Genomic DNA, 61,188 nt, shown 5'->3' on the forward strand with positions numbered 1-61,188 from the left:
TCTCTCATTTGTTGTTTATTTCTCTCATTTGTTGTTTATTTCTTTCATTTGTTGTTTATTTCTCTCATTTGTTGTTCGTGTACTGCTGTTTTTTACTTTACTGTTCTGTCTGTATGTGGAGATGTATACCACTATTTCTGAATAAATAATTTGAAATCAGTCTGCTTGTTTGTGCAAATAGAAATGTTGCGTTACTATTGTTGTACGTAACATTAAAAATATACATGATGAAAATTGAAATTTTACGAACACTTTATTTTTTCTATGTATTACCGATTTCATTGAACAAAATTCAACTACCATGAGTACTTTCAGTACCTTGATCAAATAAAAATGCCTGATAGGATTGGATCACGTTTTTGAAAAAAAAAATCATTTTTGATGTTAAACTTGAAAAATAGAACTCATTCAATGATGACAGCCAAACTTTTGACCTTCAGAATGCAATGATAAGAGCAATATTTCAGTCTTAACTTTGTGTTATGTATTTTGTAAATCTTTTTATGTTTACAAACAAATCATTGAAATGTTAATTTTGTAATTTAAAACATCTTAATTTTATACAGCCACAAATTTAACTTTTAAATGAAGCATTCTACCTAAAGAATACTTGAAATGTGATAGATATGCGATATGTATTTCTTTTGAAAATTTCGTAAACCATAACATACCGCAATATTTGTTTACAAAACAAATTTTAAAAAAAAAACCTCTCTAAAATGAGCTTCTGTGATAGTGTATTACCATAATATTTTGTGAAACCTTTTACACACATTAGACAGTGGATTTTGAACATAAAAAGTGAAAAACAAATTGGGGGGAGGGGGATGTCGGTGAGTCAGTCCCTTTAAATCATCATCAAGAAATCAATGAATTTTACATGATGTCATTGAAACCTTTCCCAATAAACTTTACACTGGGTTTTCAAGGAATGATTATTAAATGGTATGTAATTTTTATTATCAATTTTCATACGCAATGAATACTGGAATTGAGGCTTTATAAATACAATTGTTTTCAATATCATACCTTAAAAGATTTGTTGCAGATGTGAAATATTTTATACAACTTTTTTTCAGTGCTCTGTGACTGTAGGGATGGGTGGACAAAATTTCAGGGAAGTTGTTACCTGTTTGCAAGTGAGCAAGCAAGTTGGACGGAAGCAGTGGTACGGTACATTTAAAAAAAACCCAGAGATTAATTGGTCTACATGATTTGATCCAGAAATATCTAGTAACACCTAAATCATCTTTTCGTCAGGCTTACTGCCGCAGTATGAACTCAAATTTGGTTGAAATTGGAAGCGCAACAGAGAATGCATTTGTTGAAGGAGAGCTGAAGATTATACACAGTCATGGTACATAGGTTTCACTAAAACATTATCTGCTCAACGTCTTTAACGTATCTGTGTGTATTGCATGTTTATCAGAGAAACCAAAAACTAAAATGAGCATCATTCTGTGGCTGCAGACGATGGATAAAACACGTGACATAAACAAGGAAGATGACTAGCATACATGTGTAACACGAATGAAGAATTACATGCAGCGTTTGTCTCTCTGATAAACAGATCAGATCTCAAAAACTAATAATAGTTATTTCCTTGCTCAAAATATTCCCCCAAAACGACATGGCTACACTTTGTCAAAATAAGCCAGCAAGTACCATTTCGTGTTGAATATAAGTCAAGTTTTTCAAACGACCTCTCCCACAGGAACAGAAGGGAATCACAAAAAGCATGAAAATATTTTGAAAATCTTCCCTGAAATAAAAAAAACCAAAACAATTTGTCAAAATGGTGTAGATTTATTCAATTTAGTTTTATGTACCTTTTCATCCCCCCCCCACACACACACCCCTTGGTCATCAAATGATAAACATTCAAAGGTAATACAAGAATATATAAGCTTTTTAAGGTAACGAACACAGTTTTAAGAGTTCAAAAGGAATTGGTCCGTACCATATCAATTTTATTCTCTCAATGAATTCTCATTCTGTTTCATTCCTTTAGCGTCATCCGGAAATCAAAACGAGGTCTCCTATTGGTTAGGTGGAAATGATATCGAAATAGAAGGAGAATTTAAGTGGGCGAACTCTGACCTTTCACTGACGTTCACGGACTGGTCTCCAGGGCAACCAGATAACGCTAATGGTGAGGACTGTATTGAGCTTAGAGGAGCCTTTCACTATCACTGGAACGACCTCCCTTGTAATACTCCCCATCACTTCATCTGCGAGACACTGTAAGTATCCTATCTTAGGAATTTGTTAAAATACCACTGTCATTCCACGCACAAGTACTCTAGAGTTGAAATTAAAGATATGTTGGAGTTCCTAATTGACAATAGCTTCGTAGTCTTTGGTGATCAGGTCTTCCAACAATCTTTTGGAATTCCCATGGACATTAATTGTGCTCCTTTGTTAGCTGTATACTGTTCTTATATTCTTATGAAGCAGAGTTTATTCAAAAGCTTCTACATGAGAAGAAAAAAATCTTTTGCTCTGGCTTTCAATGCGACATTTGGATATATTGACGACGTTTTATCTATTAATAATCATCATTTTCATTCATACTTCTGCTTCATACTTAGATATTTTATTGCTTATAGATATTAACGGCAAACTAACAACTCAACTTTATGATAAACGGGATTATTTCAGCTTCCCCATCGTCAACTTCCCATATTTATGTAGCAATATTCCATTATCATCTGCATATGGTATTTATATTTCTCAACTGAATCGATACACAAGAGCTTGTTCTGCGTATGGTCAGTTTTTAAATCGAGGCGGGCTACTGACAAACAAGTTGATGGTGCTGGGGTTTCAACATTCTCCTTTAAAGTCAGCATTTCGCAAATTCTTTGGTCGTTATAACAATTTAGTTTGCCAATACAACCTATCATGGGTCAAATGCTATCTGACGTGTTTCATACCGATTGTTAGACCGTTCATGGCACACTGATTTTGACTGCGGGAGGCTCCGTTTGCTTGGTCGGGATGTGGGTCTCATGACGGGTGTGACCGGTCGACAGGGGATGCTTACTCCTCCTAGGCACCTAATCCCACCTTTAGTATATCCAGGGGTCCGTGTTTGCCCAACTCTCTATTTTGTATTGCTTATTGATCACTGTTCGTTATCTTCACCTTTGATCTATTAGATTGCGATATTTTTCATAAGAGTATATTCTTGATTTCGTATTTTTAGAACATTTGAAAGCAATGTCATTGGAAAGTGAGAGATTATTCCACAGAATGAGACCCAAACACAGAAAATGAGCCTTAATTTATAATAGGTGTTCCACCTTCAACATGAATAAAGTTTGCAGATGAATTTTAATTTTTGGCGTTGCTGTTTTTCATTGTTATTTTAAACAAAAAAGAATGAGTAATACCTTATCCATAATATTCAATTTAGGATTTACATGAAATTTAGTAGTGTGTAACTTTACTCTGATATTTTGATTGATTATTCGTGCCATTAATTACACTGACTACCTTGCTCATTTGAAAGAGAAATGCAAAGAAAACAAGAAATGTTTCAGAAACATGTATGCCCCCTTGGTGCAAATACACATGTATCATTTAATTGATAGTAGTGCCAAAAATTCAAGATTTTGAGCGGACAATATATTCCTACATGTGTTGGTCCAGAATGGATTGACCCCTGACCTTCGACTATGTGACTACAAAATCATTAGGGGTTGTCTACTCCTTAGTATGTACATGTACCAGTGTACCACGTTTAATGTCTGTCAACCAAAGGGTTCTCAAGATATTGAACGGATAGTATCTTCCTATACCCAGTTTGATCCTTGACCTTTGAACATGTGACCTCAAAGTCAATAAAGGTCATTTACTCCTTAGGATATACCATTGCATAAATATATACATGTATATATTCTATGTCACAGCGAAAGTGATGATGGGAATAAACAGATAGATAATATCTTCAATGTGAACATTTTATATACTATGAAACTATTAAATGAGGTAAAGATTCTAGCAGGTGAAACTTTGTATGAGTTTTTTTTTTTATTTTAACTGTAACAGCATCCAAGTGTTTGTAGTTCGTCGGAAAGTTTTGATTTTAATTTACATATACATGTATATGATCATTTTAAGACTTTGATAGAATGTCGGGCGGTCGTGGGGTGGATCCAATTGATTTCACAGTCCGGTTCACACCACGATTCCAGCGATGACAACTTCCTCCAACACCAGGCAATTTCTCCCGCCACTAGCGTTGGGGTCGCCTGTTATGTGGTTTGGTTTGACAATTTTCACGGTGACGAACATTCCATACAAGAGCTTCCTGCACTCCATGATGTGAACTCCTCCCGTCATACTGGGTCCCACGAACGTTCCACAGGTGGACATCTGAGCCCAGTCAGAGGAGTTTCCAACCCGGGTTTCAACGTCATGCAGCCATCTGCCTAAAAATGATGGGTCATGTAGAAGATTGATTGATTGTATCTTGCTTAACGTCTCGCTCGAGAATTTTTCACTCATATGGAGAAGTCACCAAGACCGGTGAAGGGTTTCAAATTTGAGCCTATGCTCGGCGCTTACGGCTATTGAGTAGTGAGGGTTCTTTAGCGTGCTACACCTACTGTGCCACGGGGCATCCGTTTTTATGGTCATCTCCGAGGACCCGTGACATTCACACCTGATGCCGAGCGTTTGGCAATGGAACTGTCACTACCTGTTTTAACGACTTAGTCTGACGCGGCCGGAATTCGAACCCCGACCGCGACAGACTAAGTCGTTAAAACAGGTAGTGACAGTTCCATCGCCAAACGCTCGGCATCAGGTGTGAATGTCATGGGTCGTCGGAGATTACCCTGCGGTCGGAATTCGAACCCCGAATCCCGTGGGGATCCGGGTTAGAATAGATCCTCAGTACCCCTTGCTTGTCGTAGGAGGCGACTAAATGGGGCGGTCCTTCGGAAGAGACCGCAAAAACCGAGGTCCCGTGTCACAGCAGGTGTAGCACGATTATGATCCCTCCCTGCTCAATGGCCATAAGCGCCGAACATAGGCCTAAATTTTGCAGCCCTTCATCGGAAGTGGTGACGTCTCCATATGAGTGAAATATTCTCGAGAGAGACGTTAAACAATATTTAATCAATCAATCGAACCCCGACCTTCCGCATACTTCATCGATGAAACAATAGTTTTATCATAAGTTTACATGAAACAAATTTGACTTAATATACTATATTAAAGATATTTCATCTTTCAACACTGTAATTAAGATAATTTTGAATAAAAATGAATGACCTATAAACAAAGTTATAAAAAGCACTATGTACTATTACGGGTTTACCGTTGCCATGGATCCTATTATAGATTGTGATGCTTTTTACGATGCTTAGTCTTCCCAGTGTGACAGTCAACCACGGGTAAAGTTCAAAACTGGTATGAAATAATAAATTGAAATCGGCGACACGTGTTCGTCCATCGACCACATTTTGCCATCCTTTGTTTGTGTACGCTCCAAAAAAATTAGAACTTGCGAAAACTGTCTTTCCGAGTGCCAAGTTTGTCACTGTAATACATGAAAACTATATTTATTTTGAAAATTGAGAATCCCTGTCATGATGATGTTGAGTTTTAATACCAAAAAATCGTATTATCTCCATATTTGATTTACTTCGACAGTTTTACGTCACTAATATACGTGCAGAATGGTGCACAATATGTAATGAATGAAGACAATATACGTGCAGAATGGTGCACAATATGTAATGAATGAAGACAATATACGTGCAGAATGGTGCACAATATGTAATGACTGAAGACAATATACGTGCAGAATGGTGCACAATATGTAATGAATGAAGACAATATACGTGCAGAATGGTGCACAATATGTAATGAATGAAGACAATATACGTGCAGAATGGTGCACAATACGTAATGACTGAAGACAATATACGTGCAGAATGGTGCACAATATGTAATGAATGAAGACAATCCATCCACCTTAATTTATGAGGGAAACATCTATTAAAAACCGAAAGAGCAATCTGAATGTAAGAAGGCGTCACGTGGCGCATGAATACATTGTGAAATATATGATAAAATTATGAAATGGCCATACATGCTGGATACACTGCTCAGTGGCGGATCTAGAAAAAATTCAAAGCGGGGTGCGCGACCCAAGTTTGTATCTTTTCCACTCAAGAATGGGGGTGGGGTTTGAAGACATAAATATAACAAAAATGGTCTTTTTAAAAGAAATCAACCAAGGGATGGGGTTGGGTGGGGTGCAAACCCCGTAACTCCCACTCTAGATCCGTCACTGTATGTATAGATATAGGAATACTTCAAACCATTATGGCAAACTTTTCCGCTGACTAGATACGTTCCATTACAAGCACACGTTCCTCCGTCACAAACAGCGTTATCTGGACAATTGACGTTAGAGGAACAGCGGTCTCCCACTGATGGCTCTGGGAAATAGAAAGGATGAAAACATTTCTTGCGGTTTTCTCTTCTTTCTTTAGATAAATAATTACATACGATTATGGCTTAAATTAGTCTCCCTCATTTGTACCAAGTTTACCACATTTTGATAAGGAACAAATTTGTAAAAGTTTCATACATTGACAAATTATCAATAGGCAAATGAGCTTCACGTTCAACGTTTCTCCAGGCTTCTAAGATTTTGATCAATTCTGCACATTTTAATTACCTTTACGCAAAATTGCACCCAAGTTGTTGCTACATTCTGCATTAATCATTTGTAGGAAAACGGAATTGTTTAACGTTAGTAGGTCAGAAAACGACAGAACGCGATCAAAATGTTTCAGTTACAAATGTACGGTGTAGATAATGAATATAGTCATGTTCCAAAAAGCTTTCTACATTTTAATAGGACCTGTACCATAATTGTAGTAGTGACTCCCTATCCAGCGTTGTGCGCTTGTCTGTCTTTCATTGAATGCATTTAAAGATCTCAAAGAAAAGTCTAGGTTTCATATCATAACACGTTATTACATTTACACAAGGCTAATATGAAATGTTCAGTGATGTTTTATTTGAACTATTATATGGGTTACATACACAGATAGGTTCCTGTGATATCTATATGGGTTACATACACAGATAGGTTCCTGTGATATCTATATGGGTTACATACACAGATAGGTTCCTGTGATATCTATATGGGTTACATACACAGATAGGTTCCTGTGATATCTATATGGGTTACATACACAGATAGGTTCCTGTGATATCAATAATTCATTAGACGTTCATTTGTAGATAATCATCATTGGCGGATCTAGAAATGTTTCAAAGAGAGTAGGACCCAAGTGTGTTTCTTTTCTATATGAAAGTGAGGAGGGGGGTGAGAGATTACAAAATGGCAAAAAAAATTTACCATTTCATTAAAATATTAAATCAATGGGGAATGCAACCCCCACTACCTCCCTCTAGATCCGCCGCTGATTATCAAATCAAACAATACAAATTACCTCCAGGTTGTGACTTGGAGATGGACGTCTACGCTACTGTATGTTAGAATTTGTATGTTCTGTTATAACCCTTACATTTCAAATGAAGTTTATTATCTGTCACGAATACATTGTACTACAGTATTTCGTTATTGTAAATGGGGGTGCACCTCAAGTTACAATATATTGTATGTGATATATTGTCAATTTGTGCATTATGAATATACTTCTTAAGGTAGTACTCTACATCTTCATAATGGCTGACTTCCTTTAAAAACATGGAGGATAAAATCGATATCATCAATTTTCCATTTATATACCTAGGCGAGTAGCTCAGTAGGTTAGAATACCGACTGCTGAACTGCAGGTCGCAGGTTCGAGTCCAGCAGGGGTTTTAATTTTTTTTTCAAATTACCTTCTACTATAACTGTATTTTTTGACAAAATAAAGTAAATTTGAAAATTTTCAACTTCAAAATATTGTTGTACATATCCTCCACTTTTCATCTACATCAAATTTCTTTGGTGTAGCATACCTCCTTAAAGTTTGAAGCCAGTAAAATCGTTTTATTCTTGATTTATGATGCATTGTAAAGTACATGCTTACGTACATTGTAATTATACTTTTCCAAAGTGCGTAAAATAAAAGAGGGTGTTGCACTGAAGGGGGAATTTTCCCTAATCGGAGCTCCGTGCCAGCATTCGTGACGTAAAACTGATTCCCCAGTACATATGTACTAGGGACAAGCCTGATACATTTTATGACTCAATACATTATACATGTAGTCTAAAGATAATTTTTGAAATCGTGAAAATTAAATTGTCTTCTTTTTTTCTGAGTGTCGGATACAATGTATACGGTTACATGTTACGAGTGTATCAAATATTTAATATTCTATACTACTACAGTCCAAAAGCTCTTATACTCGTATGTATTATTTTCTACAACCAACACCATTGGCAACAGTACATGACTCTGACCACAAAACAAAATATGGGAAGTTTAATACGCATTTATAACGTTCAACATTATTCGATATACATGCACCTGTAAAAATTGATTCAACATAGCAATTTGCTACTGGAATACATATAATCTTCTCCACTCAAACTGCTTGACGGTTATTTACCTTGTTTGGCCTTAAATATTTTCTTCCAAAGCTTTGCAAAGCTCACAACGGATTTTCGTAAAAGGCACCATGCTTTTGTCAACAGCTTTCATTCAGAAAAAAACATACAAGTTTTCGTTAGCAGCCTTTACTATTAAAACACAGGTATTGCATGCTGTTTTCGGCGTGTTTGTTGAGAGTTCTATTCACAAACTAAACAGTGTCCAGGTTGGAAGCTTATTTCAAATTCGGCACATGGTAATAAACAGAGATTTGACATGAAACATTTATAAAAACTAGAAGCGCGTTTCAATTAAGATAAAAAATCTAGATGGAATGTGTTCGTGAGGGAGTCGAACCCGGTCGTTTCAAAAATAGAAAACATCTTTACATTTAAGAGTCGACGAGCTTACCCACTGAACCACGCAGTAGACCATACATTACAAAGGAAAATTAACGTACGGGTGAAGTTGAAAATAATACCAGTGAAGTCGTTTCGATTTTTTGAAATTTACAAAAAAATGCTCTCGTGAAACAAAATTTCAAAGCGACAGTTTTTTAGAGGAAAACTCGAAGAACATGTTCATGCTAAATTTATTTTGTTTCACGGAGGCAGTTTTTCTGAAATTCGGGAATACCCCTTCATTTTAACGCCAAAAATCATATAAATCGCTTATTACTTGATTTAAACTCGAAATATTTTGACTAATTTTGTCAATACACGTCTTTCAAACTTATTTTTAAAAATCATTGAATCAAGACATACGTTCCAATTGGTTTCATCATATATTTGAATAATTCAATTTTTTCGATCTTTCATGCAACACCTTTAGGGAAATTAACATGAGACGTGCAACACCTTCTTTAAAAAAATACATACATCTACATTGAAGTACAATTGTGATATTAAATTCAAATTAAAATATTGGCAAAATCTATGCTGATTCACTTCATGCTCTTGTGACCATTAAATAGGTACATTGGACGCTTGACCCAAGAAAGGCATCTTCCGATCACAAGTTAAATGTATTAGAATGTTGATAAACTTACTTCGAAACGCCGACGTCCTTTCCAGGGATTTTGGTGCCGCGTGTTTTAATGACGCATGTTGTGAAGAAACAGTAGATTCCTGAACGTTTTCGTCTTTATTGTAGTTGTGAAGATACGCGATGGAGGATATCAAAATCGCTAGTCCCAATATAAAAACGAAACCAAGTACGGAAATAAAAATCCATCGTTTACCATTTGCTTGACAGAAAGTTATTCTATTTAGAACTCCAAATGAATCCATGTTTGTTTTCTATAGGTAGTATTTTGTGTAATGAAAATAGGTGAAGTATGTACTCACTCGTTATAAGAGAAATTGAGAGACTTGGAGGCTAAAGAAAAAAACACCGGAAACTTCAATGCACCTACTTCTGAGTGGTGTTTAAGGTCTGGTAATATGACATCTATAAGTTTATCTTTGCGTTTATCGCAGAAATGCAATGATAGTAATTAGATTGACGTCGAGATGAGAAGTGTCGATGAAAACAAGAGGACGAACTCAAGTATTTTCTAATGACTTTGTCAATGGCTTTCAGCGGTAAAACAATAAATGACGAAGAAATATTCCTATATAAAAGAATATAATTGTTTTTATATAATAGTACATATGAATAATAAATAATAGAAATGATGAGATTAAAATCAGTTCAATATATTCAATATATACTATGTCAATCGTAGAGTGACCTGATAATAATACAATGTATATACATTAGGGAAGCAACAAGCGTAGGAATCTGAATTTTTTCTCTAAGGAAAAAATCGACTTTTTCGATTCATTTTACCTTAAATCCGATTACTTTCACGCAATATCGATAATCCAAATATGTGTTATATACATGTACACTGTATAACGTTGCACTTGTTAATCATAAATGGGACATCGCAATTTAATATTTTGTGCGACTCGGACTTGAATAGATAGTACGCACCGATGTCATATCTTAAAAAGGAATTCAATATTGATTATTATTTCTTTGTATCCAAAAAATGAACCAGGAATCATAGTTGAATTGAAATTATGAGCATGAAGAATTTTCCTATTCATTTTTAGGAAGCAAATATGGCCAAAAAGCTAGTGATGGATTTGACTTTGAAAGCCTTGATTTTGTTGTTTTTTCAAAATTTCTCATCTTTGATTGTGTAATTTCTTTGGAATTTCTTACTCTTGATTTTGTTATTTCTTTGGAATTTCTGATCCTTGATTTTGTTATTTCTTTGGAATTTCTTATTTCCTTGGAATTTCTAATCCGTTTCTTTAGAATTTCAAGGCCTTGATTTAGTTTTTCTTTTGTTATTTGCTGGAAAATGAAAATAAAACAATGTTACTGAGAGCATGGACTTCTCTTTTGAGAGTGGTAGAGAACGGATGATATGAATTAATTTCCTTTTTTTTTGATAGTGGGTTGACTTTTCTTATCACAGTGGTAGAAGGTGAGGAAGTATGCTCATCTTATCAGTACATGCAATACTTACATAACGGAAAATGGCAGCTCCACCTTCGTCATCATTAATTGCAGTATTGCTTGCTTCAACGTGTCTTCTAGTGCCAGGTAAGTTGAATGTTAACAAATGTGCCAAATGATTTAAATCTTCTTAGAATCTTTAATTTCACTGCGAGTCATGGCAAACTTCTTAATATACTACTTTTGAGTTGGATATAAAAGCCACGAATTATCAGGGAAGGAATAACCAATGTTTGTTCTGGGTTCTTTCTTTCGAAACATAATGCAAATGACTAGAAACCTGATGAACCAGTAAACATTGATTAGAACCTTCAAACATTCTTTAATATAGTACTCGGTGATTGTCGAGATGGATGGACAAAATTTCAAGAAAGCTGCTATCTGTTTGCAAGTGACCAAGCAAGTTGGCCAGAAGCTGCGGTAATATTCCAAAATAAAAATAAATGTTAGAAATTATAATAGAAATGTATATTATTAGATAGACAGACATTTAATAAATTGTCAATATTCTTTATCTTAGGCATTCTGTGTTACTATGAATTCAAATTTGGTTGAAATAGAAAGCGCCACTGAGAATGCATTCATAGAAGGAGAGCTGAAGATTATTCACGGTCATGGTACATATACTATTTATTCACAATATTCCTATCCGTTGTAACATAAAAATCATATTGAACATCATTGATATATATCGCAGTGGCGCAGCTTCCATTGAGGCAACCGAGGCAGCTGCCTCGGTAAAAAAACACACCACCTTTTACGTTGTTAAAATGTCGATAGCTTCTGGGGGGCACAGCCCCCCAGACCCCCTGCCTCGGTAATATTCGAACCCAAGCTACGCCTATGATATCGTAAACTGTTGAATAATAGTTTTTGTATATCTGTACATTGAAACTACAGATTCTCATGCTCAAAATCAGAACGAAGTTTCCTACTGGTTGGGAGGAAATGACCTAGAGGTGGAAGGAACTTTCAAGTGGGCCAGAAGCGGAGAATCTGTGACATTTACGGATTGGAATCCAGGGCAACCAGATGATTTTCATTCAGGAGAAGACTGCATGGAACTTCAGGGAGCCATGGACTATCATTGGAACGATTTACCATGTACTGCCAGGCATCGGTTTATATGTGAATCCCCGTGAGCATTCTATTGATACTTTTACTACATTAACGAATTCCCAAATGTTGTTTGAGGTGGCTTACTACACCCAGAAATAGTTTCTCAAATCAGTATGAATTGATTTAATTATAAAAGATATGGCGATATACAATAAATATATATGCCAAAAAGGCAAAAAAATATACAAATTTGGATAAAAACATGATTTTCCAAAAACAATATTTCAACACATATGAACAAAAGACTCTGTGGAATTTGAACTCGAGATCTGCGGTTCACCAACCCAATACTTTAACCACTGAGCTACAATGATAGACAAACAAATCGATCGATACAAATAATTTCACAAAACATTTAAATCGCCATCTTGTGACGTGGTGTCAAACAGAGTATAAGCTTTAGTGTAGTGAGCTACCTTAACATAGATTGGACATGATTAAGATGCTGAGGAGATTTAAAGCAGCTATCGTAAAGGTGATCTTAAATAATTATAGATGAGGTCAGTGAGTAAAATGATAAAAATGGCGCTTCAAACATTGTTTTACAGATTTTAAAAAATGGTCCTCATCAACTTTATTCGGGAGTAAATGGAATATCTTAGAAACAACATATTTCTTGGTACCGGTATATTTCTTCTAAGAAATTTGAATGATAAGCACGAATTAGCGTAATTGTTGTAAGTCCTACACTGTCATTCCATGTTTTGAACATATTTCCATGTTTTGAACAGTTTTTGTTTTCAAGGTTGAGATCATATATTCCTTTTCATTTGTTTCTTTCTGTCCATCCGAGAATTTTTCAATCATATTGAAACATCACCGGCTGTAGGTGGTTGAGACGTCACCAGCTGTAGGTGGTTGAGACGTCAGCAGCTGTTGGTGGTTGATACGTCAGCAGTTGTAGGTGGTTGAGACATCACCAGCTGTTGGTGGTTGAGACGTCACCGGCTGTAGGTGGTTGATACGTCACCAACTGTAGGTGGTTGATACGTCAGCAGTTGTAGGTGGTTGAGACGTCAGCAGCTGTAGGTGGTTGAGACGTCAGCAGCTGTAGGTGGTTGAGACGTCACCGGCTGTAGGTGGTTGAGACGTCACCAACTGTAGGTGGTTGATACGTCAGCAGCTGTAGCAATCGGATCACGCGCTCGTCCTTTTCCGTAACCGGTAAGAAGACTCGGACGTGGATAGGCGGAAGAATTGCATCAAATCAATGCATTTCTTCGCCGGAAGCGCGCCTGTGGATGAGGTTAACGGGTCAGAACTGAATCCCTGTATAAAGTGTTATTCAGATTTTCACCGCAGATTCAGTTTTGGTATCATTGAAATCTTATTCACTCTAATACATAAACATGTTAAGTGGAAATTGATAGTATTAGAATATCTTAGATATGTATGATATCTTAGATACATTTGAAAGCTCGCGTTTCATATTGTTGCATTTGTGCACACATGGCAAAAGACTCTGATGGCGTCGATCCACATATGAGGTTCATTTGCGGTTACGGAAATAGCCGAGTAGTTACGATTGCAGCTGTAGGTGGTTGAGACATCACCAGCTGTAGGTGGTTGAGACGTCAGCAGCTGTAGGTGGTTGAGACGTCACCAGCTGTAGGTGGTTGAGACATCACCAGCTGTAGGTAGTTGAGACATCACCAGCTGTAGGTAGTTGAGACGTCAGCAGTTGTAGGTGGTTGAGACGTCAGTAACTGTAGGTGGTTGAGACATCACCAGCTGTAGGTGGTTGAGACGTCAGCAGCTGTAGGTGGTTGAGACGTCAGTAGCTGTAGGTGGTTGAGACGTCACCAGCGGTTGGTGGTTGATACGTCAGCAGTTGTAGGTGGTTGAGACGTCAGCAGCTGTAGGTGGTTGATACGTCACCAGCTGTAGGTGGTTGAGACGTCACCAGCTGTAGGTGGTTGAGACATCACCAGCTGTTGGTGGTTGATACGTCAGCAGTTGTAGGTGGTTGAGACGTCAGTAGCTGTAGGTGGTTGAGACGTCAGCAGCTGTAGGTGGTTGAGACGTCAGCAGCTGTAGGTGAAGTGCCACAATTCATAACCTATATGCATGGCGTTCAAGGTCGTATGTGATGCGGGCAAAACACAAGCGGGACCTGCACCCGTGACCTCCCGGTCACACAGCGAAAGCGTTAACCACTGAGCCACCGCGAACGGTATGATGCATGTGTAAGATACATACATGAAATGAAGATTGACACGTAACTTATCTCCGAGCACGTCATCAAGTATTTCTTGTCTGAGTAATATTAAGCGCTTAATTCACAATTTGCTGCACATCGGGAAGCAAAAGAGTCTTAAAAAAAATATCCTTTGAAACTAGGAGTCTGACTTAGAAAGTAGGAGTCTGACTTGGAATGTCGGAAACATGAAATGTCGTTACTTGGCAGTAATTTCTTTACATGTATGCCAATCCAATTTAAACCCATGTGCCATTACATAGGCAAATAGCTTATGAAAATACCCTAAAATGTGGACGACCTATATCTTGACCATTTTTTTCTTCACGCTTTTGATATTTCAAATGTGTCACAATAGTCGTTGGAATGATAACATCCAGGACGCCTGAGATAGGTGAAAATGTGTGAAAACTTTACCTAAAGCTGATGAATGAAAGAATCTTGAAAGGACGTTAAAGTCCAAAAACAAAAACCCACTTAACCAGCCAACCATCACAACAACAACAAAAAACCCAAAAAACCGTGATTTCGGATAAAAGATGGGCTTGTTTTGTCAGATGCGTATCTCTTTCAACCTTAAGAATTCCCATCTGATCTGCTCCATTCCTTGAATACAATAATGTCCGAAAATTCTATTGCAAAAACTTTATGACTGTTATAAAAACTGCCCAACTTCATTATTTAATGAAATACGTGTACTCGTGACTTTCACATCTAATGTCGGCCGCTCGACGAATGACAGTCATTATGAATAATAAAAGTCTTAGCTTTGAAGTGGCTCCGGATTCAAGAATCAAACCCTGAACCTCACGATTACGTAGCGAGTGCCCTGTCCACCTGGCTACATCTGTACCTCGATATGTCTAACTCTATCTAAATAGTGGGACATATGATAATTACATTCCTCAGGAAATGCATAATACGGTGATGACCAGTTACTTTCAAATGAGCGTACACTTTTTTTTTGCAGGGTGACAGACGAAGGAGCCATATCAAATGTGATTGGATGACGATGATGATGTAATTTATCCTTTCAATTATTTCTCTTTCACAGAGTAAACGCATCAACGAAAATAAAGTCTGCTTTTATATTTTGATATTCGTTCAGAAGAATATAACACTTGTAGTTAACATTACATTAGGCAGATTTTATTTTCTTTTATTTAGAAAGAATTCGTAATCAGGCTCTGTTTCGTAAACCGTAATTGGAAGTAATGATTCCAGTGAATTTCATTTTTTGATTTCAGTATCCCGTGTCCCTCTTCTGAAACTTACATCTGTGTAACGATATCGATATAACGTAACGGTTTATGTAATTTCCATTAGGCTACACCAGAAAAATTTGAAATGGATGAAAAGTGGAGGATATGTACATTATTTTGAAATTGAAAACTTTCAAATTTATTTTATTTAGTCAAAGAATGCAGTTTTAATAGAAAGCAATCTGAGAAAAATTATTTAAAACCCCTGCTGGACTAGAACACACGATCTACAGTTCAGCAGTTGACGTGCTAACCTACTGGGCTACTCAGCTAGGCGAGAATTGTTTTTGTGAATAGACAAATATTGCTGATATTTATATTTTCCTCCATGTTTTAAAAAGAAGTCAGCCATTATGACGATGAAGAGTACCTCCTTAAATCATATTTTCGATTGTTTCCCTTTTTCGATCGATCTGGAAAATAATGCTCTGGCTAAAAATGATATAAATTACAATTTCCTTTCTCAAAAAATATTTTTCAACATTTTAAAGTACGAGACCTTTCCCAAAATTTTTGTTCTAGCATAAAGTCACTCGAAATTTAGGTCTATCATGAGTTAACTCGAATTTCGTTCACAATCTATGATATGAGTTGGTGAAACAGTGTTGGCCACTAAATAGCACCTCCCAAAAAAATTCAAATACTTACTCATGGTAAAGACGGTGGTCAGAAAGGTGAAACGGGCAATATGCACATTTAGGCTCTGGAACATGTTATCAGATGTTGTTATAATGCTTGGAGCTCTATCTATGTGAACTACTTGTACAAATTCATCTTCAAAAATTAAAAGAGGGTGTTGCACCGAAGCGGGAATTTTCCCTAATCGGAGCTCCGTGCCAGCATTCGTGACGTAGGACTGACCTTCATTCATATTTATACTCATTGCGTATTTGCCATTTAAATGCCTGAAGGATGCCCCAGTTCTAGGGACAAGCCTAATATATTTTATGTGTCAATACGTGTAGTATATAAATAATTTTTGAAATCGTGAAAATTAAATTGTCTTCTTTTTTCTGAGTATCAGATACAATGTATGCGGTTACATGTTACGAGTGTATCAAATATTTAATATTCTATACTACTACAGTCCAAAAGCTCTTATACTCGTATGTATTTTCTACAACCAACAATTGGCAACTGTACATGACTCTGGCCACAAAACAAAATATGGGAAGTTTGATAGTTCAACATCATTCGAAGTACATGCACCTGTAAAAATTGATTCACCATAGCAATTTTCTACTGGAATACATATAATCTTCTCCACTCAAACTGTTTAACGGTTATTTACCTTGTTTGGCCTTAAAGTTTTTCTTCCAATGCTTTGCAAAGTTCACAACGGTTTTTCGTAAAAGGCACCATGCCTTTGTCAACAACTTTCATTCAGAAAAACATACAAGTTCTCATTAGCAGCCTTGACTATCAAAACACAGGTATTGCATGCTGTATTCGGCGTGTTTGTTGCGAGTTCTATTCACAAACTAAATAGTGTCCAGGTTGGAAGCTTATTTCAAACTCAGCACATAGTAATAAACAGAGATTTGACATAAAACATTTATAAAAACTAGAAGCGTGTTTCAATTAAGGGGGAAAAAAATCTAGATGGAAAACGTAATATGAAAAAAATGTGTTCGTGAGGGAGTCGAACCCGGTCGTTTAAAAAACAGAAAACATCTTTACATAGTAGAGTCGACTACCTTTACCCACTGAACCACTCACAGGTGAAGTTGAAAATAATACCAGTGAAGTCGTTTCGATTTTTTGAAATTTACAAAAAAATGCCCTCGTGAAACAAAATTTCAAAGCGACAGTTTTTTAGAGGAAAACTCGAAGAACATGTTCATGCTAAATTCACTTTGTTTCACGGAGGTAGTTTTTCTGAAATTCGGGGATACCCCTCCAATTTAACGCTAAAAATCATATGAATTGCTTATTGCTTGATTTAAACTCGAAATATTTTGGCCAATTTTTGTCAATACACGTCTTTTAAACTTATTTTTAAAAATTATTGAATAAAGACATACGTTCCAATTGGTTTTATCATACATTTTTCGTATCTACATTTCATCCTTACTCAGCAAAAACAGCTGCATTGAAATTGTGCAGCAAGAAGAAACATAAATAACAATATTTAATTTTTTTTAGTGTTATGCTGTCTATAATTTTTGACGACTTTAACGTAAACATTAAATATACATCTTATATATAATCGCCTCTACTTATCAGAAAACGACGCCACTTCTAATTCAAACGAATAGAGTGTCACGCTAATCATAGACAAAACGACAACATAGAATTATCTCGACAGCATAGAGCAAACAAACAAGTGTGTTGGCAGTTTTGTCATGGCTTTACTTATTTTAAAATATAAATGACAGAACAAAATACAATACTATGTTTAAATGATTAATGAAAATTCACAATGAGTAATGAGACATCAATGATTATATTGCATATTCTCAATGACCAAGAATCGGCAATGCTTAACCAATATTCACCATGAAGTCCATCATCAATAAGCGTTCAATATTCAGAGGTCAATGAAGTTAAATGGTAAATGTTCTATATTTTCGTTATATGATTCACATTCAATGATGATCAATGGATTTTACACACAATGATCTACATCGACTTTTCAAATAGTGTATGATGTAGAAACAATGAAAATTTCACAATGACGGAAGCCCAAATTATTGGCCAGAGACTCTGGAAAATTAAGAGAATCTGCGGCAGGGCTTCAAGCAAAATTCGGCCGTATGTCCGAAGGCGTCAGATCCCATTATCTGATGCCTAAAGACATCCGCCACAAGCGGGCATATTTTGCCCATGCCATGACAAAACTGCACTATTGACGTAGAGGTAGATAAATTTGGATTTTATACAAACCTGCTTGTATACCATTCAAAAATACAGTTTGGGCAATGTCAGAGAGATGGGTACCATCTGGGTGCAGTTTTGTAAGTCAGGGTAATTAATGTAGCCACAATTTCTAGCGATAAGGAAATTGGACATGGAACTGTTTATCCTAACCCTTGCTTTTCGGCTGCGATGTGCGAAAACATGTGCCGATAATATTTCCGTGGTAAGATTTGAGGCCAAATTATTCTACATTTAGGTAACATAGAATGGATATTAGCAACTATTAATTTCATAAATGTTTGAAGATGACGCAATGACACAGTACCAATACTATTTTCCCCGCAATGTAACACTATGACATCTGGATAGTCAAACTGTTGAACAAGTTCACGTAACCAAGGCTCCAAATCTTCCCAAACCATGCTTCTCTTGCCAAACCATCTTATGGAGATGTTGTGGGGCTGAAGATGTAGGTGCTGGTTTGTGTAATTCGCAAATGTGTGCTGGTGTGCGTAATGAGTTAAAGATGAACCCACTATCCAAACTGTAGTACCGGCACCTGCAAACTCAGCATACTGTTAGCAAACAATATAAATGGTGCAAGGTATTTTATACACGAATAAAAGATTGAACAGCGTTGGATTTCCAACGACCTTTGACCTTAATTTCGTGTTCGGGTACGCCCTCTAAGAACAAATATGTAGCTCCACCTATTCGAAATGAATGAGATTTAAAAGTATCTGTCCAGGCCAATAAATTTAATTGACTTGCGGAGTACCGCCGTAAATTGATATGATGTTAGAGGTTTTGAATTGAGGTGGCAAAAGAATGGGCCTTGAACATTAGGTCTGATTGATAAGAATTGATGTAAGTGGTCAAATAAAGTGGATGTTTGTTGAGTGGTATTTGAATTGTGGCACCCTTGCGAAGTTGATCAGTTTTGGACCCCTTAATATGAACTTGAATTTCTGTGGCTGATACATGAACGTGACTGTTTGATAGAACCACTGACTTGTTACTTGACACCGTGAACTCACTTACTCGTAACAATGCAAAGAAAGCTAACTCAAAAGCATACATAGTATCTTCATATGAATTTGAGCAGATTGAGGACAACGCAGGAATTAGTTGGCCTAACATAGGCAAAGTGATTGGTGCTCTAACGTCTTTAGATGGGTTTAGCCGATGGAGTCCTTCAAGCATTTTTTTTTTTACAATAACTATTTTTGTGTTATCAACATGGCCCTGAATTTGGAGCTGATAGCTTATGCCACTCATGTATCATCTAGCAGTTGAATATGATATTGAATTCGCTCCCAGGTTTGCGATGTAATTAACAAACTGTTAGACTGGTGGTGGACAAAGGAATGGCAATGAAAGGTTGTTACGAAATATGTTAAACGAGTCCAGTCCTCTCTGGTATGTGTTAGCCGTATTTTTGCGACCGCAGCAGATAGTATGGTGTCTCTGTGAGGTTTAAGAGATTGAATAATTCCGGTGGAATCTGAGTAGACTGACTGTTCGCATTGGGAGCTAGTGCTCTGAACTTTGCCCACTGAAAACGAGAGATGAAATCTGCGTTAGAGTTATAATAGCCCGGGATATGAACACATTTGATTTGTATGTTGAATCTAATACAAAGTAACACTAAAGGCCTAAGTAGGTGCATGACGCGCTGAGACTTACTGGTTTGGGAATTGATAATGTGGACTAAGGCCATATTATCTGTATTTATAAGTAATTTTTTGGCAATGAAATGATCACGCCATATCCAGATTGCAGCAACTATGGGTATGAGTTCCAGAAATGTAATGTCTCTACGGACTTGAGGGGACCAAGAATTTGGCCTGTAGATGACTGCCCAAAAGTTGTTAAAAAACGCACCCCCACCACAGGAACCACAACTGTCTGTGAAAAGGTTGAGTGACTCATTATCAGACCAAACTATGTCGGGGAATGGGATTTTACCAATGTAGTTTTCGAGAAATTGGAGCCATACCCGAGCATCTTCCTTCGTTGAATTAGTTACTCTTTTAAGGAACGATAAAAAAAGGATAAATTAGTAATGGGACCCTCCGTTTTCTTTGCATTACAAGTAATAGGGATACCAAACTGTTGGCACAAGGTGTCAAAGGACAGGTCTGAACAATGTGACGTGTTCCCCAAGGTGTCAAAGGACTTAGCCAGGTCTGAACAATGTGACGTGTCCCCCAAGGTGTCAAAGGACTTTGCCAGGTCTGAACAATGTGACGTGTCCCCCTTTCCAGCAAATAAAAAATCATCTAAGTAATGCATTGTGTTTTTGACTATTACACCTTTTAGCCAATACCCAGTGGAGGAATGATGAGAATTTTTCAAACGTTGAGCATGCTATAGAACACCTGAAAGGCATACACTTATCGAAATAGAATTTACCTTCTATACACATACCTAGCAAACAAAAATCAGAGGGGTGAATTGGTAACAGGTGAAATGCGCTTGACCTGTCCATTTTGCAGAAGAACGTGCCTTTGCCTAGAGTTTGGATCATAGATATTGCCTGATCAAAGGATGCGTAAGAGACTGAACATAAGGCAGGGTCAATGAAATCGTTCACACTATTTCCCATAGGAGCTCCGAGCACACAAGTTTGTTGTTAATCGCCATCACCCATCTTTTTTAGGGAGGACTCCAACGGAATTGCATCTCAAATTGAACATAGGTGGGCTGTTGAATGGCCCTGCCATGCGACCAAGTTCTCTTTCGTTAGTGATTATGGCAAGTAGCTCATCAGAATCTGTATTCTTACTCTATTGTGGTTTCATCAGCTTTAGGTGAAGTTTCACAAATTTTAACCCATGAATATGTGCCGCTAAAGATCTTATCAGTGAGCTTTCCTTAACGTTGTCCAACGCCTATCATGACAAGGATCTTCCGTTTTGACCGGTGATAAAGGAACATTTTATATAAATAACATTTCATATATAAAATACCATTTATTCTACATTTGAAAACATCTGTTTTGTAATCCGCATGTTGACACTCGGATTACCTCCAGCCGATTCCATCTAATGTTAGATGTAGGGTACCGGAGTTTGCCGAAGTTTGCCGAATGGCATGTTGATTGCTTAATGCACAGATTTCCATTGTGAAATCATCGTGCTTTCCTCTTTTTGTTTAGGTGTGCCATATGTAGTTGTGATATGTCACTGTGTGTGCGTGTGTCTTATGCTAATTTTTCTTCTTTCCTTTTATGTCATGTATTCATATTTAGGTAATAATTTTATCACTAATTAGGTGTGTCTTATGCTATATTTTTTCACCTTTTCCTTTTATATCGTATTCATGTTTAGATACTAATTTTAGATGTTAATTTTATGTTTGTGTATATGTTTTAATGCAGGACCACAATGGAAACTAGCTATATGCTAATTTGTGTAATCCTGGATAAAAAAAGGCTATTATTATTAGTAGTAGAAGAGCGCAAAAATATGACGTCAATAGTAAACATTTGGTGGCGTAAATTGTAAATTATAGTACACAAAAAAAACCTCAACGAACTAAGAAAATGCGAAATCGGATTAGAATGGAAATAACTATCTTCTCAATTGCTATTTCAGACCGTCAATACTGATTTAACGGTCATAAATAACCGTTTTACCTTGTGGAACACTGACGAGTCGCCGTTAAAACTCAGTTTGTGACCGTTAATGTTTTTCTTAATCATGCAATTAATATGAATCTGATAAATTACAATTTGCATATATAAACAATGTATATTGTTAGAGAAAGGATTTCTACACCATGTCAACAGGTGGAAAAGAACCAAGTAAGGGACTCTACTCCAATCGGCAGGCATCTCAATTGCAGTTTGACAATTGTAAGGTGGAAAGGTGTTGTACGTCTCATGTTAATCTCCCTAAATGTGTTGCATGAAAGATCAATCAAACTAAGTTATTCAAATATATGATAAAACCAATTGGAACTTACGTCTTGATTCAAACAATTTTGTAAATAAGTTTGCCAAAATAATTCGAGTTTATATCAAGCAATAAGCGATTTATATGATTTTTAGCAGTATAATGGAAGGGTATCCCCGAATTTCAGAAAAACTGCCTCCGTGAAACAAAACGAATCTAGCATGAACATGTTCATCGAGTTTTCCACTTTAAAAAATGCCGCTTTGAAATTTTGTTTCACGAGGGCATTTTTTTGTTGTTGTAAATTTCAAAAAATCGAAACGACTTCACTGATATTATTTTCAATGTCACCTGTACATTAATTTTCCTTATTAATGTATGGTCTACTGCGTGGTTCAGTACTTTGATATGCAAAGATGATTTCTTTTCTAAAAACGAACGGGTTCGAATCCCTCACGAACACACATTTTTTTCTTTCATATTACGCTTTCCATCTACATTTTTTCGTAATTGAAACACATTTCTAGTTTTTATAAATGTTTCATATCAAATCACTGTTTATTACAATATGCTGAGTTTGAAATAAGCTTCCAGCCTGGACACTGTTTAGTTTGTGAATAGGACTCGCAACAAACACGCCGAATACAGCATACAATACCTGTGTTTTAATAGTCAAGGTTGTCAACAAGATCTTAAATTGTATGTTTTTCTGAGTGAAGGTGTTGACAAAGGCATGGTGCCTTTTACGAAAACCCGTTGTGAACTTTGCAAATCTTTGAGAGAGAAAAGGCCAGACAAGGTAAATAACCGTCAAACAGTTTGAGTGGATAAGATATGTATTCCAGTAGCAAATTGCTATGGTGAATGAATGTTTTCAAGTACATATATTTCGAATTATGTTGAACTTTGTTAATGCGTATTAAACTTCCCATATTTGTTTGTGGTCAGAGTCATGTACAGTTGCTAACTGTTGGATGTAGAAAATAATACATACGAGTATAAGAGCTTCTAGGCTGTAGCATTATAGAAGATTGAATTTTTGATACACTCGTAACATGTAACCGCATACATTGTTTCTGATACTCAGAAGAAGAAAAAAGAAAATTTGATTTTCAGGATTTCAGAAATTATGTTTAGGCTACATGTATAATGTATTGACACATAAAATGTATTAGGCTTGTCCTTAGTGATGGGGAATCCTACAGGTATTTAAATGGCAAATACGCAATAAGGGTATAAATATGGATGAAGGTCAGTCTACGTCACGAGTGCTGGCACGGAGTCCGATTAGGGAAAGTTCAACACCCTCTTTGTTAAAACAATTAGTCAAACTATCCAATGATATTTTTTTCAAGTAAAGCACACCACCTATTCATGAATGCGAGACAAGATCTCTGCGAGGACGACAGTATAGTAAAATGAGTTTACTATAAAATGAGTTTACTATATTCCACATAATATAAATATCTGTGATTGAAGTGTGAAATGCTACTTACAATTCTATCATGTTTTAAAATTATAAAGTAACAGTTTCACTTTATTTGTTGAATTTGCATACACGTATGGAGCAAATCTAATCCATTCTTATAAACACAACGTTTCAAGTATTTGTTGAATCTCGATATATTTGATTTCTAACCGTAAAATATTTCCGCTTCTCTATGCGTTCGGGAGTTGGGAAACATTTTGAAGTGTTGCTCAACAACGAATGACCGGGATCCTTGCAAACCGATTGAAACGGCGTCTCAAGCCCTCGGTCCGAGTCGATAGCGTGGATCGATGACCATCTAAATGAGTGGATGTGTATATGACATCGTCACATTCGTAGATGAGGAGGGGATGATGATGGTTACTCGCCATCAGTCTGTGGTTTTCACAATTACCCAAAAGTAGGTATTTCTACATGCTATTTTTGTTACTATAATTTTATCTGCTGCATCATGATTTACTAGCTTCTTTTGTGACTAAGGACGTGAGCATATACATATTCGGAGTTATTTAATACATGGATGACATTGGTCCCTATATGCTTATTAAATTATCAATTACTGATTTGCAAACTTAACAGCAACATATAAAAAATAGGCAGAAAACTTTCTTTCTTTTTTAATTTTGCTTTGTTTGAGAAAAGGGCATATATTCTGTCAGAGGAAGGTTTAAAAAAGGAAGAAGAAAAATGTGAAAGTTTATAGGATTTAACACTGTGACAGCAGGCCATTGCTAGATAATCTGCTTTTCCATATAAAAAATATTTATACACTGATTCTTATTATATATGCTCGTATTGGGTGGTTTACATACATATTGACACAACAACTGTTTATGTCGTTTGCAATATTTCTGAAATGTCATTGCATGTTTGAAACTTTTGTAGAATCATTGAGTATTATACATAAAGCATACAAATGTCCTGACAGTGACTGTGTTTAGTTTACAAACATGACTCGTCCTTGTGTTTAGGACTCCATACACAGTTTAGTTGATATACTGCGTCCTCAGTACTTTTAAGTTTGACAGACGTGAGGAAAAGTCGCTGCACCAATCATGATATGTTTAACATACGTGGGAAACAACATAAAATCATAAACCACCACAATGATGGCAGACTCATGCACGTTTTACCGTGAAATGGCTTATACATATGTAAAGACGAGCAGAATAATGGTTACTTATACCTTTCTATGTTTTCATGTTTCCTGTATTGTTAAATTATTGTCACAATAATAATGATAATGTGGTTATCGCTAGTGCAATAGAACAAAGTCTTAGTTATTTGTAGGAATATTACATGTCTCTCAGGTGATTAAAATATTCATTCCGAAAGTTTTATAGACGTGAGAGCGTGCGCTTATTACATTGTATACATATATCTAATACAGAAAGGAACTGTTTTGAATGAGAAGTATTGCATGTGGTCTTCAGCGATGTTCCCTCCTCAGTATGATCGTCTTTAACATCCCATCAATGAGCCAGATATTGTTATATTGTTTTATTTGACTTCTAGAATTTCACGGTGAGATTTCCCCATCAGTAAGTGTATACTTGGCCTTTATACATGCAGTTAAAATCATTCAAAGTTAACTTAATCTCAATCATCTATTATGTCATAAGATGAACCGATGATACAAATCTCAGTATCGAATGTGATTTTTTTTCACTAACTGTAAATATATTTTATGCAATTAAATGTTGCTTTCGCTTAAAATTTTACTAATAATTTTTCTCGAAATTCATTAGTATTTCGTAAAATGTTGAATTTAAAAGTAAAATATAGGGGTTCATATTGGAACTATATAAAATTAATCAAACTTCATACTTTCCAAATGTACCATATCAGATCATATGGTAAATAGTATCCCATGGGTGAAGAACGCTGTCCTTTTAATGGATGATTGTCGCAGCTGATCTGAAGTAAACTAAATCAAGAGCTGTGGGAATAATCATCTGGGCCCGGTTTTTCGAAAGGTGGTTAACTTTAACACAGTGTTAACTTTTGTATTAAAGTTAACCATGTGATTAACTGTTTTTCAAAAGCGAGTTTGCGTTAACACTGCGTAACTCTGTGCTAACGTTGTGTTAACTTTAATCCACCTTCAGTACCTGTGTTAAAAGTTAACGCAGTGGTTAACACACTGATTAAATATGGCCGCTCGGTTATCTCTGCGTCCACCTCAGACAAAGAAGAGGCGATACAGGGCATCAGCTGACCCTCTACAGGATTGGTTTGATGAAGAATTAAGAAAGCGCTACCGTTTCAGTCGAGGAGGGGTCGAATTTTTAACAAATATGTTGACATTCGACTTGGAGAGGTCAACCAAACGAAGCCATGCCCTGACCGTTGTGCAACAAATTCTAATTGCGCTGTGATTCTATGCCAGCGGTAGTTTCTTACAAGTAATTGGGGACACATTAGGTACGTTTATATTATTGTGCAAAACTTTAGAAATATACATTGAAATTAAACCATTTTGCGTGGTTTTCGTTACGTGGGAATCGGAAACTTGTGTCGTGTTAAATAAGTATGATTAAATGATTTCACAAAAGCTTCAATATTGGTACCTTTGATACACTCTGTAGGATTTGAGAAGAACTGAGTCTCTAAGGCTGTGAAAGATGTCACTGATGCCCTTGTCAATTGGGCAGGAGGGTTCATAACATGGCCAACAACAAGCATGGGTAGGGCATCAATAAACAACTTATAAAGACCGGCTTTTACCAGCAGACCGGCTTTCCCAATGTCATCGGCTGTATCGATGGAACCCATGTCAGAATTATTACGCCTACCTCAGACGAAAACGCCTATGTTAATAGAAAGGGTTTCCACAGCATAAACGTGCAAGCAGTCTGCGATCATGATGGTAAATGTTTAGCCTTGACCCTAGAAACCCTTGTATCATTTAAAATGATACAGTTTTTTTGTGTGCTTGCAAGCACTCACATTTTTAACTCCTTCCTATCGCAACGAGATACACTTTTGAATATAAACCTATACATAGCAGTTAAAATTGAGTGATATGTACCTTAATGAACGAATGCAGTTGTTTTATTATCAATGATAAAAAAAGAGAGAAATATTTATTGCCCTTGTTAAAATGAGGTGGTGGATCAAAAAGGAAGAATGTGTTATGTTTTGTATTGAAGTCAATCCATAAATCATCGACTATTCCTGTAGAAATGTTTACAGCAAAAGAATTTTATGTATATGAAATTTATACATATTATGTAAATGTAAGAAAAATCAAAATCAAACATTTTTCATATTACATTTATAACAAGAGGCCCACAGGCTTTATCGGTCACCTGAATATTAGTGAAAAAGTATCACTACTTTCGGAGTTTCCACGGTCTATGAAATCTATAAAAAAAATTCCTGTTCTGTTTCTTACACGTATGCGGTTCTTGAGAAGAAGATTTTTGAAAATGGCCAATTTTGGGCAGTTTTTGCCATGCCTCTAAGGCCCCAGGGGTGCAGGAATCCTGAAATTTACAATTTATGTCCCCCTTGTTCCAAATATGTTTCATACCAAATTTGAAAAGGATTGGAATGATAGTTAAGATATACTTGTAATAAATTTTCTAAGTATTGGGATCCTAGTATTATTTACCATATTTACAATAACTGCATGACAATTCTTGAAATTTTTATCTCCTTTCATATCTATAAACATTGTAAAACATATGTTGATTCAAAGTGAGAGTCACCACACACACACACACACACACAGGTCAGTTTGGGCTGGATGTTGAGTTATATATGTATTTTGTGAACATCGACTTTTTAAAAGTATATTGGAAACATCATTGCAAGCACAATTTATATTTTACTTATTGCAGAGTACTAAATGATTACATGTATATAGAATGTTTGCTATTAATTTTAGTTTATTTCTATGATGTAAATAAAAGAGGAATCAAGCAGATTTCGAGGTTTTCTTTTACCTCAAATTATTGCCCAAAACGTATATAGTGCAGCACATCCATCTAAAGTTACCATTTTATCATAAAAATATCTAAAAATTTAAAACTAATTTGATAAACACTTAAGAATTCAATGAGAAGTGCTTATCATGCATGTTCTCTCAAGAAAGGTGAGTGTGAAGAACAGTGACCAATCTCATAATACTATAAGGAATACAAAATTAAGAGTTGGGCAAACACGGAGTAAGCATCCCCTGTCGACCGGTCACACCCGCCGTGAACCCTATATCTTGATCAGGTAAACGGAGCAATCCGCAGTCAAAATCAATGTGCAAAGAACGGGTATAGAACACTCAGACAGCATTTGACCCAATGGTTTTATTGGCAAACTAGATCGTTATAATGACCATACAAAATATGTGACTTATACTGAATATGGCCTATCGGACATTGATATGCACTTGAAAAGTACATGACGGGTGAATTAAAATGCATCATTCTCTGTGCACATGACGGGTGTTGACGACACACAATGAGTATTGTCCTTGCCATTTTCATTCTTAGTAACTTTTTTCCCATTCGTCTATAATAATAACTTAGAAGTACATGTATTATTCTTTTGAATATCTAACGCACTAAGTGATGATGGAGAGAATCGATTAGAAGCACCCGTGGGTAACCGACGGTGGTCCGTTGTCAGATTGTTGCAAGGGAGTTTAGACTTCTGAAGCAATAGACGAAAAGGAAAATCATTTCTGAGCTTAACCGTGCCGGAGAATAGATTGTTTCGGCGAATTAGGTTATGACTAGATGGTATCCCTCAAAATCAGGTGACCCACGAGTTACTTGCCCCTGATCATATATAGAATCAATCAATTTGCTTCATGCATTAATGACGGGTTAAATATTGAACAGTTTAGAAATGCATGCTGTTATTGCACACCTTCACCTTAGATGCCAATATTGATGAATTCTCATATATTTTGGAGTAGTTTGATTGAAAAGGGATATAATGTAACAACTAAATACTTTAGCTATATACATGTAATAAAAGGGTTATTGAACTTATATAGGTGAATATTGGCACTCGTTGGCTGTCAAAATGCACTCGCAAGCTCGTGCATTTTGACAGCCAACTCGTGCCAATATTCACCAATATAAGTTCAATAACCCTATAATATCGCCCCCATTATCATGCAATAAATTGTTTATTATACCGAAACAAAGCAAGACTACAAAAATGCATTTCGAAATTGGAGTCCCCTCATTATACATTTATTGCATGATAGTGAGGGAGATATGAAAATTTATTCGCCCAAGAAAAATCATATTCCCCGAGGGCAACGTATATCTCTCGAACATTCATGCAATAAATTGTTTATTATACCGAAACAAAGTAAAACTATAAATGTGCATTTGAAATTGGAGTCCGCTCATCTATACATTGCATGTAGCTGACATCGCCCTAACGGTAACACCGCGCCGTTAACGTATTACGGTATAAGGTACAAACAATATGATAACCAGTTTTTTGTATTTCCATTCTCCTTGAATGCTGATTTACTTGCTTGTTTTTGTATAAATTTTGTACCTTATGAACTATGAAAGTACAATGACTCGGACTCTTTGTAACGTCACAATAAACTACGTCTACCTTACCGTAAAATATATGGAAATGAACGAGGATGCCCAAGAGGTAAATCGATCGGATCACGCGCTCGTCCTTTTCCGTTTGCGATTACGGAAATAGCCGAGTAGTTACGATTGGAGGTAAATATGATGGGGAGATATGATGTTTCATTCTCTCACCAGAGGGCGCGTTACGCAAGCTTCACATACACCTCTGTCAATGCTTGGAATCATGTGACAATATAATCACATGATAATATATATACGGTGTGACCGTTGGACCGAGCGAAGCATGATATGGACATTGGCGTGTCCCAAGTGATAGTCATAATTCTGTTCAGTACGGTAAATTACAATTCATTTAGAAATATGTATTATTTATGAAATTCCCCTTGCGCTAAACGCCCAGTATCAATCTGACTAAAGTACTTTAGTCAGATTGGCCCAGTATCAAAGAGGGATAATCTATGAGGATAATTACAGGATCCGCCTATTCCTTTAACGCGGAGAATATAGCACCAGCCGACATAAACCGCGCATAGTGACGTCAGATGTAGCCTTGACTTTTTTCTTCGTCTTTCAAACCAAACAATTATAAACAATAATTCATTTCAAAATATATATTATTTATGAAATTTTCCTTGCACTAAACGCCCAATAACATCTAAATTTTAAAGGGGGATATACGAGGATAACAGTTTTACAGGATCCGCCTATTCATTTAAAGCGGGGAATATAACGCCAGCCGACGTAAATCATGCATTGTGACGTCACATTTAGCCTCGACATTTTTCTCTTTCAAATCAAACAATATGTAAACAACAATACTTAAAAGACAGTTAAAACAAAACAAATTTAACCAATAAATTCAAAGTGGTAAAAAGTAAGCGTAAATATATCGTATATTTTTATTTAAAGAAACTCATGAACTCGTTCATCTATTTAGTCGTATTACTGTTTTTCTATTGATGATTGGCTAAAGATTGGCTAAAGACTGTAACAATAATAATTATGCCATTCATTTTTAACAAACTAGGTGTTTGGATTACAAATTGCACGTTAGTCTTGTATTTTTGACATTCAAAATTAAAACACGAATAACTGTAGAAGCAACTACTGAACAAAGCATAATGGCGGCGCCCATATGGTTCACAAATTTTTCAGTGAACGTATATAGAGATTATCTGTATTCATTTGCAGATTTTCTCATTTTTTATTTTACGTATACTTGTTACCTTTAGAGCCTTGCTTCGCGGACGGGCCTTCGGCCCGTCCGAGTTTCGCTCGGTATAAACAATAATTCTCGGTTTCCTTTCCGTTTAAAAGTTTTGGTAACAGGTGATGACATCAGGTTTTTTTCATAGCCCACTGGCACTTTAATAAATAAATATTTACCATTTAGCTGTTTGTCTCTTATTTCACAAGTTTTATCGTATTTTTACAGCCTTTCTTACTTTTGGTTCCATGTTTACATTCAAAGCTTCACCACGTGGATGCCCTACATTCATACGCATATTACGAAGTAGTTCCAAATTTAGGATCAGAAAACGGCGATTTTAAACAATTTACAGTAAGCATCAATTCAATTGCACCAAAAAAAAATTCATAGTATGACTAAATATTTAGTCGAAAACATAGATGTTGGATATTAGAAACTTTTACAAGATTTCTGTAAAAAGCCGTTGACAGAGGTGTAGTGCGAAGAGCGCACGGAACTCTGGGTAGAGAATGGAACGTAAACATCAAGTTCATTACTTTACACTATAAATTGAGTCTCACTACTTTTTAATGACCTTTTGATCATTTTATGTTTAGAATAAAATCCATACTTTTATATTAATGCTCTTAATGACAATATTTTGAAGCTTTAACTACGAACTACTTCTTTAGTGTTAGTTGCCCGCGTGATAATTGCGAACTCACAATATACAAATCTGCATATTGTACTGCGCCATATATGTAGGTGACGTAATGAGACCTCGACGGGGATCAGTTTGATGAAGTTTTATCATCCCTGACACGTGACTGTCTAAACCAATCAGATTACGTGTTGCATAGAACTTTCATACTGAGGTATAATAAATATGTACAAACACACACACTAGTATGAATAAGGATGTTAGCCATAAGGAAAATATGAATTTGAATTTGGAGCTTTGTGGATTTCAAAGAAAGAAAAAAGATTATGGCTCTACCTAAAAGAGTTCTCCACGTGGCTAGAGCTGGATACATGGAAACTATGAATGATTTAAAAATTCATATTTTCCTTATGGGTAACGTTCTGGGGTGCATTTTACAAAAGAACTTACGACTTACGATCAACTTTTAATTACATATTGGAATTCTCCCGCTTATTGTAATACAATTCACTCCAATGTCAAATAGTGAAGAAATGATGTTAAAAATTAAGTTTCAGAAACGTTTTAATTCTTTCATTCAAACTAATACCTGTGTAATACAATTTAAGACTTGCGACTTCGTCGTAAGTTCTTTTGTAAAACGGGCCCCTGATCCGTGAAATTATGGTGATGGTTAAAAATTGCTAAATTGTTTTATGATTATAAAGCCATTTTATTATAGATCAATGCATTGAATTCATTGACTGATTTATGTATCAATAATTTCTTGTATCCTTCAACAATATACATTTGACTATATATCTTCATTCCATATGGCACAACTAAAGCAAATTCAATATCTCAATGAAATCATGCAAAGTGTATATTTCATGTTTGCCTATAGGCCTATCAATCTTCTGAGGTGTCAAGCAATATGGTGTCAATGAAGGTTTGTAGTGTGGATGTAATTAAGGTTTCAATAAACAACAGGGTAGTGTGTCAGTAGTTGTATATTCACAATGGGGCCACCATGTATGACGTCATAAGCGACCTAGAGCGAGGTTTGAACATTTCATAAACAGATTAGAAAACCAATTAACACGCTAACGGCTTGTAGAAGATTTAGTCTTTCGTTTAAAATCGATGTGAACAATATACCCAAGCAGCTTGTTAAAGTAATAGGTCTATAATTTTTCGGATCAGTGGTTTTCCCTTTGTTTTTGTATAGTGGGATAATATTGCCAACTGTCCATTGAGAAGGTATAATTCCCGAGTCAAAAATTTTGTTAAACAATATTACATAAGAATTTGACACAGTGTTTACTGTAGATTTTATGTATTCATTAATAATTTTGTCGTGGACACTTGACTTATTGTTTTTCAAAACAAACTATTAGAATTGATTAATATTTTCAATTTCCAGAGAGATATAAAAACCACAAATTTATGGCTTTAAAAGTCTACAACAAAATTATAAACATTTAAAACAAATATATGCATATGTGACTTATTGTTTAATTCAACTCTGCCAACTCATGTTCAACCATGTAGCCCCAACACTAAATCACTAAATTACACAGGAAACACTTTCTCATGAAATTCGGAGTATATTTATACAAAGATGGAAAATTCAGTTACTCAAATATAAAAGATACAATTACCATGTAATGATATCTACCTCTACCCTATGAACCAACCTTTCAGATTAAATCATCTAATGCCTTGTTCACACGAAGAATTTAATTCGCATTAAACGTAAGTTAATGCGAATTAAATCTGAACCGCGTTCACACGGAGATTTTAATGCGCATTAGTTTACTTCGAATTAAAATTGACGTCGCGATTTAATGCGAATTAAATTTACTTCGCATTAGCTCCGTGTGAACGCTATTTAATTCGAATTAATTTAATGCGCATTATTTTACTTCGCATCAAATTTGATGCGAAGTAAAAATTTTATGCGCATCCGTGTGAACGAGGCATAAAAATATATGCTAAGTAAAATCTACTCAAACAAAATTATCATGTCAAGTGTTGTTTTCTTAAATAGCATACCCGTATCATCATTTCTCAAAAGGCAGCTGTCGGAGATGTTTACTCCATAACTATCTACATTTATTCATATATTATAATTTATTGTGATTTTAGTTTATATTACATTATTACAACGAGAGGCTTATGGGTCACATCGCTCACCTGCGCAGCAGTTCCTAGCAATAAACAAGCTTGAGCAAAACTATCATTATACAAGCAACTCGGTGTAGAAAAAACTTTTCAAAGATAGCGATTAAAATTCATCAATCATCAAACTTAATTATTAAACTTTACTACAAATTCATCAATTAGCATATGGTCTTATAGACGGATATGGCCTTTCATATTAACAACTTTCATCTAAGGATGCTTATGCTAAGTTTGTTTCCCTATACATTCGCATGTAAAACTTTGATCCCCTATTGTGGCCCCTTCCTAACCCCAGGGGTCATGGTTTTTACAAACTTGAATCTCATCTTTGTCAGGAAGTTTCATGTTTCAGCTCTTCTGGCCCAGTGGTTTTTGAGAAGAAGATTTCTAAATGACCCCACCCTCGTTTTGCATTTTGCATTTTTGCGATTATCTCCCCTTTGAAGGGGGCATGGCCCCTAAGGATGATTTGTTCCAAGTTTGATTTAAATCGACTAAGTGGTTCTGGAGAAGATTTTCTTATCAATATATCAGCATGTAAAACTTTGACCCCCTTATGTGGCTCCACCCTACCCTCGGGGACCATGATCTACTCTAAATTAGGAAGCTTTCACTTAAATCTCTTCTCAAATAGCCGGGTGGTTCTTGAGAAGATTTTAAAAAAAAGATTTTACCTATATATTCGCATGTAAAATTTGATCCCCTATTGTGGCCCCAACCTACCCTCCAGATTTTGATAAACTTGAATCATGTAATTTCAGCTTTTCTGGCCCAGTGGTCCTTGAGAAGATTTTAAAATGACCCAACCCTATTTTGCATTTTTATGATTATATCCCCTTTGAAGGAATATGACCCTTCATTTGAACAATTTTGAATCCCCTTTACCCAAGGATGATTTTTGCCAAGTTTGGTTGAATTTGAGAGAGAGAGAGAGAGAGGGGGGGGGGATACAAATACATATAAATTTTACGGGGGATATCAACCCATTAATGAAATACTTCTATTTGCGCATTTCATACTATGAATAGAATATTTAGTTTGTAAAAACAGGTACATGTATTTACTGGCAATAAACTAACCCTTAAATATGTATCAAGACATATTTCTTTCTATTCATATCTATGTATTGATTAAGATTTAGATACCTGTGATGAGATCGATCACTTTTCATTCTCTTCACAATTTCATTCAGTGAGCTAAAATGTAGTTTGTGCTCATGAGATGACCTAAGCATCGTCTGTGAAAAATTCATTTTAATAATGGAGGGTCTCTTTAACACAAAAAGTTCGCCTTTTATAGTTTGTTGCAAAATTTCATATTTATTCTTTCAGGTGGATTTTTCTGGGCATTGTGATAACAGTTCCCATTTGGCTGACGGTGGCAAATTACATATCCCATCTATCGCTAAAATATAGTTCAACATACGAAGACATGAACCAATTAAGAACTCTCGGTAGTGCCTCTGGGAGATATTTTCCAACAAAACAGAGAACAGTACATCAACATGTCGCGTTTTTGAAAGTCCACAAGACCGGAAGTACAACCGCTCAAGGAATTTTCCTACGTTACGGATTACACAAGAATTTAACTTTTGTTGTTCCCAATAATAAATCATGGTATCCAAACATTATCGCTTTAAACGATTCCGTGATACCCGGTTACAATATAATTCCTCCCCCAGTAGGGAAAACCTATGACATCTTGTGTTTCCACGTCGTTTACAATCGCTTAGCGTTTGAAGATGTCATGCCAAATGATACTAAGTACATTGGGATCGTTCGTGAACCATTCCTGCAATTTGATTCCACCATCCGATATTTTAGATTTGGGGAAGATCACGGAGTAGCACAATACATTCGCCTTTTTCTGAAGAATCCAAAATTATACATGAAGAAAATGGATCAGCTGGGTTCCACCTTTATAAACAATAGAATGGCTTTTGAGTATGGTTTTCCCTCCAGTCTGTTTCACTCTTTTGACATGCTCGCCGTAAAGCAGTATTTGGAGAAACTCGATAAAGAATTCCATGTAGTTATTGTAAACGAGTATATGGATGAATCAGTCATTCTATTACGTCGAGTGTTGAATTGGGATTTGAAGGACATCCTCTTTGTTAATCTAAATGTCAATCCCAATCGCCATGACTTAAATCAGGTCGGCCTGAAAGAAATTCGTTTATATCGTCAGTATGCCAAATTGGACTATGAATTGTACAATTTTTTCGTCAAACGTTTATGGCAACAGATCTATTCTTATGGAGAAGATATTCTAGAAGAAATTTCGTATTTCAAATTATTGAGAAAACACTTACAGAATTTCTGCAGTAGTGTAGATAAAAGCTTCCTAAAAGTAGAAGAATCATCATGGAGTTCCTCGTTCAGTGTGACAAAAGACGACTGTATAGAAATGCAAGAAGGAGAATTTTGGTATCTCAGGAATATAATGAAACATCAGTATTCCAATGGAACTCAAAATTAATATCTCTCTCCCCCCCTCTCTCTCTCTCTTTCTTTCTTTCTCTCTCATTACTTCGATGGGTTATTTTTAGACAAATTCTGGTGATAATGCCAAAATGTTGATTTCGAAAATTTTCTGAAATACATGAAGTGTTCATATCTTTATACCGTGTTCCTTTTTGCAAATATAGAAATTGTGTACACGGTTCATATCATTACAACATATTCAAGAATGATAATTTTAAAGCTCTATAGAAAGATAAATCTTGTTCATGAACTCGCTGTATTTTTTTTTTTAAAGAACAAGTCCTGAAATTTACGTTTCGGTGAAGAACAATGACGACGGACGATAATGCATACCACACCGGATCCCAAATTACAAAAAAAAACCATGCGCGCAGTTGATAGTAATTATAACAAGAGGTCCAAGGGCCACATCGCTCACCTGAGTCATCTTGGCTCATTAAAGATTTTCCATATATATTTGTATCCAAAACTTTGATCCCCCCTTGTGACCCTATCCTACCCCTGGGGGCCATGATTTTAACAAACTGAAATTTGAAATATGGCAGAAAGCTTTCATGTAAATATCAGCTTTTCTGGCTCAGTGATTATTGAGTAGATTTTTAAAGATTTTCCTTATATATTTGTATGTAAATCTTTGATCCCCTATTGTGGCCCCATCCAACCCCCCGAGGGCCATGAATTGAACAAACTTGAATCTGCATTATGTCAGGAAGCTTTCATGTAAATTTCAGCTTTTCTGGTCCAGTGGTTCTTGAGAAGATTTTTAAATGAACCCACCGTATTTTTGCATTTTTGTGATTATCTTCCCTTTGAAAGGGACTTGGCCCTTTATTTGAACAAACTTGAAAGCCCTTCATCCAAGGATGCTTTGTGGCAAATTTGGTTGAAATTGGCCCAGCGGTTCTTGAGAAGAAGTCGAAAATGTGAAAAGCTTACGCCGACGACGACAGACAACGGACAAATTTTGATCAGAAAAGCTCAACATCAATTGAGCCTTTGGCTCAGGTGAGCTAAAAAAAAGTTATGGTTTTGTTACAAAAGAATTTTAAAGTTTAAAAACATATTCAAAATCTCTCAGATATCATTGAAATGTTAGCGTTTTGAGGGGCTAATTTAGGCCTTTAACTATGATATAATACTTCATTGAATGACGTTTGGATACCGTATTTGTAAATAGAATAGAATGAATCGTGTAATGCTGTTTTGTGCTCTATCTATATCTGCATTGTTACAATCTGTTTCCTAGCTGTAGTTTTCTTTTTATTCGATTGTGTTATAGGTCTTAGGTGCTTAAGCGTTTCTATGTTATGGCTAAAATTCTCATGCATGGTTATCTAACTATAAACATTAATAAATCTCTTTTTTTATGTTTGGCTCATGCTTTGTGAAGCATTTATTTCTTTATATAAACCACAGCTGCTGCGTTGGAAGAGAATTAGATGAAATCTTTTCAACAGTAGAATGGATATTACCATGATTACTGAGATAGAAGAAATGTGTCCAATCTTCAAAAGAATTTCACATTAACTATAATATATATTTTTTTGATAGTGGAGAAGTAAAAAATAAGTGTTGGTATGATTTAATCAATGTTTTCCGCTGTCTATTTTACAAATGACAAAGCTTAATACCCCGTAGACATAGAAAACCCACTACCGGTGCAGACAATGTTAAATGAACTGTTTTGTCTTTGTTAAAAGTAGTAGTGTTGGTGAAATCAATAAATGTATTAGAATTAGTTAACATAATTGATCAAATCTTATAAAAATTACTTCATATTAAGGAGGTACACTACACCGTCATAATGGCTGACTTCCTTTTAAAACATGGATGAAAATATAAATGTCATCAATAATTGTCTATTCATTTCAATAGCCATCGTTTATTCATCGTTTATTATAATCTAGTAGCTCAGTTGGTTACAGTGTAGCACGTCGACTGCTGAACTGTAGATTGCGGGTTCGTGTGCCGTAGTATTTTTTTTCCAGATTTCTTTCTACTAAAACTGCATTTTTGTGACTAAATAAAGTAAATATGAAAGTTTTCAATTTCAAAATATTGTTGTACATGTCCTACACTTTTCATCCATATCAAATTTCTCTGGTGTAGCATACCTCCTTAAGATCGATCACTGAAGCTACAATTAAACAAAATAAAGGGTCCTGTGTGGGCGGCGGAAATACCACATCAGAGACAATAAACACGTAATATAATTCCAATGACCATAAAACTTAATAAATGACATCGAATATTTAAACAACGGACCTTTTTGCAGAACAAATATACGTAATTGTAAAAGAATGTCTGATGAACAGACCCCTTCCGATTTCAGAAATTGCTTGACTTTACGATTGACGTCTTTGTGCATGGCGTCAACTCTGGCAACAGACTTGGCATTGTGCCAATACAAGCGAGGTAACATGTCAGACCAGGCAATTGGCATGTTTGGGACTAATAACTTGCGACGTAAGAATTATCATTTAATACCTTGAAACAATTCCCCTCCAGGCAAGATGCCCAAATCGTTAGAACCTAATAAGTGTATCACCAAGTAATTTGATGGAGGATTACACTTTAACTTATTTTCAAACATGGTGTCGAAATCTTGCCATTTCATTTCCCTTTTTCCGAACCACAACATGGTAATATTAGTATCTTGGAGGATTTCTTCCTAGAGGTCGACTGGTAGCACCTCGAATTGGTTAATACATGAAAGTATTCAAAACTAAAACTATAGTTGTAAGGTATTACACAAATCTAATGTATGAGGCATATGCCCCAGACTCCACCGGTCCCATTGTTTGATTACAAGGTCAAGGATGTCCCGCATATGCTGCCACATTCGCCTCCCCTAATCGAAAAGAATGTGACCTTAAAACGCCCATTGTTGATAGTGACAGAATTGTACAGTTTTTTTGCTATTAGGGATGAGAGAACTGATAACGCGTTAGGGGATTGCCATCGAAATGAACCAGGAATTGGCTATGGCATGGTGTGTCCCGCGTTCGAACCCCCATGAAATTGCTTACTGAGGAGACGGTAAAAACAGGACCCCCTGTTTCAAACAAAAACAAAGTAGATAGACTTGTAGCCCAATTGGTCAGTTTTTGATTGTCTAATTGTCAGTTTTACATGCCTCCGTCCGTCCATGTTGATGATATTAAGGTCACTTTGTCGCACAAGTTCATGCCATCTCAGTGATTTGCTGGTCAATTCACCTACTCTCAGGAAACAGTGTTAAAAAGGCGAACTTCATAATTTGAAGCACATCTTTCTCCAGGGCCTGTAGTAATACAACAAACCTTTGTAGGGTTATTGGGGCTTGTGTGTCTTGTTTCTGTGTCTGTCTTGCAGTCCATTCCATCACTTTTATGACTATGAATGATTTGGTAACATCCTCGAGACCGCGGAGTTTTTATATGTACGACAAGCCCGATATATATGTTCTAATAGATCCAGGGGCTTTGGTTTCCATTGACATATAAGCTATGAAGTGAACTACTGTATACGATCTAAAGGAACTGACCAAGTTAATGATAAACCAAACAGATACCTAACCTAACTGAGGCTTTCATAGGTCGTCTTATATGTGTGGCATGTATTCTCGGTCATAGAAGCCTTCAACAGTTTATCAGTTTCCACTGCCAACACTCCCAGATTTCTGGGGGTAGCTGAGGTGATGTTGGATCTGCCTGAGGAGCCAAAGCCCGAACAAGCTGCCACTGACAACGAGAAATAGAATCAGCAATGGCGTTGGATTTGGTATTGATGTACTCAGCCTTTAATGTAATGTTAAGGTAAAGGCTATTAAGGACCAATTATCTAACCAATACCATGACCTCTAGCAGATTTAGAAGTTTGTTTATTACCATCCCCTCTTATTGGTTGTCTGTGAAGTCTGTATAATGTCAGATATTCAGCCTGGCGGACACGTTCAAGTTCAGAATCATCTAACATTTGTAAATGGACCTCATTATTTATGACTCTATCAATTTCTGAGTCAACAGTCTTTGAAATCTACAAAAATGTAGCATTCCCTTTGCAATAATAATTAGACAATAGACTCACTGATACTGGAGTTGTTTGAGTAAACTTTAACAAACATGAGTAAATTAACAGACTCCACCACAGGGTTAATGAAGATTGGAATGAACCAATGGGTGATGGGAATTAAACCCATGTCTATGACTATCCTTACACTACCATCTCAAAACTTTAAGTGCCTTAAGATGCGAGAAATGTCTATATTACTATATTTTAGTTATTTTGGAAAAATTGTGATTTGTGGACCCTTACCAAGATATTGGAATTGCTCGGAATATTTACTGCAAGTCTACAGCAAACATTGCTGCATATCTGCAGCAAATATCACTACATGTCTACAGCAATCATTGCTGTTAATACTAGCCACATATCAAAGAAGTGCTCATTAAATTTCATTGCTGCAATGATTTTACAATGCAAATGATTGATTGCTTGTATATTGTTTAACGTCCCTCTCAAGAAATTTTCACTCATATAGAGACGTCACCATTACCGGTGAAGGGCTGCATTTAGGCCTATGCTCGGCGCTTATGGCCTTCGAGTAGGGAGGGATCTTTATCGTGCCACACCTGATTTGACACAGGGCCACGATTTTCGCGGTCTCATCCGAAGGACCCTCTATTTAGTCGCCTCTTGAGACAATCAAAGGGTACTGAGGACCCATTCTAACCCGGATCATTACGGGAACACGTCAAAGAAAGCAGTTCATATAATGAAAAGTTCATAAAAAAGGCGGGTAACGTAACAGTTCTCCTAGGTTAGTATTGACGCATTGGCTTCACCAGAAAATCAGGAATGCGAAAACGGGAATACTTCAGAACACTGTCATATCACGTTCACTTGATTTCGGTTCCCAGGTTCAGATAATTCAAAGATTATGAATTACGGACATTCCACAGAGTTGAAAATCATGTCTTCCATGCATCAATCTCTGGATTCCGTTTTTAGCTCACCTGAACTGAAAGCTCAAGTGAGCTTTTTTGATCGCCTGTTGTCCGCCGTCTGTCTCTCCGTCTATCTGTAAACTTTTTACATTTTCGACTTCTTCTCCAGAACCACTGGGCCAATTTCAGCCAAACGTGGCCAAAAGCATCCTTGGGTGAAGGGCTTTCAAGTTTGTTCAAATTAAGGGCCATATCCCTTTCAAAGAGGAGATGATCACAAAAATGCAAAAATAGGGTGGGGTCATTTAAAATTCTTCCCATGGACCACTGGGTCAAAAGAGCTGAAATTTACATGAAAGCTTCTAAACATAGTGCAGATTCAGGTTCGTTAAAACTATAACCCCAGGGGTAGGTTGGGCTCACAATGGGGGATCAATAAACAATAAAGCTTCCTAACATAGTGCAGATTCAAGTTTGTTAAAATCATGACCCCGGGGGTAAGATGAGGTACAATAGGGGATCAATTTTTACATACAAATATATAGGGAAAATCATTATAAATCTTCTGAAAAATCATTGGGCCAGAAAAGTTAACATTTACATGAAAGCTTCCTAACGTAGTGCAGATTCAATTTTGAAAAAATCATGGCCCCGGGGAGTAGGTTGGGGTCACAATAGGGATCAAAGTTTTACATGCGAATATATAGGAAAAATCTTTAAATATGAGCCAAGGTGACTCAGGTGAGCGATGTGGACCATGGGCCTCTTGTTAACTGTTCTGACATACTAGTATCCCACCATCAGAAACTGAAAAGAATCATCTGAAAACATATTCGGCAAAAGTACTGAGTATACATGTATGAAAAAGTAAACATAAGCATTATTATTCATAAATGAAAAAAATATATGAAAATTAAAAAAAAAATGTATTTGATAACGTAATTTTAAACTTATAATAATTTCATATCCCAGATTTGTCATTCAGATGGCAGGGAACAGAAACTACCAAGTTTACGCGTTTTTATGAAACTTAGTAAATCTTTAAAAAAAGAACTGAAAACTTTGTACTCACACATGTAGCCTAAAGTACGATCAACCAGTTCATCGTACACCTGGGTAACACAACTCGCTGACTATTTCAATAAGTCAAATATCTAACTTATTCCTTTTGGAAATTTCTGTCTACAGTAAGGGTACAATACCAGCGGCTCCACTGCTCGTGCACTGGGTCTTTACCAAGGAACAAACTTGACCGAGAGAATATTCAATCTAAATACAACGGATGTCCAATTACTTACCAAGTGGAGGTTCTAAACAAAATTTCGATCTAAGAATGAATTCCTTTGCTTCAGGATTCAAATAAGTCGTAACGCAGACTCTGAAACTGATTTCAACTCCGGCTCGCAAACATCGATAGGTCTAAGAATATCATTCGAGTTACGAATACGAACTTCATCACCATACATGCCAACTTTTAAAAATCCCCATGGGGGATTTTGCGCGCGACGACCTTTTTTCAAAGCTCAAAATTCACGACATTTTAGCATGAAAATAAATATTTGTCCTTTCAAATAAAATATCAATCAAATCATTGTTAATGTATCATATATTAACACAACATCAAATGTGTTTGACCATTAACTATATAAAAAAAACTTTGAAAGATATACATTAATATTTTATTAAAATCATCTATTCAGCAAAAATTCTTCTCCAACAAGTCACATACATAATATCAAATAATATTTAAGGTTGCATCCTTTTACACCATACAATAAACATTGGCCGGTCTATATATCAAAATTTAAATTAAATCACATGCATTTAGGTACGACTGCAAAGGCGATCTTGCTTGTCTGTAAACATGGGCTTGCAGAGACTGGTGGAATAATCTGCATTGCAACCAAAAAAGGAGTGATCTGCCCTGCTATGAAGTTTGCGAACAAAACCTTTGCACCCATGACATCTGAAATAATTACCAGGAAAAAAAAAACACATCAAAATATTCCGTTTTACTTGTAAATTAAGGCTACTTGCTAAATAAAAAATTCAGTACAGACTTGTGCGAATTACGCATCACAAAGTATATTTAATGAATACTACACTATATAGACTATATAATACATCGCTATAGACGGATAGATTTGGATAGCCTATATTATTATAGTTGGAAAAAATATATACTTGACGTACCTTATTGCAAATTTTGGATGCTGTCAGCGAGAGGCGGAATGTCCGATTGTTTGGTGGTGACACTAGCATCGTTGTCATTCACGTTTGTGTAAAGGATAGGTCAATTTGAAATCCGTCTTCCCGATTAATTACTATCAAAACATGCTTCGTACTGTCCAATAAACACCCCGACACAGGCCAACCCGACACCATGCGACACAGGTAAACAGCAATGGCTGACTATTGTCCCGATTTCTGATTGGCCAGTTCAGAAATGACGCGGGATTTCCAATTCTGGTCACGAGATTTCACGATTATCCCGCTTTCAAACTCGTTTTCAATCGTGAAATCGGAAATTTTGGTCGGAAAAAATTTCAAATCGGGATTTTAGGGTAATTTTGCTTTCCCGATCGGGAAAGCGGGACCGGAGGGTAAAATCGGGAAGATCCCGCCTAAATCGGGAAAGTTGGCATGTATGCATCAGAACGAAATGATTCTTTAAAAAATATCGATACGAGATCGTTCTGTGCGTTACTCGCCAAATGTCGGATGACCTACTGTGTTCGGTAATGTTCGAATGATCTAGATTTGATGCCACGGCCCCAGCATCAGAACATGTGAGTTTCCCGATATCCATCGTCGCAAACCACGGGTTATTGTTTCATTCTATTTCACAAATAGAAATAGAATGAAACAATAACCCGTGGTTTGCGACGATGCCCGATATCTTGGTTTGATTTTGACGCACAGTCAGGGTCATTCTAAGTCTAAAGTATAGCATTAGTTTTCAGTACTTTGTTTTGTTTATCGATATTGTTCAAATCCAGAGCGACTTGGATTTCTCTACGAATATTAAGGGCTCTTAAAGAATTCGCTATTATTTTCATGTTCATTTTATTTATTCATTTTGACATACTTTTTAGACGTTGACAGAGGTATTAGTGGAGCGTTAGCGGGAACGATAACTCTGGGTAGAGATTGGCACAGGCAAATATAAATAATTTCATAATTTTTGTCCCGTAGATTACTAGAATTTACGTATTGAACACTGAGTTTATTTAAGTTAAATTGTACTACATGATAAATTCAATGAATAAGCTATTTCTTTTTAAAAGAGGTTTAGTAGTTAATTCAATTGTTTTATTATTCCACTTCATTTATACGGACAAAATGTAGTGTGACATACACGCGACACGTAAATTTCATTGGGTTTGAATTCAAAACAAGAGTATTTTTAGAGTAATGCTGCCGAAAACATGGGAATATATTAAAATATTCCTTAGATTTGTATCTACCCATGGGCAATTATGTTCCAGGCGCGTAACCAGTAAAATGACGTGTACAGCAATGGGTCTGGTGGCCGCCTTGAGGTCCTGGAAGCTCCTGGGTTTTATGAATAAAATCACCTTTATCAACTTTTTTTTCTCCGATTGCATAATTGATAATTTGAAATTCCTAAAGAACGAAATTTGATTGAATGGGCATTATAATGTTGATTAAATTATAAATCGGAACTTTATAACGCAAAATTCTCTCTCTCTCTCTCTCTCTCTCTCTCTCTCTCTCTCTCTCTCTCTCTCTCTCTGAAAATGATGTGTACGCAATTGCGTACTTGCATATTGGCAGCTACGCGTCTGGTTTCTTTTCGTCTGACAGTTTTACTTTGCCCATTTTTAATGAGGAAATTTCACGCTTATGTGAAAATTAGAGTGAAGTTGTGTATTGGTAGCCTGGTTCCGGCCTACCCATAATGCTCCGCACAGCACCAAGCTAGTGTATTGGCTGAAAGATAAAGTGGGCGTGGTCAAACACCAAAACGAGAGCTCATAGAGAGGCAGGGTGGCAGGGGGACCAGACTAAATTCAGAAAGAAAAGTAAAAGTTAATCCGAAACTACCACTCTGAATCTGATCATGTGATGGAAGAAAACATGTGGACAAAACAATAATGGAACTAAAGAGGATGATAAATAAGATAGAAAGTCCTTTTTATCATCAGATATGTATGTATATTCCTTTCAATGGCATGCATAATGCAAATATGGATTAATAAGTCAACCCACAGGCACTTGTTTCTGCAAATGAGTTATGACCTCTTTATACTAAATAATAACACGTGCATACAGCGGTCATAACTCATTTACAGAATCAATTGCCAGTGTGTCAACCGTACTCCTAGACTGTGACAGACTATATAAAAAAAAAATGTAGTAAAAATTGAAATTCGTCCTAGATGTGAAAGAGTCTGTCAACACTGTATCTCAAGTTCAACAGAGGATGAATTACATTTTTTTTTACTCAAATATCCGCTATATAATAATCCCTAAAGAAGATTATAGATGTTTTTAAAAAAAAAAAAAACCTTTCCAAACCTAGTACTGCTTAACAATGCTGATCTGTTTACATGGATTATGTCAAATGAAGATCCTGAGTTTGCTGTTTTATTATGCCAATATTTAATTATAAATTTCAATACAAGAAAACAACCTACATACATGTACAATATAGTTATGTGCATGTATAACATGCAAATCGCACGATAACTGCCACATAGTTAATGCTTTGTACTACATAAACATATGTTTTGTGTGTATTTCATACATTGATAGATTTGACGGCTAACTCTCTGATCATCATGCAGTGCATTGTCTTTGTTTTCCTTAGTCATATTCTGTGAAGTTGGACTTTGTGCGTCCTAATGCTTTTCTGTGGGCCGAAATTGGTTGAATAAATATTTTAATCTATTCCGTAGACAGTGATTGAAGGGTAGATGGAAAATAATATTTTCTGTACTTAAATCATGTTCAGTTGTCATCTAACAGTTTGTAAGACCAAGTAATATATACATGTATCTGTTCCACCTAAAAAGTTTTGTTTTAGTTAGTTTTATTTTAGGTATTTATGTATATATATACTGCCTGTCTATCAATGTATTAAACTTTTATTGCTTCAATCAAAGAATTTCAAGGAGATAATTCAATCTAATTAAAATCAGACTCCTAAGATCTGCGCCGTATACTCTGCGTAAGAAGATCTGACATAACCCGATTGTGGGTCATGTTCATGTGAACTTTACATTAGCCAATCAGGGCATCACCTATGGAATCATCGGTGTTCACAATTCAAGGAAAATGGCTGCGAATGTTTGGTTTGAAAGAAAACATGTTGCAGCTAGATGTGACGTCACAGTGCACCGTTTACATTGACTGGCGCTATATTCCGCACGTTAATCAAGTTTTAAAGTAAGTAATTAAACCATCTTGAAAACTATTCAAATTGTACCCAACCCTATTCATAATATATAAATCACAATTCGCAATTAATCTAATTTGGGTGTATTTCATATTGTGCATTTTGTTGTTTGTGTAAACAGAATAGCTAGATGAGGCATTGTTGGGAAAGTTTCAAATTCCTTTATATCATGTGAGAATATACAATTTTATAGTGTGGAATAAACTTCGTGGAAAAGAGATTACTGCAACTTGTTAATGAATTGCCGGGAACCGCCTAAATAGCCATCATATCTATATGGCGCAATCTGACTGCATGACTCGGGAATAGTCCAAGCAAAAGGTCATGCGGACATGACCCCCTGTGGGGACAACATAGCAGGCAATAAGCCACTCCAGTAGTAGACTGACAATGGCATATATGATATTAATATCTTATCTGTCAGCTCTAGGTCAGTGTCTTGTTGCAGAATTAATTGTCAATGAATTCATGATTAGACAGACAATACAGATCATTTGTTGATAAATTCTATTAACAATTTGACCTGCATGCATGCTGATATAAGTTAAAACTTGTATTTATCTTGGAGGATAAAATGTGTATATTAAATAATTTCAACAGTCCAGTAATAGACTCACTGTGGCAGATGTGCTTATATAGCTTAATGTTTGTGCAGATGAATTAATGCAAGCTGAAATTTTGCATATACCATGTATACAGATTTCCTCTATTTGCTTACATTTTGATTTTTAAATAGGCCCATAATACTGACTTAAACTGATGGATTTATAAGAAAGTATATTAATTTTAATGCGATTTGTTTCATTGCTGCAGAATTTCAGTTCAAAATGGGCCGAAACTTTCCTGGTTTCTTGAATAAAGCTCAATGTTTTAATGTTTAAACATGTGAATTTTGAGAACATGTAAAATTGAAACTTGTTAAACATGGTTAAAATGTATATTTTGAAACCAGGAAAGTATCAGGGATTTTCCTTGACAATTTTGGTGTCTGTTTGATCTCTTCTCTGACTGATGAGGCCCAGGGAGACAAACTGACATACATAGTCATTAGATTCTTTATCATGAAACTTGGTAGGGATGTATAACCTTGTGATTTTCATACAGAGTCATTTTTCAATTATGATAGACTGTAGAAAACCACAGGATTTCTCTGCATCACATACCTGGTATACGATGCAGAGTTGCATGATGCAGGTCAATAAGAGCTATTTTAAAATCACTTGAAAGATTAATTTATTTAAAACACCTTATGAAAATGTAATGAAATTGATTATTGTCAATGAAGTTCTCATAAAGATTAGCCCTACCATGCCACTTGAATTTTACAATATTTGCATATTTAGTTTTATTGTTATGATTAATTATGAAGTAGTTAAAATGAAAATTGTACACAAAAACAAGACCAAATTTCCTATATACAGAAATAAAGTTCCTGAAAAGACAATATGTGTACCAAATTGATTCATCAACTCCTGCATATTTGTGAAATAAAAGAGTAATATTTTCTCAAGATTAGTGGATGTTTTGAGAAGACTAATACATGTATTGATTATACAGATGTACATGTAATAAACAATTGTTAATTTTGCATACCAGTCAGCATGGACAGAGTAAAAGGTTGCACATGTTCAGTGGAAAATACATCAAGGATAATACATTTGGTAGAAATCACTTTTTATGATGATATTATATAAGGCCAAAAAAAAATTGTATGTTGGTTTCCACTTTCCCGACCGACCCTAAAAATTTCTGCTGACTCTAACACAACATGGCACATGCCCAGGCTATACTGATCCCTCTGCCTGCACATCCATCCATCAGTACGGTCTTTCCTTCTTTTTCATTACAGAGTTATCGGACTTTAAATCTGTCTTCATCGGTCATAAACATTTGAAGCTTCTTAATTGAACAACTGAACCAGTTCTAACCAATTTTGGTATAATTTTAGTATCTATGGGTAAAGAGGAACAAAATTGTGAATTTCATTGACCCTGGCTCCCTGTGGCATGATTATGATATAAAGCAATGAGACCAAAATTGTGAAATTTATAAAAATCCCATTGAGGTGGGGCTAATTTGGTCGTATATTGAAAATATGTTATGTCTTCGAAAAACTTCTAGAGAGTAAGTCGGCTAAATGTTTGTGTGATTGCGATGAGTTGTCTACTATACAACTGTAGTTGTGACGACTCTAGGGTTCTGGCTCCATTATGTTTACATGAGTAAGTAAGCATGAAAATTTCTACTGAGTATTCTTAGAGTAGTTGTTTTGAACCCAATGGCAAATTACATAATGACATGCGGGCCCTCTCTCACTTGTGAATTTTGTAACTATATATATGAATGTTCATTTCTACCAAAATCTTTTTTGGTGTAGTCTGGGAAGCAAAGTCACAGATTTTCTGTCGTGAATTTTGAGCTTTGAAAAAAGGTCCCATGGGGATTTTTAAAAGTTGGCATGTATGATATATATACTCCTTAGGAAAATTCCTTCATGATAATTTGTCTTAATTAAGTGTATATGTGTGTGTGTGTGTATACACATAAATGTATTGTGTGTATGTTTATATGTTATTCAGCTTAAAGATCAGCTCCAATTGTTTACTTGAACTCTAATAACCATATGAGGTGCAGTGACTCCTTCCTTTTTGTCCAATGGTAATTTTGGCCTGTTTCAATTCATGTTGACTCTGTCTTTTGGTTTTTTTTTTCTTTCCTTATGTATGCAACATCCTATGCCCTGCTGGGGCTCTAGCTGGATTAGAAATAAATCTGTCTTAATTTCTATGACACTCTAGAACTTGTACTGTAGGAAGACACATAATTTTTAGACTAATATCTAGCATATGTGAGCAATATAATCAAACACTGCATGACAAATTGAAAATATTACATTGTATAACCACCCGAGAAGAAAAAGCGATGACCGGGTTACTTAGCAAAGATGACTTATATTTCCAATGCAACTCCATATGCATCTACAGGTTTGTCTCCGTATCATTCAATGTTTGGATAAATCCAAATTTACCATTGGATTTATTTGTTTAAAGGGACTGCTTCATGATTTTTGAACAAAACATTTTTTATGTTCCCCAAACAAAGTTTGGGAACATATTAATTGTTTTTACTCTGTTTCTTCTTCTTATTAAGGTCTTCCGTCTCCTGCGGAAGACCTTACTATTATTGTTCGCGTTCTTCTTCTTCATTATTATTATTATTTTCCTTGGTAGTACACGCGTTTTTCTCAGCCATTTCTCCATCGATTTTCACGAAATTTTCAGGAAAGATGTCTTTTGGTGACGAGACTTTGCTTGCAAAATTTCGTGCTTGACGTCACTTCCGGTCAGGAGTTATCTCTCTTTTAGTGACTTTTTGAAGGGCCTTGTTGTCCACACATCTCCTCCGTTAGTTTTGAAGCTAGAGTCTTGAAATTTCTACACAAGATAGAGTAAACATTTTAGAAGATTTGTGGTGGATTCGATTTTACCGGAGGCGATTTGCCTAAACGCTCGCCTGGACCTGAAAAAATGGATGCCAAAAATTTTCGCCGATTTCGGCGATTTTTGACCTTTGATCTCCAATATCTTTTTTCTTGCAAATATTTTGTTAAGACATGTAGAACAAAAGTTGTGCACATTTACGAGATCTTTTCGAAAATATCAAGATTTAGGGGCTAGCCCCTTAAATTAGGGATCTAGAAGGGCTCAAAGTCTAGATCAAATATCTCAAAAATCGTTAATATTTTGGTATAAGTCAAAGAACAAAAAATGTTCATCTCAACAATCCAAATCTATTCATATAAAAATTTAGGTCATATGTTACGTAATAAGGGATTTTAAGGGCCAAAACCATAAATTTTTTACCCCTTGTATCTCGAAAACGACAAATATTTTGAAAAGCAATAAAGAACAAAAGTTGTTCAGAATGATGATCTGAACAATATGCATATTTCGTTTTTACCCTATGTGGCCCCGTTAGGGAGCTACAGTTTGGCCCCTAAAAATTACTTCTAGAAATAACTCGAGAACGGTAAAGAATTTCTAAATACTTGTTGAACAAAAAATGTTTGAAATGTCATGACCTTTCTTACGATATCAAGCAAAAGGGGCTGACCCTTTAAATTAGGGGCCCAGAAGGGTCCAAAGGTTTATGAGAATATCTCAGAAACTATTAATATTTTGTAATAAGTCATTGAAGCGGAAATGTTCATCTAAACGAGCTTGTTCTTATCAAATCAAAAAGTAGGTCATATGTTACGTAATAAGGGATTTTAAGGGCCAAAATCATAAATAATTGACGCCTCATATCTTGAAAACGACAAATATTTTGAAAAGCATTATTGAACAAAAGTTGTTCAGAATGATAATCTAAACAATATGTACATTTCGTTTTTTCCCTATGTGGCCCCGTTAGGGAGCTACAGTTTGGCCCCTAAATATTTCTTGTAGAGATAACTCGAGAACGGTAAAGAATTTCTAAATACTTGTTGAGCAAAAAATGTTTAAAATGACAAGGCCTTTCTTACGATATCAAGCAAAACGGGCTGGCCCTTTAAATTAGGGGTTCAGAAGGGTCCAAATGTTTTTGAGAATATCTCAGAAACTATTAATATTTTATAATAAGTTGTAGAAGCGGAAATGTTCATCTCAACGAGCTTGATCTTATCAAATCAAAAAGTAGGTCATATGTTACGTAATTAGAGATTTTAAGGGCCAAAATCGTAAATATTTGACGCCTCATATCTTTAAAACGACATATTTTTTGAAAAGCATTATTGAACAAAAGTTGTTCAATGTGTCATAACCTATCGATCAATATCAAAAAATGGGTCTGTGGGCCTCATGGCTCGCCTGTAGAGTCGATTTTTGTCGATATCAGTCGATTTCAAAAACTTGTAACTGGTAAATATTTTGTAAGGACATATTGAACAAAAGTTGTTCAGTTTATCGAGATCTATCGATTGATATCAAGAAATAGGCCTATGGTCCTAATGGCTCGCCTGTAGAGTCGATTTTTTGTCGATATCGGTCGATCTCAATAACTTTTTACAGGTAAATATTTTGTAAAGACATATAGAACTAAAGTTGTTGAGTCTATAGAGGGCTAACAAATGACATCAAGAAATAGGCCCGCGGGCCTTATGGCTCGCCTGGAGAGTCGAATTTCAAACGAATTTCACTGCAACTTTGCTTCAGAAGCTTATGATATGAAAAATTGATTATATCTAAAGTGTCTTAAAGTCGGAAACTAAATTGGGACTCATTTGTCTTTTTTTTTTTTTTTAACTCCGAGTGCATCAACAAATCGGACGGAAGACCTACTCGTTGCTCGCAACGAGATCATGTCTAGTTATTATTATTATTATTATTTTTTTCCCTTTCGTCTCCTAAACCGTTGGATGGATTTTCCTGAAACTTTCACAGGTTATAGACAACGATGGTACCTCGAGGCATTTTTTTCATTTTTTCAAAATTCACTTCCGTTCGTCAGATACGTCCGATTTTCCGGTTTTTGAAAGAAACTTTGTCCGGGGGTAAACTTGAAAACCACAAAAGATAATCGAATGAAACTTTCAGGGATGACAGATCTATCTTCTCTATGGTGCATGCACGTAATATTTTTTGTCGCCGTCACTTCCGGTCGTCACCGGAAGTGATTAAATAAATCATCAATTTCAAACTTTTTTCTTTCAAATTGAAACCTATATCGTTTTACTAGGTCTAGTTCTAATTCTCAAAAAATGTTGACCCACCGGAAGTTGAATCTCCAACTTCCGGTTATATCAAAGAAAGACTATTCATTCTCTCATTTTTCAGTGCCATAAATCTCGGTCATAAAACAAGTTAATGATTTGAATTTTACATATGTTATAGACACTATACATGTCTAAAGTATACTTAAATATTTTTGTAAAATTCACTTCCGGTCGTGAGATATGGGGTGGATATATTGAAGCCTTGTTTTTTCAGTTTCTCAATAATGAATTTAGATAGACGCTTGAAACTTGTCGAGTTGATTAACTAACATTAGTCCATTGTACACATACATTCAATTTTTTCGTCCGTCACTTCCGGTCTATACCGGAAGTGTTTTTAAAAATGTCGATTTTCCGATTTCTTCGAGTGATTTCTCAGAGATGGCTGGATATATTTTCTTGAAATTTTCAGGAATAATGTCTTATGAAATGACCTTGCTATAATTATTTTTGTTTTTACAAAATTCACTTCCGGTCGAAAAATATGGCCGATATTCTGTCTCTCAAAAGGAATTTTGTCCAGCATTTTTCTTGGAAAAGGTAAAATATAGGTTCATCAAATATTCAGGGATAATCAATCTCCGTTTATATGCGTGCAGTAGGGGGTTGAACCGTCACTTCCTGTCGTCACCGGAAGTGATTGAAGGAATCGCAAATTTCAAACTTTTTCTTTCAAATTGAAACCTATACTAGTTTATTAACTCTCTTTCAAAGTGTCAAAAGAATATTGAGTCTGTCGGTAGTCAAAACAACTACTTCCGGTTTCTTCATAAAATACCTTTTTTCTTTTTGTCTCTTTCTCCCCATAAATCTCGCTTATATTTGAAGTCTTTCATATGATTTTCACATGTCTTAATAAAAAGTATCAACTTCTAGAGTTTTGATGATTTTGTTTTTCAAAATTGACTTCCGGTCGGTAGTAACCTACTACTTTTTCTTTCTTTAGTCTACTTCTTTTTGTTGAGAACTCTTTCAGATAGAGACGTGAAATTTTCAGGGAATATAGACAGTAAAGAGTCGCTGTCATTTATAGGAAAACACATCTGAATAGTACTTCCGGTCGTCACCGGAAGTTACAAGAAATGAGTAAAAAATTCGATAATACACTTCTCATTTATTGTTAAAGTACATTCTCTGATATATTTGAATGGTTTTTGTAGGATCAGAAAACTCTTTACCGGAAGTGAACAAACGGAAGACCTACTCATTACTAGTAATGAGTTTCTAGTTATTATTATTATTATTCTTTTTCTCCGGTACTTTTTTTGTCCGGTAGTGTTCTCAGAAACTATAAAGGGATCGATATGAAACTTTCCATGATGATAGTATAGCGTTTGTAGATGTGCATAGTGATAGTCATTTTGTCTGCACGTGCATGCACGCGCGCGCACGTGCACTGCAATTTTGGTACAAAAAATGGAAAATCAGAATATTAAAGGGATCGATATGAAACCTAAATAGGATGATAGTATATCATTTGTAGATATGAAAAATAATAGTTATTTTGTCTGCACGCGCACGCATGCACGTTCACGTGCATTACAAAATTTGTACACTAACTTTGGAATCAGTCTAACTTTTTTGTTGTTCATTGAAATGACTTGATATTCATATCATAGGTAGATATTGAGACCCTTAACTGATTTGCATGGTCAAAATTACCAATTTGCACGCGCATGCATGTGCGCTTCATTTTGATTGGATAATACTAAAACGTTTGTAACTATCTTATTTATGAAGCGAATGAGATGATATTCACAGCATACGTAGACAATATGTGTATCTATATATTGGTGTAACAAAAAATACCAACACACACGTGCATGCGCGTGCAACGTTTTTCAAATGTTCAATTTTTAAAGGACAATAACGTTTTTGTTTTTCATCAAATTCTATTGATATTAGGGGTTTAGATGTGTCTTCGTACTCCTTACAAATTGCTGTGGTTAAAATTACTGCTCAGCACGTGCATGCACGTGTGCTGATTTCTGATTGGACGATTTTAAAATCGCTATAACTTCCTTATATTTGGTGGAAACGTTATGAAATTCATACTGTGGGTATATGATACAAATGCCTGTTGAACGACATCAACAAAAATTCGGAATCATACACGCGTGCGAGTGTATGCACGTGCAACGCTTTCTTTCATTTCTTGGTACTGAAATGACCATATTGAACGTACTACATGTAATCAAAGGCTAAAACAAAATGATTTTTTCTTATAGATTCACAAGGACATCACTTTTTAATTGGGGGAGGTTTGGGGAACATCTGTAACGGTTCCCGTTACAATTAGAACTAGTTTATTTTTTATGTTAAATATTAAAAGTATAACTTATTTAATATTGACAACCAAAATGTTGACCTGATGAATGCAAGAATAAAAGCTATATTCTAGACTTAAATCTGTGTTATGTAAACAAAGACTCGAGTCTTTTTATGTATACATACAAACAAACAAGTGAAATATCAATTTTGTAATATATAGCATCTTAATTCTGCATAGTCACAAATTTTAACTTTTAGATGACACATTTTATACGAAGAATGCTTGAAATGTGAAAGATATAATAAACTTGGATCGATATCCATTTTTTTTTTAAATTTCGTAAACAATAATATACTGCAATCTTTGTTTACAAACAAATAATGAACTCTCTAAAATGAGCTTCTGTAATAATGTATAACCTTAATTTTTATTTGAAATCTTTTAACGTTAGACAGTAGATTTTGATCATTAAAAGTGAAAAATAAAATTTTGGGTAAAATCATGAATCAGTCCCTTTAAATTCAGAGGAAAATCAAGATGTCAATAGCTGGATTCCAGAGCGCAAGAAGAAAATGCAGGAGATGATGAAACTATAGCTTCAGACATCATAGAAAAAATGCAGAAATCAGAAGAGATCGCTGTAATTCTGGTGCTAAAGAGAAACCAATTCCTGTTGGATCCATCGTGTTACCAAGGAATCATGTTATGGGCAGAAACAAAATTCAAGATCATTGGAATTCTACACCTTGAAAAATGTGACAATAATGTGTATTCTGTACAGTTATTAGATGTTTCTGGAGAAAAGGGGACAGTAACAAGAACAAAATTATTGAATACTGGTGAACTTTGTGATTCGGAATACAAAGACAATGCTGTGGACATCATTGAAAAAAAACCAAGGGAAGTGGATGGTCGACTCATTATCCTCAATGTCTGGATAGATTGACTGCACATATAGATTGATTGATTGATTGCATATTTTAAGGGGAGACATATTTGATTTTGTACTTTCTGTCCATCTGTTCGTCTGTGTTACTAAATCTTGTGAACGCTTCTCCTCCTATATGGCTTATATCGGATAGACTTGCAACTTCGTACAATGCTTCATTGCCATTTAGATGTACATATTGTCAGGACAGGAGGATCCAAATATTTCCCTAAAAGTTATAGTGGATCTAAGAGGATGGAGGATGTAAAATAACTTGTGAACACTTCTCTTCCTAAAGGGCTTATCAGATAGATTTGAAACTAATGTGCAATGCTTGCCATTTGTAGATGTGCATATTGCAGGGACAGGAGGATTCATTTTCAATAGTTGTCTTTAAAGGTATAGTGGATCTGAGTGGTGGAGGGTGTAAAATAGTTTGTGAAAACTTCTCCTATGTGGCTTATTGGAGTTCATAATGTCTACATTCCAGCTCATGCTTTCTCCTCCATACCATGCAGTACATTAAAGGGGAGGGGGTTTCATTTGGAGCATTTCCAATTTTGGGAGCTGGGGAGACATTTGTTTTTCATAAAAACAATTTCTAGTGTTTAATGTCCCACTCGAGAATTTTTCATTCATATCGAGACATCACCGTTACCAGTGAAGGGCTGCATAATTTAGGCATATATACTTGCCGGCATTTATGACCATTAAGCAGGGAGGGTTCTTTATCATGCCACACCTGCTGTGACACAGGACCTCGGTTTTTGTTATCTCATCTGAAGAACCACCTCATTTAGTTGCCTCGTAGTTGCCTCGTATGACAAGCAAATGGGTACTGAGGATCTATAATTTTAATGTAAAAACAACAAAATATTTTTTGAATTGCATTTATTTATCGGGAAACGTCAATAACTAAAACACATGTCATTTTCAATATGTTCATCAAGTTTTAGAATAATATGTGGAAAATTATTGAATTAGCGTTATTCCCCAAAATGTTAAAAAACAAACAAATGTGGATGCATTTTCCTTATAGCATGGTTTACATATCATTTTTTCTGTTTATATTAGTAGAGTTACATTTGTTATAGTTATTCATGGGAAAAAATCCATACCTTTCCTTAATAATTTCAAATCTATAGCTTCCAGATTATGTATACCCCCATCAAAAACTGAAGTCTGGCACCATACAGCTGAGCTATTTAAATCACTCGGGATTAAAATTGTATGTAATTTCAAGAAAAGACACAGATAATGATTCCTTATCACCTTGGTAAAATGTTTGTCAAAAATGAAGGAAATATATCGCATTATGGACTTGATAAATAATTGAATGAAAACAGAGTTATTGTCCTTGGATTCAATATTTTGAAACATATCATTGACTATTCAAATATAACTAAGAAATTTTGAAATATTTTATGGCTAACAAGATTTTTTACAATAACTATCGAAAAAGATTCCAACAAAATTTATGTTCCTATCATTAAATTATTGACTTTGCAAAATCCTATGACGTCACACGAGTGTGGAACTACGTTAAAGCAATATATTACTGACGGTATATGATAAAAATATTTAAAAGATCAAAATAACTATTAGACAATTTTGTAGATAAAAAATAATTGATTATCAAAATTTCATTTTAAGTGGCATGTTTTTGCATAATTATTACTTTCTTATACTTATAATACTTAAAGTAATTTATGACAAGATGTTAATAAAATGTGTAGATCACATGCTCTCAAGCAAAATTCCGTTTATTTTGCTGAATTTTTCATCAGATCTTGCAATTGTGGATTATATTAGTTATACCAATAGATGCTAATACTGCTGCGTACTTGAATAGTTGAAAGTACCGTTAGTTAATTACAGCTTGTATTGCTTTTAACAAATAAAAATTAGAAACTGGAAAAAATAAAACATGCTGCTTATAAACTAAAATACCAAGCTAATATTAACTGGGAATATTAACAGTTATTTTAGAATCATGGGATTTTCTTCATAATTCTTTTTAATACTTATGCTGTTTCCAATTTACAATGAATTTGAAAATTTTTATGAAGTCCAGACCTGCCCCAACCCCCGATTCTGCCTATGAGACATAGATTGAAGATAGATATCTACAGGAAATAAAAATTGGCATGAAATTTATATCATTAATTATAAATAAGTAGGCATTAATAGTTTATAAATCTGGGGCCGGAAAGACTAGGGGACGGATTGGTATTGGGGCCGGAACGACCTGTTATTGTTCGAAATTATATGCTTATTATTAGGTGTTGGTGTTAATTTGTTCTCTGTATCCTTACGAGTGTTGTGCATTATAATATATGTGTAAAGCAAATCTTTTCTGTATGTAATACGTACTGATCAGTGATGCTATGACACATGTAGATTGGTCTTTTGTATACAATGACTGAACAAATTCGAGCTGCACATTTGTGCCCAATAGCCTATAGTCCTAAAGATGCAAAGAGTGATGATTGATTGTATAGTAATATTCAAACCCTAGTTATATGCCTCGCGCCGTTACGTCTGACAATTTAACACAAGGTCTCCATCTTTTTCGGGATCAAAAAGTAGGTCACAGCTACAATTCCTCTTTATTTATGTTTTTCTCCATTTTAACGTCTAACATACACATACAATGTTAACCGAAAAATCCTTTCTTGTACCCCCTAAAGGCTCCCTTACCTCACCCCCTCCATAGCACTGATATTGACCATTCGAATTAATTAAATGTTTCATTGCCCTTACTAAAAATCCATGTCAAATGATTCAAAACTTCCGGTTTGGCGACCGCGATGTATTACACGCGCTCTCATTGGGTATTGATATTCTCAGGAATTTCGAAATAACACTGGTGTTCTTTCTTGAAAACCTGTATCTGCTGATTTTTTTTATATGAAATGATAATATGACCATATTTTGGTAGTTTTACAGTAATTCAAATATTGATAATATGATCATTTCAAAATGAAATAGTATGATTAGGGCCTATGACAAAAGAAGACATTCCCGAGAATACCAATACCCAATGAGAGCGCGTGTAACACATCGCGGTCGCCAAACCGGAAGTTTTGAATCGTATAGACACTTGATTATGGGCAATGAAGCATTTAATTTGAGGGTCAATGTCAATGGGCTGAGGTAAGAGATCTTGTTGGAGGTACAATGAGGGGTGTCACGGTAAACATTGTATGTGTATGTTAGACGCTGAAATGGAGAAAAACATAAATAAAGAGGGGTTGTATCGATTGGCCTACTTTTTGTTCAGAAAAAAGATGGAGATCTTGCTTGCGAATAAATTAAGTTTATGAAACAAGCACCTGTGGTCAAACTGTCTTTGCACACCTGGTGTATTTATATGTAGATAGAGGTTTTTTTATTATATTTATTGGTTAAAATTCTGATAACTGATGGGATCGATCACTATTCATAATGTGATTGTTTTCACAATTGCATTCTTAATGTCAGCATGTAGTTTGTAAAACTGACCTTGACGTCTTTCGTGAAAATTTGTTTTTAATAATGGAGGATCTTTCTAATTAATTGGTGCAAAATTTCATATTTTTAGCTCACCTGAGATAAATCTCAAGTGAACTTTTCTGATCATCCATTGTCCGGCGCCCTTCTGTCCGTCTGCTGTAAACGTTTCACATTTTCGACTTCTTCTCCAGAACCACTGGGTCATTTTAACCAAACTTGACAAAAAGAATCCTTGTGTAAAGAGATTTCAAGTTTGTTCAAATGCAGGGCCCTTCAAAGGGGAGATAATCACGAAATGCAAAAATAGGGTGGGATCATTTAAAAATCTTCTCAAGAACCTCTAGACCAGAAAAGTACAAATTTACATAAAAGCTTCATGGCATAGTGCAGACGAAAGTTTTTTTTTTAATCGTGGCCCCCAGGGATAGGTTGGAGCCACAATATAGGCGATCAAAGTCTTAGATACAAATATATGTAGGAAAAATCTTTATATGTGGACCAAAGTGACTCAGGTGAGCGATGTGGCCCATGAACCTCTTGTTTTCTTCCAGGTGGATTTTTCTGGGTATTGTGATAGCAGTTCCCATTTGGCTGACGGTGGCCAATTACATATTCCTTAAATCATTAAAATATAGTTCAACATATGAAAACATGAACCAGTCAAGAAATCTCGATAGTGCCTCTAGGAAATATTTTCCAACAAAACAGAGAACAGTTCATCAACATATTGCGTTTTTGAAAGTCCACAAGACCGGAAGTACAACCGCTCAAGGAATTTTCCTACGTTATGGATTACACAAGAATTTAACTTTTGTTGTTCCCAATAATAAATCATGGTATCCAAACATTATCGCTTTAAACGATTCCGTGATACCCGGTTACAATATAATTCCTCCCCCAGAAGGGAAAACCTATGACATCTTGTGTTTCCACGTCGTTTACAATCGCTTAGCGTTTGAAGATATCATGCCAAATGATACTAAGTACATTGGGATCGTTCGTGAACCATTCCTGCAATTTGATTCCACCGTCCGATATTTCAAATTTGGGAAAGATCATGGGGTAGCACAATACATTCGCCATTTTCTGAAGAATCCAAAATCATACATGAAGAAAATCGACCAGCGGCGTTCCAACTTTCTAAACAATAGAATGGCTTTTGAGTATGGTTTTCCCTCCAGTCTGTTTCACTCTTTTGACATGCTCGCCGTAAAGCAGTATTTGGAGAAACTCGATAGAGAATTCCATGTAGTCATTGTGAGCGAGTATATGAATGAGTCAGTCATTCTATTACGTCGAGTGTTGAATTGGGATTTGAAGGACATCCTCTTTGTTAATCTAAATGTCAATCCCAATCGCCATGACTTAAATCAGGTCGGCCTGAAAGAAATTCGTTTATATCGTCAGTATGCCAAATTGGACTATGAATTGTACAATTTTTTCGTCAAACGTTTATGGCAACAGATCTATTCTTATGGAGAAGATATTCTAGAAGAAATTTCGTATTTCAAATTATTGAGAACTCTCTTACAAAATTTCTGCAGTAGTGTAGATAAAAGCTTACTGAAAGTAGAAGAATCATCATGGAGTTCTTCGTTCAGTGTGACAAAAGACGACTGTATAGAAATGAAACAAAAAGAAATGTGGTATCTCAGGAATGTAATGAAACATCAGTATTCCAATGGAACTCAAAATTAGTCTCTCTCTTATTACTCCGATGTGTTACTTTTAGACAATTTTTGGTGATAATGCCAAAATGTTAATCTCGAAATTTTGCTGAAATTGTGTTTATCGCTGTTCATATGATGATATCATTACAATATATTCAAGAATGACAATTTTAAAGCTCTATAGAAAGATAAATCATGTTCTTGAACTCGCTGTATATTTTTTTCTTAAAAGAACAAGTCCTGAAATTTACTTTTCCGGTGAAGAACAATGACGACGGACGATAATATATATAATAAATTTGATAGTTTGCTAATACAACCTATCATTGGGTCGATTACTGTCTGACTTAAGCTTGTTTCATACCGATTGTTAGGCCGTTCTTGGCACATTGATTTGACCACAGATAACTCCGTTTACATGATCAAGATATACGGCTTACGGCAGGTGTGACCTGTCGACAGGGGATGCTTACTCCTCTTGGGCACCTGATCACACATCTGGTATATCCAGCGGTCTGTTTGACAAACTCTCTATTTTGTTATGCTTATAGGAGTCATGAGATTGATCACCATTCGTTATCTTTCACCTTTTATAAAGAATACTGAGGTGTAAAAAATACTTGCTAGTACATGAGACAACAATTCAGTAAAACAGTAATTTAAAAAATTGCAAGATGTAGCACTTTAAACAACAGTTTAACAAAAAGAAAAAAAATAGGATGAAAGTAATGAGATTTGCGACTTCG

General features: G+C 35.6%; 5 protein-coding genes and 1 long non-coding RNA gene across 6 annotated transcripts in view; 4 read left to right on the forward strand and 2 right to left on the reverse strand.

Annotated features, from left to right (window-relative positions):
• Positions 1 to 3,340, forward strand: part of LOC125683654 (perlucin-like) — a 5,978-nt gene extending 2,638 nt beyond the window's left edge. The window contains exons 2-5 of the mRNA XM_048925026.2: positions 1,080 to 1,168; positions 1,261 to 1,357; positions 2,012 to 2,243; positions 3,209 to 3,340. Coding sequence (XP_048780983.1) covers positions 1,080 to 1,168; positions 1,261 to 1,357; positions 2,012 to 2,243; positions 3,209 to 3,239 — 449 coding nt within the window. The 3' untranslated portion in view covers positions 3,240 to 3,340. The remainder of the gene's footprint in view (positions 1 to 1,079; positions 1,169 to 1,260; positions 1,358 to 2,011; positions 2,244 to 3,208) is intronic.
• Positions 3,341 to 3,951: 611 nt separating this feature from the next.
• LOC125683652 (uncharacterized) lies at positions 3,952 to 9,972 on the reverse strand. Its single transcript, XM_048925023.2, has 4 exons — positions 9,622 to 9,972; positions 6,339 to 6,458; positions 5,330 to 5,551; positions 3,952 to 4,436 (listed from the first exon to the last, which is right to left on the reverse strand). Exons 1-4 carry the CDS (start codon positions 9,860 to 9,862, stop codon positions 4,183 to 4,185), a joined length of 837 nt encoding a protein of 278 aa, XP_048780980.2. The 5' UTR covers positions 9,863 to 9,972; the 3' UTR covers positions 3,952 to 4,182.
• A 1,069-nt stretch (positions 9,973 to 11,041) lies between these two features.
• On the forward strand, positions 11,042 to 15,478 carry LOC125683653 (echinoidin-like). Its single transcript, XM_048925025.2, has 5 exons — positions 11,042 to 11,171; positions 11,416 to 11,504; positions 11,605 to 11,701; positions 11,985 to 12,222; positions 15,371 to 15,478. The coding sequence occupies exons 1-5, from the start codon at positions 11,105 to 11,107 to the stop codon at positions 15,408 to 15,410; spliced, it is 531 nt and encodes a 176-aa protein (XP_048780982.2). The 5' UTR covers positions 11,042 to 11,104; the 3' UTR covers positions 15,411 to 15,478.
• Positions 15,479 to 34,785: 19,307 nt separating this feature from the next.
• Positions 34,786 to 36,028, forward strand: LOC125648227 (galactose-3-O-sulfotransferase 3-like). The gene has a single exon (XM_048875196.2). It carries the CDS (start codon positions 34,921 to 34,923, stop codon positions 35,965 to 35,967), a length of 1,047 nt encoding a protein of 348 aa, XP_048731153.1. The 5' UTR covers positions 34,786 to 34,920; the 3' UTR covers positions 35,968 to 36,028.
• A 6,535-nt stretch (positions 36,029 to 42,563) lies between these two features.
• On the reverse strand, positions 42,564 to 43,546 carry LOC125674221 (uncharacterized). Its single transcript, XR_008795948.1, has 2 exons — positions 43,094 to 43,546; positions 42,564 to 42,866 (listed from the first exon to the last, which is right to left on the reverse strand). It is a non-coding gene; the product is annotated as an uncharacterized LOC125674221 (long non-coding RNA).
• Positions 43,547 to 48,884: 5,338 nt separating this feature from the next.
• Positions 48,885 to 60,648, forward strand: LOC125648225 (galactose-3-O-sulfotransferase 2-like). The gene is made up of 2 exons (XM_048875194.2): positions 48,885 to 58,433; positions 59,324 to 60,648. The coding sequence occupies exons 1-2, from the start codon at positions 58,270 to 58,272 to the stop codon at positions 60,468 to 60,470; spliced, it is 1,311 nt and encodes a 436-aa protein (XP_048731151.2). The 5' UTR covers positions 48,885 to 58,269; the 3' UTR covers positions 60,471 to 60,648.
• Positions 60,649 to 61,188: the final 540 nt, after the last annotated feature.

Source organism: Ostrea edulis, chromosome 6, assembly GCF_947568905.1.
Source record: "Ostrea edulis chromosome 6, xbOstEdul1.1, whole genome shotgun sequence".
NCBI classification, from domain to species: Eukaryota; Metazoa; Mollusca; class Bivalvia; order Ostreida; family Ostreidae; genus Ostrea; species Ostrea edulis.

Excerpts from the sequence above, each read along its gene's own strand:
- LOC125648227 (XM_048875196.2), top strand. The coding sequence starts at position 34,921 with ATGAACCAATTAAGAACTCTCGGTAGTGCCTCTGGGAGATATTTTCCA.
- LOC125648225 (XM_048875194.2), top strand. The coding sequence starts at position 58,270 with ATGATTAGGGCCTATGACAAAAGAAGACATTCCCGAGAATACCAATAC. Across the intron at positions 58,434-59,323 it reads GTCAATGTCAATGGGCTGAG|GTGGATTTTTCTGGGTATTG; the intron begins GTAAGAGATCTT and ends GTTTTCTTCCAG.
- LOC125683653 (XM_048925025.2), top strand. The coding sequence starts at position 11,105 with ATGGCAGCTCCACCTTCGTCATCATTAATTGCAGTATTGCTTGCTTCA. Across the intron at positions 11,172-11,415 it reads AACGTGTCTTCTAGTGCCAG|TACTCGGTGATTGTCGAGAT; the intron begins GTAAGTTGAATG and ends TCTTTAATATAG. Across the intron at positions 11,505-11,604 it reads CAAGTTGGCCAGAAGCTGCG|GCATTCTGTGTTACTATGAA; the intron begins GTAATATTCCAA and ends TCTTTATCTTAG.
- LOC125683652 (XM_048925023.2), bottom strand. The coding sequence starts at position 9,862 with ATGGATTCATTTGGAGTTCTAAATAGAATAACTTTCTGTCAAGCAAAT. Across the intron at positions 6,459-9,621 it reads AAGGACGTCGGCGTTTCGAA|AGCCATCAGTGGGAGACCGC; the intron begins GTAAGTTTATCA and ends TCTATTTCCCAG. Across the intron at positions 5,552-6,338 it reads CGGAAAAGTTTGCCATAATG|TGACAAACTTGGCACTCGGA; the intron begins GTTTGAAGTATT and ends CATGTATTACAG.